Source organism: Oncorhynchus clarkii, unplaced genomic scaffold (genome assembly GCF_045791955.1).
Source record: "Oncorhynchus clarkii lewisi isolate Uvic-CL-2024 unplaced genomic scaffold, UVic_Ocla_1.0 unplaced_contig_13929_pilon_pilon, whole genome shotgun sequence".
Taxonomy (NCBI): domain Eukaryota; kingdom Metazoa; phylum Chordata; class Actinopteri; order Salmoniformes; family Salmonidae; genus Oncorhynchus; species Oncorhynchus clarkii.
This window is the reverse complement of record NW_027258022.1, coordinates 46,041-115,000: the sequence shown is the minus strand read 5'-3', so window position 1 is coordinate 115,000 and position 68,960 is coordinate 46,041. Positions and strand designations below refer to the sequence as shown.

The 68,960-nt window shown below is 44.4% G+C and overlaps 2 protein-coding genes across 3 annotated transcripts in view; both read right to left on the bottom strand.

Annotated features, from left to right (window-relative positions):
• Positions 1–10,726: 10,726 nt before the first annotated feature.
• Positions 10,727–38,632, bottom strand: LOC139394554 (carboxypeptidase Z-like). Of its 2 annotated transcripts, none has more exons than XM_071142647.1 (16): positions 38,438–38,632; positions 34,958–34,990; positions 29,911–29,962; positions 29,363–29,546; positions 27,125–27,272; positions 23,843–23,984; positions 23,422–23,495; positions 22,602–22,798; positions 21,644–21,805; positions 20,823–20,981; positions 18,532–18,599; positions 18,387–18,454; positions 17,531–17,670; positions 15,760–15,859; positions 13,913–14,058; positions 10,727–11,725 (listed from the first exon to the last, which is right to left on the bottom strand). In XM_071142647.1, the coding sequence occupies exons 1-16, from the start codon at positions 38,547–38,549 to the stop codon at positions 11,480–11,482; spliced, it is 2,031 nt and encodes a 676-aa protein (XP_070998748.1). In that variant the 5' UTR covers positions 38,550–38,632; the 3' UTR covers positions 10,727–11,479. The 2 variants fall into 2 exon arrangements, with proteins under 2 accessions (XP_070998748.1, XP_070998749.1); XM_071142648.1 differs by having other exon boundaries at positions 11,480–11,725; positions 22,554–22,798; positions 38,438–38,555.
• Positions 38,633–67,185: 28,553 nt separating this feature from the next.
• The window catches only part of LOC139394555 (serine protease HTRA3-like), a 22,857-nt gene continuing 21,082 nt past the window's right edge, over positions 67,186–68,960 (bottom strand). The window contains exons 9-10 of the mRNA XM_071142649.1: positions 67,831–67,929; positions 67,186–67,407 (exon numbers count right to left, since the gene is read on the bottom strand). Of these exons, the coding sequence (XP_070998750.1) occupies positions 67,239–67,407; positions 67,831–67,929 (268 nt within the window). The 3' untranslated portion in view covers positions 67,186–67,238. The remainder of the gene's footprint in view (positions 67,408–67,830; positions 67,930–68,960) is intronic.

The following is a 68,960-nucleotide window of genomic DNA, read 5'->3' as shown; positions in this document are numbered from 1 at the left end:
CTGTACCGGGGATGGTTGCAGTTTGGATGGATGGATATATTTAGTTTTGTTTGAAAATATAATATAATATAAAATAATAATATAATATATAATAATAATATAATAGAATATATAATATAATATATAATAATAATATAATAGAATATATAATATAATATATAATAATATAATATATGATAATAATATAATATATAATAATAATATAATAGAATATATAATATAATATATGATAATAATATAATATATGATAATAATATAATATATAATAATAATATAATATATGATAATAATATAATATAAAATAATAATATAATATATAATAATAATATAATAGAATATATAATATAATATATAATAATAATATAATATATGATAATAATATAATATATAATAATAATATAATATATGATAATAATATAATATAAAATAATAATATAATATATAATAATAATATAATATATAATAATAATATAATATATAATAATAATATAATAGAATATATAATATAATATATGATAATAATATAATATATGATAATAATATAATATATAATAATAATATAATATATGATAATAATATAATATAAAATAATAATATAATATATAATAATAATATAATATATAATAATAATATAATATATAATAATAATATAATATAATATATAATAATAATATAATATAATATATAATAATAATATAATGTAATATATAATAATAATATAATATATAATAATAATATAATATATAATAATAATATAATAGAATATATAATATAATATATAATAATAATATAATATATAATAATAATATAATAGAATATATAATATAATAGAATATATAATAATAATATAATATATAATAATAGTATAATATATAATAATAATATAATGTAATATATAATAATAATATAATATATAATAATAATATAATAGAATATATAATATAATAGAATATATAATATAATATATAATAATAATATAATATAATATATAATATAATATAATAATAACACTGCAGCCTGTAACAGTACAATTCAACAAGGTATAATCCAATCAGGGTTGGTGGTCAGTTCCTTCTCAACTCAGAAAAGTAATTCCATTTCCAAATGCTCTTCATTGAAAAGCACTGAAGAGAACCTGTACAACCGTATTTAATAATAGATCTACGTTCATGAGATCAGGCACCACAACACACACACAACACACACACACACACACACACACAGAAATAAGTTGCTTTTCAAAGCACCCAGTATCTCTACAGGCGGAAAAAGAAAAGAGACGGAGAGGAGAGAGAGAGAGCTAGAGAGAGATAGAAAACACTTAAAAAGGAAGGAGAGAGAGAGATAGAAAACACTTAAAAAAGGAAGGAGAGACAGAGATAGAAAACACTTAAAAAGGAAGGAGAGAGAGACAGAGAGGTAAATGTCCGGAGGCATATAGTCGGGGACATCGCTGTGCTACTTTAGCTGTCAGGCCAGAAGATGTTAACACGCACACACACACACACACACACACACACACTTTAGCTGTCAGCTCAGAGGATGTAGATGCACCACTGAACACAGGCTGCATTTCAAACAATATCTCCTTTCTCACTTGTTCACTTCCATTCATGGAAAGGAAAGGAAACGATTGGTACATGGAAAGGAAAGAAAACGATTGGTTTAAGGAAAGGAAAGGAAACGATTGGTACATGAAAAGGAAAGGAAACGATTGGTACATGGAAAGGAAAGGAAATGATTGGTTCATGGAAAGGAAAGGAAACGATTGGTTCATGGAAAGGAAAGGAAACGATTGGTACATGGATAGGAAAGGAAACGATTGGTACATGGAAAGGAAAGGAAACTATTTGTACATGGAAAGGAAACGATTGGTTCATGGAAAGGAAAGGAAACGATTGGTACATGGATAGGAAAGGAAACATTTGGTACATGGAAAGGAAAGGAAACTATTTGTACATGGAAAGGAAACGATTGGTTCATGGAAAGGAAACGATTGGTTCATGGAAAGGAAAGGAAACGATTGGTACATGGAAAGGAAAGGAAACGATTGGTACATGGAAAGGAAAGGAAACGTTTGGTTCATGGAAAGGAAAGGAAACGATTGGTACATGGAAAGGAAAGGAAACGATTGGTTCATGGAAAGGAAAGGAAACAATTGGTTCATGGAAAGGAAACGATTGGTACATGGAAAGGAAACGATTGGTTCATGGAAAGGAAAGGATTGGTTCATGGAAAGGAAAGGAAACTATTGGTTCATGGAAAGGAAACGATTGGTACATGGAAAGGAAACGATTGGTTCATGGAAAGGAAAGGATTGGTTCATGGAAAGGAAAGGAAACGATTGGTACATGGAAAGGAAAGGAAACGATTGGTACATGGAAAGGAAAGGAAATGATTGGTTCATGGAAAGGAAACGATTGGTACATGGAAAGGAAAGGAAACGCTTGGTACATGGAAAGGAAAGGAAACGATTGGTTAATGGAAAGGAAAGGAAACAATTGGTTCATGGAAAGGAAAGGAAACAATTGGTTCATGGAAAGGAAAGGAAACGATTGGTTCATGGAAAGGAAAGGAAACGATTGGTTCATGGAAAGGAAAGGAAACGATTGGTTAATGGAAAGTCCCTTTTAACCCGTTCCATGGGTTCTACTGTAGAGCTCTACTATTGACCAGGACCTATTAGAGCTCTACTGTTGACCAGGGCCTATTAGAGCTCTACTGTTGACCAGGACCTATTAGAGCTCTACTGTTGACCAGGACCTATTCGAGCTCTACTGTTGACCAGGACCCACAGAGCTCTACTATTGACCAGGACACATAGAGCTCTAATGTTGACCAGGACCCACAGAGCTCTACTGTTGACCAGGACCCACAGAGCTCTACTGTTGACCAGGACCCACAGAGCTCTACTGTTGACCAGGACCTATTAGAGCTCTACTGTTGACCAGGACCCACAGAGCTCTACTGTTGACCAGGACCCATAGAGCTCTACTGTTCACCAGGACCCATAGACCTCTACTGTTGACCAGGACCCATAGAGATCTACTGTTGACCAGGACCTATTAGAGCTCTACTGTTGACCAGGACCTATTAGAGCTCTACTGTTGACCAGGTCACATAGAGCTCTACTGTTGACCAGGATCTATAGAGCTATACTGTTGACCAGGACTCATTGAGCTCTACTGTTGACCATGACCTATAGAGCTCTACTGTTGACCGTGACCTATAGAGCTCTACTGTTGACCAGTACACATAGAGCTCTACTGTTGACCAGTACACATAGAGCTCTACTGTTGACCAGAACCCATAGAGCTCTACTGTTGACCAGGACCCATAGAGCTCTACTGTTGACCAGGACCCATAGACCTCTACTGTTGACCAGGACCCATAGAGATCTACTGTTGACCAGGACCTATTAGAGCTCTACTGTTGACCAGGACCTATTAGAGCTCTACTGTTGACCAGGTCACATAGAGCTCTACTGTTGACCAGGATCTATCGAGCTATACTGTTGACCAGGACTCATTGAGCTCTACTGTTGACCATGACCTATAGAGCTCTACTGTTGACCATGACCTATAGAGCTCTACTGTTGACCAGGACCTATAAAGCTATACTGTTGACCAGGATCTATAGAGCTCTACTGTTGACCAGGACCTATAAAGCTATACTGTTGACCAGGACCCATAGAGCTCTACTGTTGACCAGGACCTATTAGAGCTCTACTGTTGACCAGGACCTATTAGTGCTCTACTGTTGACCAGGACATATTAGAGCTCTACTGTTGACCAGGACCTATTAGAGCTCTACTGTTGACCAGGACCTATTAGAGCTCTACGTTTTTTGATACTTTACTGTAGTATTTACTGTAGTTTTTGGGGGATTTACAGTAGTATTTATTTGCTGTATTGTTTTTTGATACTTTACTGTAGTATTTACTGTAGTTTTTGGGGGATTTACAGTAGTATTTATTTACTGTATTGTTTTTTGATACTTTACTGTAGTATTTACTGTAGTTTTTGGGGGATTTACAGTAGCATTTATTTACTGTATTGTTTTTTGATACTTTACTGTAGTATTTACTGTAGTTTTTGGGGGATTTACAGTAGTATTTATTTACTGTATTGTTTTTTGATACTTTACTGTAGTATTTACTGTAGTTTTGGGGGATTTACAGTAGTATTTATTTACTGTATTGTTTTTTGATACTTTACTGTAGTATTTACTGTAGTTTTTGGGGGATTTACAGTAGTGTTTATTTACTATATTGTTTTTTGATACTTTACTGTAGTATTTACTGTAGTTTTTTTGGGATTTACAGTAGTATTTATTTACTGTATTGTTTTTTGATACTTTACTGTAGTATTTACTGTAGTTTTTTTGGGATTTACAGTAGTATTTATTTACTATATTGTTTTTTGATACTTTACTGTAGTATTTACTGTAGTTTTTTTGGGGATTTACAGTAGTATTTATTTGCTGTATTGTTTTTTGATACTTTACTGTAGTATTTACTGTAGTTTTTTGGGGGATTTACAGTAGTATTTATTTACTGTATTGTTTTTTGATACTTTACTGTAGTATTTACTGTAGTTTTTTGGGGGATTTACAGTAGTATTTATTTACTGTATTGTTTTTTGATACTTTACTGTAGTATTTACTGTAGTTTTTGGGGGATTTACAGTAGTATTTATTTGCTGTATTGTTTTTTGATACTTTACTGTAGTATTTACTGTAGTTTTTTGGGGGATTTACAGTAGTATTTATTTACTGTATTGTTTTTTGATACTTTACTGTAGTATTTACTGTAGTTTTTTGGGGATTTACAGTAGTATTTATTTACTGTATTGTTTTTTGATACTTTACTGTAGTATTTACTGTAGTTTTTTGGGGGATTTACAGTAGTATTTATTTACTGTATTGTTTTTTGATACTTTACTGTAGTATTTACTGTAGTTTTTGGGGGATTTACAGTAGTATTTATTTACTGTATTGTTTTTTGATACTTTACTGTAGTATTTACTGTAGTTTTTTGGGGATTTACAGTAGTATTTATTTACTGTATTGTTTTTTGATACTTTACTGTAGTATTTACTGTAGTTTTTTGGGGATTTACAGTAGTATTTATTTACTGTATTGTTTTTTGATACTTTACTGTAGTATTTACTGTAGTTTTTTGGGGGATTTACAGTAGTATTTATTTACTGTATTGTTTTTTGATACTTTACTGTAGTATTTACTGTAGTTTTTTGGGGGATTTACAGTAGTATTTATTTACTGTATTGTTTTTTGATACTTTACTGTAGTATTTACTGTAGTTTTTTGGGGATTTACAGTAGTATTTATTTACTGTATTGTTTTTTGATACTTTACTGTAGTATTTACTGTAGTCTTTGGGGGATTTACAGTAGTATTTATTTACTGTATTGTTTTTTGATACTTTACTGTAGTATTTACTGTAGTTTTTTGGGGATTTACAGTAGTATTTATTTACTGTATTGTTTTTTGATACTTTACTGTAGTATTTACTGTAGTCTTTGGGGGATTTACAGTAGTATTTATTTGCTGTATTGTTTTTTGATACTTTACCGTAGTATTTACTGTAGTCTTTCTAAGACCTGACTCAGGGAGGACAGAACAGGATTGGGGACATGAAATAGAGTTTTTCAAGTCCTACACAACTTCAGGGGACAAATAAGATCCAAATCTCTCTGACTTGCTTGGAACCGAAGAACCCTTGTTGAACCCCTCCTTTACCCTTGTTGAATCCCTAATTTACCCTTGTTGAACCCCTCATTTACCCTTGTTGAACCCCTCCTTTAACCTTGTTGAACCCCTCCTTTACCCTTGTTGAATCCCTCATTTACCCTTGTTGAACCACTCCTTTACCCTTGTTGAACCCCTCCTTTACCCTTGTTGAACCCCTCCTTTACCCTTGTTGAACCCCTCCTTTTCCCTTGTTGAACCCCTCCTTTACCCTTGTTGAATCCCTCATTTACCCTTGTTGAACCACTCCTTTACCCTTGTTGAACCCCTCATTTACCCTTGTTGAACCCTTCCTTTACCCTTGTTGAACCCCTCCTTTACCCTTGTTGAACCCCTCATTTACCCTTGTTGAATCCCTCCATTACCCTTGTTGAACCCCTCATTTACCCTTGTTGAACCCCTCCTTTACCCTTGTTGAACCCCTCCATTACCCTTGTTGAACCCATCCTTTACCCTTGTTGAACCCCTCCATTACCCTTGTTGAACCCCTCATTTACCCTTGTTGAACCCCTCCTTTACCCTTGTTGAACCCCTCCTTTACCCTTGTTGAACCCCTCCATTACCCTTGTTGAACCCCTCCTTTACCCTTGTTGAACCCCTCCGTTACCCTTGTTGAACCCCTCCGTTACCCTTGTTGAACCCCTCCTTTACCCTTGATGAATCCCTCCATTACCCTTGTTGAACCCCTCATTTACCCTTGTTGAACCCCTCCTTTACCCTTGTTGAATCCCTAATTTTTCGAGTGCAACAATCACTATCGCTCTAAAAAAGTAGGGGTTCAACAAGGGTAAATTAGGGGTTCTTCAAGGAACCTCTTTAGTTGGTGGGGTTCTTCAAGGAACCTCTTTAGTTGGTGGGGGTTCTTCAAGAAACCTCTTTCGTTGGTGGGGGTTCTTCAGGGAACCTATATAGTTGGTGTTTAGTCGGTGTTTCAGTTTGAAGAACCCCTGAAGGATCCCCTCTAGGAACATTTTAACAATGTACAGCTTTAGTTTAGTATCTTTTAGTTCAGTGTGTGTGTTCACAGTGGAAGTGTAGTGGAGTAGGCCTGGGCCTAAAATGCACTGAACAGAAACATAAACACAACATGTAGGCACAAAAAGCTTATTTATTCTTTGTCAAGATAATCCATCCATCTGACAAGTGTGGCATATCAAGAAGCTGATTAAACAGCTTTATCATTCCACAGGTGCACCTTGTGCTGGGGACAATGAAAGGCCACTTCAAAATGTGCAGTTTTGTCACACAACACAATGCCACAGATGTCTCAAGTTTTGAAGGAGCGTGCAATTGACATGCTGACTGCAGGGAATGTCCACCACAGCTGTTGCCAGAGAATTGAATGTTCATTTCTCTACCATAAGCCGCCTCTAATGTCGATTTAGAGACTTTGGTGGTACGTCCAACCGGCCTCACAACCGCAGACAAATGTGTAACCATGCCAGTCCAGGACCTCCACAGCTGGCTTCTTTACCTGCGGGATGGTCTGAGACCAGTCAAACAGACAGCTGATGAAACTGAGGAGTATTTCTGTCTGTAATAAAGCCCTTTTGTTGGGGAAAAAACTCCTTCTGATTGGCCTGGAGAGAGAGAGCGAGAGAGACAGAGAGAGACAGAGCCGTGCATCCTCCGAAATACAACCCAGCAGCATTGCTTCTTGACACAATGCCCACTTAACCCTTGAAGCCAGTAGCACCAATGTGTCGGAGGAAACACCGTACACCTGGCAACCGTGTCAGCGTGCACTGCGCCCACAGGAGCCGCTAGTGCATAATGGGACAAGGACATCCCTGCCGGCCAAACCCTACCCTAACCCGGACGTCGCTGGGAAAATTGTGCGCCGCCTCATGAGTCTCCCGGTCAGCTGAGACAGGGCCTGGACTAAATCCCAGAATCTCTAGCGGCACAGCCTTAGACCACTGAGACAGGGCCTGGACTCAATCCCAGAATCTCTAGCGGCACAGCCTTAGACCACTGAGAAAGGGCCTGGACTCATTCCCAGAATCTCTAGCGACACAGCCTTAGACCACTGAGACAGGGCCTGGACTCAATCCCAGAATCTCTAGCGACACAGCCTTAGACCACTGAGACATGGCCTGGACTCAATCCCAGAATCTCTAGCGGCACAGCCTTAGACCACTGAGACAGGGCCTGGACTCAATCCCAGAATCTCTAGCGGCACAGCCTTAGACCACTGAGACAGGCCTGGACTCAATCCCAGAATCTCTAGCGACACAGCCTTAGACCACTGAGACAGGGCCTGGACTCAATCCCAGAATCTCTAGCGGCACAGCCTTAGACCACTGAGACAGGGCCTGGACTCAATCCCAGAATCTCTAGCGGCACAGCCTTAGACCACAGAGACAGGGCCTGGACTCAATCCCAGAATCTCTAGCGGCACAGCCTTAGACCACTGAGACAGGGCCTGGACTCAATCCCAGAATCTCTAGCGACACAGCCTTAGACCACTGCCCCACCCGGGAGGCCCCCCCCCCCCACGTTTATATATTTGTGGTCAGTGTTATTTAACAGCCAGGAGAAGAAGAAGAAGAAGAAGCCTATAAGGCTACTCTCTACTTAATAGCTATTGAATTATCTTGCCTCCCTTTGACTTTGGCACAATGGGTGCGTCCCAATTATCTCTCCAAGTGAGCACTTGTTCACTTCCCTATCGTGGATTTGAAAGGGAATGACTGGGTATATGGAAACTCTCTCTAGCCCATGTCACCACAACACCAATCCAATGCTTTATGACTTGAGGGCAGTAGGCCTAGTGAATGAGTGTACACTTCAGGAGGAAGGAGAGATCATTTGTGGGCAGTATGCCTAGTGAATGAGTGTACACTTCAGGAGGAAGGAGAGATAACTGGGACATAACACAGACTTGAATAACATCTCTCTCTCTAAATCCCAACGCCTGGACAATTTCTCATCTTTCTACTCTCTTGTTTTTCATTCTCCATCAATAGTTTAATGTCTACCCCTGTGGGTGGAAGGTGGCCTGGCCTTCATTTAATGTACGGTTGCGCCCTCTTGTGGTTAAAATAACTCATGACATCTCCCATCAAAGCAGTGTGAATGCCTGGTGGATGATTTTGTGTACTGTGGCGCCATCTAGTGGCCAGTAGTGTAAACGACACCCTAAATCATGCAAACAGCAAGACCAATGGATTCTTCATCCCTTTTATACATTTTTAATCCAATCTGAAATGAAAAACATCTGACGGACAAAACGTGTAATAGTGATTTATGAAGAGGGTTGTGATTCTGGTAGGCTATACACTGATACAGCTATACACTGATACAGCTATACACTGATACAGCTATACACTGATACAGCTATACACTGATACAGCTATACACTGACACAGCTATAGACTGATACAGCTATAGACTGACACAGCTTATACACTGACACAGTTTATACACTGACACAGCTGACTAACTCTTCTGATGACTTGTTTAATACAGTACACAAACATCTCTGTCAGGGCCGATGGACCCTGGTCAACATCTCTGTCAGGGCCTGGTCAACATCTCTGTCAGGGCCTGGTCAACATCTCTGTCAGGACCTATGGACCCCGGTCAACATCTCTGTCAGGGCCTATGGACCCCGGTCAACATCTCTGTCAGGGCCTGGTCATCAACACTGTCAGGACCTATGGACCATGGTCAACATTACTGAAGGAAATAGATAGGGGCCATAGAAAGTTTGAACAAGAGAGAGGAGAGTATGGGAGGGGGAGAGGAGAGGAGGGGAGAGGAAAGGAAAGAAGGGGAGGGGAGAGGAGAGAAGGAGGTGAGGAGAGTAGGAGGAGAGGAGAGAAGGAGGAGAGGAGAGAAGGAGGAGAGGAGAGTAGGAGGAGAGGAGAGAAGGAGGAGAGGAGAGAAGGAGGAGAGGAGAGAAGGAGAAGAGGAGAGTAGGGGAGGGGAGAGGGGAGAGGAGAGGAGGGGGAGAGGAGAGTAGGAGGAGAGGAGAGTAGGGGAGAGAAGGAGAAGAGGAGAGAAGGAGAAGAGGAGAGTAGGGGAGGGGAGAGGGGAGAGGAGAGTAGGGGAGGGGAGAGGGGAGAGGAGAGGAGAGAAGGAGAAGAGGAGAGTAGGGGGAGAGGAGGTGGGGGGAGAGGAGAGTAGGGGGAGAGGAGAGAGGGGAGAGGAGAGGAGGGGGAGAGGAGAGTAGGGGGAGAGGAGAGTAGGGAGGAGGGGAGTATCTTTAGACATGCTGAGTCTTGAAGGCAGTAAGTCATCACAAGCTGCCTGTGTGTTTAGAATTTGCCCCCAATCCTTTAAAATGACAAATGTGTGTGTGTGTGTGTGCTAGGGTTTGTGTGTGCGTGTTAGGGTGTGCGTGTGCGTGTGTGTGCTAGGGTTTGTGTGTGTGTGTGTGTAAGTGCTAGGGTTTGTGTGTGTGTGTGTGTGTGTGTGTGTAAGTGCTAGGGTTTGTGTGTAAGTATTAGCGTATGTGTGTGTGTGTGTGTGTGTGTGTGTGTGTGTGTTAGGGTGTGCGTGTGCGTGTTAGGGTGTGCGTGTGCGTGTTAGGGTGTGCGTGTGCGTGTGTGTGTGTGTGTCTGTGTGTGTGTGTGTGTGTCCCAACCTGTCAGATCCACAAGTCCACTTGTTGTAACAGAAAGACATTGAAACAGAAGCATTGTTAGAACCCTGAGGAAGACAGAACTCAGAGGAGGAATGTTGTGATTAGAATGTCTTAATGAAACATAATAGAACACAGAGGAAGACAGAACTAGAATGTCTTAATGAAACATAATTGAACACAGAGGAAGACAGAACTAGAATGTCTTAATGAAACATAATAGAACACAGAGGAAGACAGAATGTCTTAATGAAACATAATAGAACACAGAGGAAGACAGAACTAGAATGTCTTAATGAAACATAATAGAACACTGAGGAAGACAGAACTAGAATGTCTTAATGAAACATAATAGAACACAGAGGAAGACAGAATGTCTTAATGAAACATAGTAGAACACCCATTATGTTAATGGGGGTCCAGAATCATTCCTGTTCAGGACACAACACATGATCAGATTCCTGCCCATAGTGGAGGTAGGTGTTCTGGTGAACATGTTACCTGGCCAGGAAGACTAAACAGAACATAAGGCCTTCTGGGAACATGGGGGGAACGTTGGTGGTACTCCGGCCAGAGCTAAATGTGATGGGGGACAGAAACCAAAAAAAGATTGAGAACCAATCTTGTAGGAGACATTTCACATAGCACCCATTCCCTTTACAGTGCACTACTTTTGACTATATAGGGAACAGGGTGCACTATATAGGGAATAGGGTGTACTATATAGGGAATAGGGTGTACTATACAGGGAATATGGTGCCATTTGGGATACAAACTACAAATAATTTTTATTTTACCTAACTAGACAAGTCAGTTAAGAACAAAATGTTTATTTTCAATGACGGCCTAGGAACAGCAGGTTGTTCAGGGGCAGAATGACAGATCTGTACCTTGTCAGCCCGGGGATTTGAACTTGCAACCTTTTGGTTACTAGTCCAACGCTCTAACCACTAGGCTATCCTGCCTCCCCTACACTCTAACCACTAGGCTACCCTGCCGCCCCACAATGCACTTGGGCTTTGGTCAAATGTAGTGCACCAAATAAGGGAATAGTGTGAGGGAATAAGGGAATAGGGAATAAGGGAATAGTGTGCCGTTTCAGTCTTTATCCTGTCCAGTCTTCTAGAAGTTCCGTAGCAGCCAGGTGGGAGCAGAGACTCCTGCCTGAGTAAAGTAGTTCCACCACCACGGCTTCTCCTGCCCCTCTGCTCCCATCCCCGGTTCCCTGGGTTCCCTGGGTTCCCTGGGTTCTCTCGGCTCGGAGCGGCCGTAGCTCTGGAAGTGGTTGTAAGGGTCGAAGCGCTCATAAGTGTCCAGGGAGGAGCTGAGGAACAGGTGGTAGTCTGGTCCTACTGGCTGAACAGGGACCTGGAGGAAAGAAATACATATCTTTAATGAGAGGTAGGGGAGGAGGGAGGAGATAGGAACTGGAGAACAACAGGTGGTAGTCTGGTCCTACTGGCTGAACAGGGACCTGGAGGAGAGGAGATAAATACATATCTTTAATGAGAGGTAGGGGAGGAGGGAGGAGATAGGAACTGGAGAACAACAGGTGGTAGTCTGGTCCTACTGGCTGAACAGGGACCTGGAGGAGAGGAGAGAAATACATATCTTTAATGAGAGGTAGGGGAGGAGGGAGGAGATAGGAACTGGAGAACAACAGGTGGTAGTCTGGTCCTACTGGCTGAACAGGGACCTGGAGGAGAGGAGAGAAATACATATCTTTAATGAGAGGTAGGGGAGGAGGGAGGAGGGGGGAGAGGGGAGAGGGGAGAGGGAGAGGGGAGGTTACTCAGGCCCAGAAGCCAGGATATGCATATAATTGGTAGTACGGAATAGAAAACACTTTGAAGTTTCTAAAACTGTTAAAATAATATACGAGAGTATAACACAAGTGATATTGTAGCCGAAAATCCGAAGAAAAACCAACCAGAATTATTTTTTTTGAGATCCCATGCTCTTTCAATGAATAGCTATGGGTCCTATGTGATTCCAGCTCCCAAATTGCAATTCCTATGGCTTCCACTAGAAGGCAACAGTCTTTGTCCCAAGGTTTCAGGCTTGTAAACATGAATGTTGAAGAAAGAATATGACTTTGAAAAGAGAGAGTCAGCTTTGAAAATCCAGTCTTGGGGCATCACGCCATAAAGAGGACGCTCACCAGCTTATTTTGTTTTCCTATTGAATATACTTCTTTCCGTATGAAATATTATAGTTTATTTACATTTTAGGGAACCTGAAGATTAAACTGAAACGTAGTTTGACTTGTTTGAACAAAGTTAAGGTGTAGTTTTTCGGGTTTCTATCTTGGCCAGTTGAACGAGTGGATTACTGAAATCGATGGCGCTAAACTAAACTGACTTTTTTTGGGATATAAAGAAGGATTTTATCTAACAAAACGACCATTCCTGTTGTAGCTGGGACCATTTGGATTGCAATCAGAGGAAGATTTTCAGAAGTAGGTGATTTATTTAATCGCTGTTTGTGATTGAAAAATATGTTGTGGGGCGCCGTCCTCAAACAATGGCATGGTATGCTTTCACCGTAAAGCCTTTTGCAAATCTGAAAATGCAGTTAGATTAACAAGAATGTCAGCTTTTAACCGATATAAGATACTTGTATGTTCATAAATGTTTAATATTACAATTATTTATTTGAATTACGTGCCCTCCAATTTCACCGGATGTTGTTGACAGGTATCTCGCTCAAGGGACGCCTAGCCTTATACCTCCGATATCATGATATTGACATCAACATAATATACCTCAGATATCATGACACTGACATCAACATATTACACCTCAGATATCATGACACTGACATCAACACCTCAGATATCATGACACTGACATCAACACCTCAGATATCATGACACTGACATCAACACCTCAGATATCATGACACTGACATCAACATAATATACCTCAGATATCATGACACTGACATCAACACCTCAGATATCATGACACTGACATCAACACCTCAGATATCATGACACTGACATCAACACCTCCGATATCATGACACTGACATCAACACCTCAGATATCATGACCCTGACATCAACACCTCAGATATCATGACACTGACATCAACAAATCAGATATCATGACACTGACATCAACACCTCAGATATCATGACCCTGACATCAACACCTCCGATATCATGACACTGACATCAACACCTCAGATATCATGACACTGACATCAACACCTCCGATATCATGACACTGACATCAACACCTCAGATATCATGACACTGACATCAACATATTACACCTCAGATATCATGACACTGACTTCAACATATTACACCTCAGATATCATGACACTGACATCAACACCTCAGATATCATGACACTGACATCAACACCTCAGATATCATGACACTGACATCAACACCTCAGATATCATGACACTGACATCAACACCTCAGATATCATGACCCTGACATCAACACCTCAGATATCATGACCCTGACATCAATATCATATTTCTGAAAACACTTATCCTGACACAGAAACACCTCAGATCACAGATAAACCTCTCACTTTACCTTTTTGAGCACGAAGTTGACCCGCCCAGCTTTTTCCATGTGAGCAGGCAGGTAAATTCTCTTGCTGACTTTGGAGTAACCTTTAGCTGATGCTGTTATGATGTGTGTTCCTGAGTTCATTAACCTCCAGTAATCACCTTCCTCCGCTAGAGAGAGAGAGAGAGAGAGTCAGGAGGAGGGAGGGAGGGAGGGTGGGGACAGGGACGGAGACAGGGATGGAGGGAGGGAGGGGACAGGGAAGGAGGGAGGGAGGGAGGGAGGCAGGGAAGGGGGAGACAGAGAAGGAGGGAGACAGGGAAGGAGGGAGACAGAGAAGGAGTGAGACAGAGAAGGAGTGAGACAGGGAAGGAGGGAGACAGAGAAAGAGGGAGTCAGAGAAGGAGGGAGACAGGGAAGGAGGGAGACAGGGAAGGAGGGAAACAGAGAAAGAGGGAGACAGAGAAGGAGTTAGACAGAGAAGGAGGGAGACAGAGAAGGAGGGAGACAGAGAAGGAGGGAGACAGAGAAGGAGGGAGACAGGGAAGGAGGGAGACAGGGAAGGAGGGAGACAGGGAAGGAGGGAGACAGGGAAGGAGGGAGACAGTGAAAGAGGGAGACAGAGAAGGAGTTAGACAGAGAAGGAGGGAGACAGGGAAGGAGACAGGGAAGGAGGGAGACAGGGAAGGAGACAGGGAAGGAGGGAGACAGTGACATGTTGTTACAGGGTAACCACCACGAGAAAACGTTTGTCTTGATGTCACGTCTCTCCAGTGATGACACAACGTCAAAAAGAATGTTGCGATTCCTTGCGTGTATACTGCCAACATCTCTACATTAACACCATACAATGTAAACCGCTTGGAGCGTCTGTAAAAGCTCTGTGAATGAAACTAGGTATGATCTATGTCCCAAATGGCTCCTTTGTCCCTCCATGGAGCTGTAACAGAGAGCCCTGCTCAGAAGTAGCCACCTGCTCAGAAGTAGCCATTTGGGCTCCTATCTCCCTCCATAGAGCTCTAACAGAGAGCCCTGCTCAGAAGTAGCCATTTGGGCTCCTTTCTCCCTCCATAGAGCTCCAACAGAGAGCCCTGCTCAGAAGTAGCCATTTGGGCACCTTTCTCCCTCCATAGAGCTCTAACAGAGAGCCCTGCTCAGAAGTAGCCATTTGGGCTCCTTTCTCCCTCCATAGAGCTCTAACAGAGAGCCCTGCTCAGAAGTAGGCATTTGGGCTCCTTTCTCCCTCCATAGAGCTCTAACAGAGAGCCCTGCTCAGAAGTAGCCATTTGGGCTCCTATCTCCCTCCATAAGGCTCTAACAGAGAGCCCTGCTCAGAAGTAGCCATTTGGGCTCCTATCTCCCTCCATAGAGCTCTAACAGAGAGCCCTGCTCAGAAGGAGCCATTTGGGCTCCTTTCTCCCTCCATAGAGCTCTAACAGAGAGCCCTGCTCAGAAGTAGCCATTTGGGCACCTTTCTCCCTCCATAGAGCTCTAACAGAGAGCCCTGCTCAGAAGTAGCCATTTGGGCTCCTTTCTCCCTCCATAGAGCTCTAACAGAGAGCCCTGCTCAGAAGTAGCCATTTGGGCTCCTTTCTCCCTCCATATAGCTCTAACAGAGAGCCCTGCTCAGAAGTAGCCATTTGGGCTCCTTTCTCCCTCCATAGAGCTCTAACAGAGAGCCCTGCTCAGAAGCAGCCATTTGGGCTCCTTTCTCCCTCCATAGAGCTCTAACAGAGAGCCCTGCTCAGAAGCAGCCATTTGGGCTCCTTTCTCCCTCCATAGAGCTCTAACAGAGAGCCCTGCTCAGAAGCAGCCTGTCTGGGCTGCAGACCTTATCCAGAACTATGGCTATCAGTTATTACGGTGGTTACCTGTGGTGACATCTTTACGAATTCCCCTGACAGATATGGACGCTCCCTTTATTCCATAGCCCTCTTCATCCTTCACCACTCCCTTAATACCTCTGTGGACCTGGAGAAGAGAAGGAACGACAGGGAATATCAGGCTTGGGGAATGACATAGGGTTATTTTAACAAATACTGCTTATTCCAGCCTCATTACAGGATTCTCCCAACCAGGATCCCTGGATATACGGCTTATTCCCCCCTCATTCCAGGATTCTCCCAACCAGGATCCCTGGATATACGGCTTATTCCCCCCTCATTCCAGGATTCTCCTAACCAGGATCCCTGGATATACGGCTTATTCCCCCCTCATTCCAGGATTCTCCCAACCAGGATCCCTGGATATACGGCTTATTCCCCCCTCATTCCAGGATTCTCCCAACCAGGATTTCTGGATATACGGCTCATTCCCCACTCATTCCAGGATTTTCCCAACCAGGATTCCAGGATTCTCCCAACCAGGATTCCTGGATACACTGCTTATCCCCCCTGATTCTAGGATTCTCCCAACCAGGATTCCTGGAAACCCAGGACATTTTGGAGAAGTTTCTGGAATTTGCAACCCTATCAGTGAATGACAGGGAATGCTAAGGTCAGTGGAGGCTGGTGGGCGGGACAAATATATAGTAGTACGGCAGCTTAAAACTTCTTCGGGATCGGTGTCCCATCCACGGGACGGTTGAGCTAATGTAGGCTAATGCGATTAGCATGAGGTTGAGCTAATGTAGGCTAATGTGTTTAACATGAGGTTGAGCTAATGTAGGCTAATGTGATTAGCATGAGGTTGAGCTAATGTAGGCTAATGTGTTTAACATGAGGTTGAGCTAATGTAGGCTAATGTGATTAGCATGAGGTTGAGCTAACGTAGGCTAATGTGATTAGTATGAGGTTGAGCTAATGTAGGCTAATGCGATTAGCATGAGGTTGTAAGTAACTAAGAACATTTCCCAGGACATAGACATATCTGATATTGTCAGGAAGCTTAAATTCTTGTTAATCTAACTGCACTGTCCAATTTACAGTAGCTATTAGAGTTTTGAACATGAAAAGTTATTAATAAACAAGTTAGGCACATTTGGGTAGTCTTGATACAACATTTTGAACAGAAATGCAATGGTTCATTGGGATCAGTCTAAAACTTTGCACATACACTGCTGCACTCTAGTGGCCAAAATCTAAATTGCAGCTGGGCTGTAATAATACATTGTGGCCTTTCTCTTGCGTTTCAAAGATGATGGTACAAAAAAAATACAAAAGAACAGTTTTTTTTCTTTGTATTATCTTTTACCAGATCTAATGTTTTATATTCTCCTACATTCCTTTCACATTTCCACAAACTTCAAAGTGTTTCCTTTCAAATGGTGTCAAGAATATGAATATCCTTGCTTCAGGGCCTGAGCTACAGGCAGTTAGATTTAGGTATGTCATTTTAGGCGAACATTTGGGAAAAAAAGGGGGTGGATCCTTAAGAGGTTTTAACATGGCTGTATTGGAATGAATGGAACGGTATCAGACACATCAAACACATGTTTTCCACGTGTTCAATATACAGCTCCATGTAATCCATTCCAGCCATTACAAAGAGCCAGCTGTCCTCCTATATCTCTGCCCACCAGCCACCACTGATAAGGACATTAAACATGGTCATAAAATGATGAGACAGCACAAAGGCCTTCTACGGTATAACTACGGCACAAAATGGCTGCCTGGTCGCTGGGCTATAGAGAGGCAGACCCACCGACTCCATGAAACTGAGCAGGGCCTCCTTGTTCCTGAGCCACTCTGGGTAGAGCTCCTCTTCAGAAGGGAACTTGTCACAGCCCAGCTCCACTGTAATCTCCAGACAGTTAGTGTGGAGGTAGTTAAAGTCTGACATGCCTACGGTACCGGAGAAATAGAGAGTTAGGACACACCGTAAATATATACACTAGACACACAAGTACTGAGAATTAACAGACAGAGACAGGAATAAGAGGGGGAGGTTAAGGAGAGGAGGAAGAGAGGAGGAGAGAAAAGTGGAGGAAGAGAGGAGGAGTGGAAAAGAGGAAGAGAGGAGGAGAGAGAAGAGAAAGAGAGGAGGAGGAAGAGGAGGAGGAGAGAGGAGAGAAAGAGAGGAGGAGGAAGAGGAGGAGAGAGAAGAGGAGGAGGTGAGGAGGAAAGGAAGAGAGGAGGGGGAGAGAGAAGAGGAGAAGGAGAGAGAAGAGGAGGAGGAGAGGAGGAAAGGAAGAGAGGAGGAGGAGAGAAAAGAAGAGGAGGAGAGAGAAGAGGAGGAGGAGAGGAGGAAAGGAAGATAGGATGAGGAAAAGAGGAGGAGAGGAAAAGAGGAGGAGAGGAAAAGAGGAGGAGAGAGAAGAGGAAGATAGGAGGAGAGAGGAGAGGAGTTAAGGAAGAGATAGGAGAGGAGGAAAGAAGAGAGGAGGAGAGGAGGAGAGGAAAAGAAGAGGAGGAGAGGAGAGAGAAGAGAAGGAGAGGATGAGAGAGAAGAGGAAGAGAGGAAGAGAGAGTAAGAATGACACGAGGACGAGAGGAGAGACAGAATGACACGAGGAGGAGAGACAGAATGACACGAGGAGAAGATATAGAAGGTTCCGTACCCCCTGGGAAGCTGTACCACAGAGCTCCGTTGATGATGCCTCCACTCCGGATGAAGGACGCTCCACACCTAGAATATACAATATATAGGTCATGTAACAAGGGGGTAATATAATCATTCATAATTATAGCCAGGAATATAATCACCTCTCTGTGTTGTTGTCGGCCATGCTGGCGTGAGAGTCTGCGTACGTCCGGGCCAGCTGCTTAAATGCCTGCAGAGAGGAACACAGTCTCTACTCTACAACATGGCATTTTCTGGCCTGGGAACAGAATAGGTTTTCACCACTGACATAAACTAGGTGTAGAACAGAGTACCTGTTGGTCAGGTTTAGGACAGGCACCTGTTGGTCAGGTTTAGGAAAGGTATCTGTTGGTCAGGTTTAGGACAGGGTACTCGTTGGTCACATTTAGAACAGGTACCTGCTGGTCAGGTGTAGAACAGAGTACCTGTTGGTCAGGTTTAGGACAGGTACCTGTTGGTCAGGTGTATTACAGGACAGGGTACCTGTTCATCAGGTGTATTACAGGACAGGGTACCTGTTGGTCAGATGTATTACAGGACAGGGTACCTGTTCATCAGGTGTATTACAGGACAGGGTACCTGTTCATCAGGTGTATTACAGGACAGGGTACCTGTTCGTGAGGTGTATTACAGGACAGGGTACCTGTTCATCAGGTGTATTACAGGACAGGGTACCTGTTCATCAGGTGTATTACAGGACAGGGTACCTGTTCATCAGGTGTATTACAGGACAGGGTACCTGTTCATCAGGTGTATTACAGGACAGGGTACCTGTTGGTCAGGTGTATTACAGGACAGGGTACCTGTTGGTCAGGTGTAGGACAGGGTACCTGTTCGTGAGGTGTATTACAGGACAGGGTACCTGTTCATCAGGTGTATTACAGGACAGGGTACCTGTTGGTCAAGTGTATTACAGGACAGGGTACCTTTTGGTCAGGTGTAGGACAGGACATGGTACCTGTTGGTCAGGTGTAGGAGATGGCAAATGTTGGTCAGGTGTATTACAGGACAGGGTACCTGTTGGTCAGATGTATTACAGGACAGGGTACCTGTTCATCAGGTGTATTACAGGACAGGTTCATCAGGTGTATTACCGGACAGGGTACCTGTTTGCGAGGTGTATTACAGGACAGGGTACCTGTTCATCAGGTGTATTACAGGACAGGGTACCTGTTGGTCAGATCTATTACAGGACAGGGTACCTGTTCATCAGGTTTTATTACAGGACAGGGTACCTGTTGGTCAGGTGTATTACAGGACAGGGTACCTGTTGGTCAGGTGTAGGACAGGACAGGGTACCTGTTGGTCAGGTGTATTACAGGAGAGGGTACCTGTTAGTCAGATGTATTACAGGACAGAGTACCTGTTCATTGGGTGTATTACAGGACAGGTACCTGTTCATCAGGTGTATTACAGGACAGGGTACCTGTTGGTCAGGTGTAGGACAGGACAGGGTACCTGTTCATCAGGTGTATTACAGGACAGGGTACCTGTTCATCAGGTGTATTACATGACAGGGTACCTGTTGGTCAGATGTATTACAGGACAGGGTACCTGTTCATCAGGTGAAGGACAGGACAGGGTACCTGTTCATCAGGTGTATTACAGGACAGGGTACCTGTTCATCAGGTGTATTACAGGACAGGGTACCTGTTGGTCAGGAGTATTACAGGACAGGGTACCTGTTGGTCAGGTGTAGGACAGGACAGGGTACCTGTTGGTCAGGTGTAGGACAGGACAGGGTACCTGTTGGTCAGGTGTAGGAGATGGTACCTGTTGGTCAGATCTATTACAGGACAGGGTACCTGTTCATCAGGTGTATTACCGGACAGGGTACCTGTTTGCGAGGTGTATTACAGGACAGGGTACCTGTTCATCAGGTGTATTACAGGACAGGGTACCTGTTGGTCAGATCTATTACAGGACAGGGTACCTGTTCATCAGGTGTATTACAGGACAGGGTACCTGTTCATCATGTGTATTACAGGACAGGGTACCTGTTGGTCAGGTGTAGGACAGGACAGTGTACCTGTTGGTCAGGTGTAGGACAGGACAGGGTAGCTGTTGGTCAGATGTATTACAGGACAGGGTACCTGTTGGTCAGGTGTATTACAGGACAGGGTACCTGTTGGTCAGGTGTATTACAGGACAGGGTACCTGTTCATCAGGTGTAGGACAGGACAGGGTACCTGTTGGTCAGGTGTATTACAGGACATGGTACCTGTCGGTCAGGTGTATTACAGGACAGGGTACCTGTTGGTCAGATGTATTACAGGACAGGGTACCTGTTCATCAGGTGTATTACAGGACAGGGTACCTGTTGGTCAGATGTATTACAGGACAGGGTACCTGTTGGTCAGGTGTATTACAGGACAGGGTACCTGTTCATCAGGTGTAGGACAGGACAGGGTACCTGTTCATCAGGTGTAGGAGAGAACATCCTCTCTTCATGGAGGTGTCTAGAGAAGTCAAAGGGATAAGAGATCACCAGCTCTCCACCATGGAGGCTCGCAGACTGGACAAACGGCACAGACCTGATCCACTTCATCACTGCATAGGTCTCTGAAGCTACCTGAGAGAGGAGAGGAGAGGAGAGGAGAGGAGAGGAGAGGAGAGGAGAGGAGAGGAGAGGAGAGGAGAGGAGAGGAGAGGAGAGGAGAGGAGAGGAGGATAATTACACATTTCCCTTACAAAACTGGTTTTGTCTAAAACTCTGGACACCCCTAGAACATATCTTACCAAAACAGTAGGAATGTCCTGTACCTTACCAAAACAGTAGGAATGTCCTGTACAGTAGGAATGTCCTGTACCTTACCAAAACAGTAGGAATGTCCTGTACCTTACCAAAACAGTAGGAATGTCCTGTACCTTACCAAAACAGTAGGAATGTCCTGTACCTTACCAAAACAGTAGGAATGTCCTATACCTTAACAAAACAGTAGGAATGTCCTGTACCTTACCAAAACAGTAGGAATGTCCTGTACCTTACCAAAACAGTAGGAATGTCCTGTACCTTACCAAAACAGTAGGAATGTCCTGTACCTTACCAAAACAGTAGGAATGTCCTATACCTTACCAAAACAGTAGGAATGTCCGGTACCTTAGGTACCTACACCTGAGGGACTTGCTATAGAGAAGCTAGTTACATCACTCATGTGTACACACCTCTCCGATGGCCTCACTGGCGCCATCCCACTACCGACACCAGTGTAGCGAGATGTTGATATTACATACCTTACCAAACCAGTAAGAGTCTGGGATGGGGATGTGGTCTGTGCGGAACCGTTTGATCCTGCGATTCCGGTAGAGGATAGACGTAAGGTCAGGAAAGTTTCGGTTCAAGTCTAGGTTCTGAGCGTTGGTGCGACCCACCGTCCAACCGTTGAGCTCGTGACCCTACACAAACACACACAGAGGGTAAAGGTCGTGACCCTAGACATGGTTCAACACCCCACAACCCTGCAGGAGCGTGACGGGGAGGAGTGAAGAGTGAAGCATCATGGGTAATGGGAAGACATGGGAAGTCATGTCGGTTAGAAGAATGTGATTGGATAGGATGAATAGAAGAGGTCAGGAGTGTTTTGTTGACCATGTGACCCAGAAGAGGGCCCAGAGATTTTCCCAGTCAAGTCACATGATCGTTCCCTATACAGGAAGTAATTTAGGGACAGACTATGTAATCCGTCCGGAGAGAACAAGCTGTCCAGTAAACATTTATGTTTTTATTAAAACCTTCATTTTAAGAGGCAAGTCAGTGAAGAACAAATTCTTATTTAAAATGACGGCCTACACCGTCCAAACTCGGACGACGCTGGGCCAATTGTGCGCCGCCCTATGGGATTCCCCATCACAGCCGGGTTGTGATACAGCCTGGATTCGAACCAGGGTGTCTGTAGTGACAGGACATGCTGTTTGTGTGAAGAAGATAGCCCAGAAATCCCTCAGTTGTTTGAAAACATGATGATAAAGACAATAGAGCTTCCCACTGCCAGCTGTTGGGAAAAACAACGACTAGACGTTCTATCTATTAAAAATATATTTGTTAAATTTTACATTTTAAATAAGAGGCGTGGCCTCTTTCTTTCTCTACGCGGCGGTTGGTTGGTCCCGGCTTCAACGTTTTTTTTATTTATTTGTGATTTACTTCCTGGTTGTGGTGTGGTTGTTGTTCCGGGTCGTTGCTATCCTCTACCTCGGCGGCCGCCAGCTCGTAACCGTCGGGGTTCATGGACGCCAGGATGTGGATGCGCGTGGTGTTTACGAGCGTCTGGATACGCTGGTTGCCAAGGAGATACTCGGAACACAGGTATTGGGCCAGGTAGAGCAGCAACTGGCGACCCAGGACCTCGTTGCCATGCATGTTGCCAACCAGCTTGATCTCCGGTTCCACTGAGGAGGGGGAGATGGGGGAGGGAGAGGGAGAGACGGGGGAGGAAGGGAGGGGGTGAGAGACACAGGAAAGGAATTGCTCAAGACAAAACCTGTGTCAAAGTTCATTTTAGAAGATGTTAAGACACAGGAGGTCCTCAACTAGCCCTGTACCAATAGGCTTTAAGACACAGGAGATACTCAACTAGCCCTGTACCAATAGGCTTTAAGACACAGGAGATACTCAACTAGCCCTGTACCAATAGGCTTTAAGACACAGGAGATACTCAACTAGCCCTGTACCAATAGGCTTTAAGACACAGGAGATACTCAACTAGCCATGTACCAATAGGCTTTAAGACACAGGAGGTCCTCGTCTAGCCATGTACCAATAGGCTTTAAGACACATGAGGTCCTCAACAAGCCCTGTACCAATAGGATTTAATAAACAGGAGGTCCTAAACTAGCCTTGTACCAATAGGCTTTAAAAACAGGAGGTCCTCAACTAGCCCTGTACCAATAGGCTTTAATAAACAGGAGGTCCTCAACTAGCCCTGTACCAATGGGCTCCCTAGCTCACTTGCCATATTGCGGTGCAGTTCAAACCCCAGAAATCACTCCACCTTAAATGGTTACACACTCACACAGTTCATGGCCTCCGGGGTTGTCTGTGAACTCTATGGCCAGGAGGTCTTTCCCCTCCGTGCTGCGTCCGATACTGTAGATATATAGATACACAGATCAGTACTGTAGATATATAGATACACAGATCGGTACTGTAGATATATAGATACACAGATCGGTACTGTAGATATATAGATACACAGATCAGTACTGTAGATATATAGTTACACAGATCGGTACTGTAGATATACAGATACACAGATCGGTACTGTAAATATACAGATCGGTACTGTAGATATATAGATACACAGATCGGTACTGTAGATATATAGATACACAGATCAGTACTGTAGATATACAGATACACAGATCGGTAGTTTATTCATCCCCTTGAGGTTGTATTTCCTGTCCAATTAAACAGCAGCAGACAACAGCCAGTACCTGTAGGTGCGGGAGATGTGAGAGCACTTGGCAGCAGTCCTCTTCAGAACGCTGTACATCTGGGCGTTGGAGTGGTACGTGAACTGAATGATGGTGGAGGGTTCGTCTGGAGACAGGTTGGAGAAAGCCACTTCCTGTCTGGCTGAGAGGGAGAGGGCGAACGGAGGAGGGGGGGTTAGCTGAATTGATCGTAATTGGTTTTCTGAAACACATTTTAAAACTTCTTCGGGATCAGTGTCCCATCCACGGGACGGTTCAGCTAACGTAGACTAATGCGATTAGCATGAGGTTGTAAATAACTAAGAACATTTCCCAGGACATAGACATCTGATATTGGCAGAAAGATTAAAAAGAATTTAAGCTAACTGCACTGTCCAATTTACATGAGCTAATACAGTGAAAGAATACCATGCGATTGTTTGAAGAGTGTGCACAATATTGATAATGAAAAGTTATTATTAATAAACAAATTAGGCACATTTGGGCAGTCTTGATACAACATTTTGAACAGAAATGCAATGTTCATTAGATCCGTCTAAACTTTGCACAGACACTGCTGCCATCTAGTGGCCAAAATCTAAAATGCAGCTGGGCTGGAAGAAATACATTATGGCCTTTCTCTTGCATTTCAAAGATGATGGTACGAAAAAAATACAAAAGAACGTTTGGTTTTTTCTTTTTATTATCTTTTACCAGATCTACTGTGTTATATTCATTTTAGGTGAACATTTAAAAAAAGTGGCGGACACACATTACGATTGTCATGTTAAATTACTTGATAAGCTCTTTCAAGTACATTTGTAATGTATTTAGGAACTAAAAATGCACTCCGTCCTAACTAGCTTTTCAGGTACTTGTGAATGCTAAGACAAGGTAGAATGTATGTTTAACGTGTTAAAATTCTATTTGTGTTACTGTACATTAAAAACTCTTATTTTGTAAGACAGGGTAGAATGTGTATTTAACATGTTAAAATTCTATTTGTGTAACAGTACATTAAAAACTCTTATTTTGTAAGACAGGGTAGAATGCATGTTCAACATGTTAACTTCTTTGGGCTAGGGGGCAGTATTCGGAAGTTTGGATGAATGAGGTACTCAAAGTAAACTGCCTGTTACTCAGGCCCAGAAGCTAGGATATGCATATAATTGGTGGTATTGGATAGAAAACACTCTAAAGTTTCAGAAACTGTTAAAGGCGAAAACCCGAGGAGAATCCATCTGGAATTTCTTTTGGGGGGGATGATGACATCATTTAAAATGGCTGTCTATGGGAAAATCTATGGAATACCTCCCAGATTGCAGTTCCTAGGGCTTCCACTAGATGTCACCAGTTCCTAGGGCTTCCAGTAGATGTCAACAGTTCCTAGGGCTTCCAGTAGATGTCAACAGTTCCTAGGGCTTCCAGTAGATGTCAACAGTTCCTAGGGCTTCCAGTAGATGTCAACAGTTCCTAGGGCTTCCAGTAGATGTCAACAGTTCCTAGGGCTTCCAGTAGATGTCAACAGTTCCTAGGGCTTCCAGTAGATGTCAACAGTTCCTAGGGCTTCCAGTAGATGTCAACAGTTCCTAGGGCTTCCACTAGATGTCAACAGTTCCTAGGGCTTCCAGTAGATGTCAACAGTTCCTAGGGCTACCAGTAGATGTCAACAGTTCCTAGGGCTTCCAGTAGATGTCAACAGTTCCTAGGGCTTCCAGTAGATGTCAACAGTTCCTAGGGCTTCCAGTAGATGTCAACAGTTCCTAGGGCTTCCACTAGATGTCAACAGTTCCTAGGGCTTCCAGTAGATGTCAACAGTTCCTAGGGCTTCCAGTAGATGTCAACAGTTCCTAGGGCTTCCAGTAGATGTCAACAGTTCCTAGGGCTTCCAGTAGATGTCAACAGTTCCTAGGGCATCCAGTAGATGTCAACAGTTCCTAGGGCTTCCAGTAGATGTCAACAGTTCCTAGGGCTTCCAGTAGATGTCAACAGTTCCTAGGGCTTCCAGTAGATGTCAACAGTTCCTAGGGCTTCCAGTAGATGTCAACAGTTCCTAGGGCTTCCAGTAGATGTCAACAGTTCCTAGGGCTTCCAGTAGATGTCAACAGTTCCTAGGGCTTCCAGTAGATGTCAACAGTTCCTAGGGCTTCCAGTAGATGTCAACAGTTCCTAGGGCTTCCAGTAGATGTCAACAGTTCCTAGGGCTTCCAGTAGATGTCAACAGATCCTAGGGCTTCCAGTAGATGTCAACAGTTCCTAGGGCTTCCAGTAGATGTCAACAGTTCCTAGGGCTTCCAGTAGATGTCAACAGTTCCTAGGGCTTCCAGTAGATGTCAACAGTTCCTAGGGCATCCAGTAGATGTCAACAGTTCCTAGGGCTTCCAGTAGATGTCAACAGATCCTAAGGCTTCCAGTAGATGTCAACAGTTCCTAGGGCTTCCAGTAGATGTCAACAGTTCCTAGGGCTTCCAGTAGATGTCAACAGTTTTTAGAAAGAGATTCAGGCGTGTTTTTTGATAAATTAGCTAGAATTTGTAGTTTTTCTAGGTAGCTTCCATTTTGGCTGTAGTGTTGTGGCGTGCGTCAGTGAGGGCGCACACTTTACGTTATTTATCTCCGGTAATGAACATACTGTTCTCCGTCTTAAATTTTATCATTTATTTAAATATTAGGGTACCTGAGGATTCATTAGAAACGTTGTTTGACTTGTTTGGACGAAGTTTCGGGTTCATTTGTATGCATTTTGAATAAGGGTAACCGGTGGATTAGTCAGTCAAGCGCGCCAACTAAACTGACATTTTTTGGGATATTAGAAAGGACTTTATCGAACAAAAGGACCCTTTGTTATGTAGCTGGGACCCGTGTGATTGCAAACAGAGGAAGATCTTCAAAGGTAAGTGATTTATTTTATCGCTATTTCTGACTTTTGTGATGCCTTTGCTTGTTTGGAAAATGTTTGTAATGCTTTTGTACACGGGGCGCTGTCCTCAGATAATAATTGCATAGTGTGCTTTCGCCGTAACGCCTTTTTGAAATCTGACAAAGCAGCTGGATAAACAAGATGTTAAGCTTTTAAACAATGTAAGACACTTGTATTTTCATGAATGTTTAATATTACACATTTTGTATTTTGAATTTCGCACTCTGCAATTTCACAGGATGTTGGACAGGTGGGACACTAACGTCCCACCTAGCTCAGAGGTATTAAAAATAAAATTTGTACAGTACAGTAAAAACTCTTATTGTGTAATTATTGTATATTCAACAAGTTATTTTTAACATGTACAATTCCGGGAGGGCTACCTCTTAACGGGGCCAACGGGTCGTGACAGCCTTCCTGTTCGCCGGCGAAGAATCGGTCACAGTCTAGGAAGTAAGGCCACGCCATGTCGATGCCCTCGAACGCGTGGCCACACCCCTTCCTCACCGCCTCACATGCACTGCGGCATGACTTTAGAAGAAGAAGAAGAAGAAGAAGGGGGAATATGAGGAGAAAAAGAATACTGTATTAATCCATATGAGATGGACACCCATCCTGGATCCAACCCCTCCAGCACACACACCTTGACTGTTGTGGGGCTGGAACTAAATGTGCTAACTGGAACACACCTTGACTGTTGTGGGGCTGGAACTAAATGTGCTAACTGGGACACACCTTGACGGGGGCAGGGCTGGAACTAAATGTGCTAGCTGGGACACACCTTGACTGTTGTGGGGCTGGAACTAAATGTGCTAAATGGAACACACCTTGACTGTTGTGGGGCTGGAACTAAATGTGCTAACTGGAACACACCTTGACTGTTGTGGGGCTGGAACTAAATGTGCTAACTGGGACACACCTTGACGGGGGCAGGGCTGGAACTAAATGTGCTAGCTGGGACACACCTTGACTGTTGTGGGGCTGGAACTAAATGTGCTAACTGGGACACACCTTGACTGTTGTGGGGCTGGAACTAAATGTGCTAACTGGAACACACCTTGACTGTTGTGGGGCTGGAACTAAATGTGCTAGCTGGGATACACCTTGACTGTTGTGGGGCTGGAACTAAATGTGATAGCTGGAACACACCTTGACTGTTGTGGGGCTGGAACTAAATGTGCTAACTGGAACACACCTTGACTGTTGTGGGGCTGGAACTAAATGTGCTGGCTGGGATACACCTTGACTGTTGTGGGGCTGGAACTAAATGTGATAGCTGGAACACACCTTGACTGTTGTGGGGCTGGAACTAAATGTGCTAACTGGGACACACCTTGACTGTTGTGGGGCTGGAACTAAATGTGCTAACTGGAACACACCTTGACTGTTGTGGGGTTGGAACTAAATGTGCTAGCTGGGACACACCTTGACTGTTGTGGGGCTGGAACTAAATGTGCTAACTGGAACACACCTTGACTGTTGTGGGGCTGGAACTAAATGTGCTAACTGGGACACACATTGACTGTTGTGGGGCTGGAACTAAATGTGCTAACTGGGACACACCTTGACTGTTGTGGGGCTGGAACTAAATGTGCTAACTGGAACACACCTTGACTGTTGTGGGGCTGGAACTAAATGTGCTAACTGGAACACACCTTGACTGTTGTGGGGCTGGAACTAAATGTGCTAGCTGGGACACACCTTGACTGTTGTGGGGCTGGAACTAAATGTGCTAACTGGAACACACCTTGACTGTTGTGGGCCTGGAACTAAATGTGCTAACTGGAACACACCTTGACTGTTGTGGGCCTGGAACTAAATGTGCTAACTGGAACACACCTTGACTGTTGTGGGGCTGGAACTAAATGTGCTAACTGGAACACACCTTGACTGTTGTGGGGCTGGAACTAAATGTGCTAGCTGGGACACACCTTGACTGTTGTGGGGCTGGAACTAAATGTGCTAACTGGAACACACCTTGACTGTTGTGGGGCTGGAACTAAATGTGCTAGCTGGGACACACCTTGACTGTTGTGGGGCTGGAACTAAATGTGCTAGCTGGAACACACCTTGACTGTTGTGGGGCTGGAACTAAATGTGCTAGCTGGGATACACCTTGACTGTTGTGGGGCTGGAACTAAATGTGATAGCTGGAACACACCTTGACTGTTGTGGGGCTGGAACTAAATGTGCTAGCTGGGACACACCTTGACTGTTGTGGGGCTGGAACTAAATGTGCTAACTGGAACACACCTTGACTGTTGTGGGGCTGGAACTAAATGTGCTAGCTGGGACACACCTTGACTGTTGTGGGGCTGGAACTAAATGTGATAGCTGGAACACACCTTGACTGTTGTGGGGCTGGAACTAAATGTGCTAACTGGGACACACCTTGACTGTTGTGGGGCTAGAACTAAATGTGCTAGCTGGGACACACCTTGACTGTTGTGGGGCTGGAACTAAATGTGTTAGCTGGGACACACCTTGACTGTTGTGGGGCTAGAACTAAATGTGCTAGCTGGGACACGCCTTGACGGGGGCGGGGCTAGAACTAAATGTGCTAGCTGGGACACGCCTTGACGGGGGCAGGGCTGGAACTAAATGTGCTAGCTGGGACACACCTTGACAGGTGCGGGGCTGGGTAGGTCTTTGCAGCGCGGGGCGAGTACGGAGCACCCCAGCAGACGGATGTCGGGGGAACACTCCCCGTTGAGGAGACCGTGGATCACAGAGAGGAGGAGGTACTCAGCTCCAGACTCCACCTCGTGACGAGACTGCTGACCTAGGATGTTAGGGAAGATGGTCCTGGGGAGAGAGGAGATGAGCAATTGATCAATTGGTTGATTGGTCGATCTGAAGATCAGTCTGTTGAACAGTCAGTCAGTAGGTAAATCAATCAATCATTTAGTCAGTCAGTCTGTCAATCTGTGAATCGGTCTGTCGATCAGTCAGTGAATCAATCAGTCAAGTAGATGAGAACATATTGGTAATGTTTTTTCTCAAACAAAGTTATTCTCTTCCATTTCCATGTGGGAAATATTTTCACCCTAGGGTAAGGGAGGGAACCCCCTATGGGCCCTGGTCAAAAGTACTGCACTATAAAAGGAATAGTGTGGCATTTGGGATGCATTCTCGGCTTATAGTAAGGGAGGGTAACCTGAAGACTCACCTGGAGTAGTCCAGGTCATTGCAGTAACCCAGGTTAATCTCTGAACACACTGCTGCTGTGAAGAGAGGAGGGAGGAGGGTTAAGAGGAGGACACAACATTTAGGAACGTTCAGATAGAAATATGTTATGTAGAACAAACATGCCTCTCTGACATGTCGAACTAGGAGTCATGTCGGCTGTAGTCATGGCATTTCTATCTGCATTGTTGGACAACGTTGGACAACTGAACCTGGTCACACTTTATTGTCTACTTTGTTGATGTTACTATGATATAGGACTTACTCAAGACTTAAGGGACTTTACCCAGCTAGCAGCACATTTGGTATACTTGGAAGTTGTGGGAAAGTAAGTTTTTGGTTTCTTGTTCGTTCTGGGAACGAAGACATAGGTTTCCTGACATTTAAAATGGAACATTTTGCCTGTTCTTGGAACGTAGATTTTTAAGTTGCAGGGAGGTTCTGAGAACGTTGCAGGGAGGTTCGGAGAACGTTGCAGGGAGGTTCTGAGAACGTTGCAGGGAGGTTCTGAGAACGTTGCAGGGAGGTTCATTTTAAAAGGCTGATTGATCATTAGAAAACCCTTAGAAAAAATTATGTTAGCACAGCTGAAAACTTTTGTCCTGATTTAAAGAAGCAATAAAACTGGCCTTCTTTAAACTCGTTGAGTATCCGGAGAATCAGCATTAGTGGGTTCGATTACAGGCTCAAAATGGCCAGAAACAAAGAACTTTCTTCTGAAACTCGTCAGTCTATTCTTGTTCTGAGAAATTAAGGCTATTCCATGCGGGAAATTGCCAAGAAACTCAAGATCTTACAACGCTGTGTACTACTCACTTCACAGAACAGCGCAAACTGGCTCTAAACAGAATAAACAGGGGAGTGGGAGGCCCCGGTGCACAACTGAGCAAGAGGACAAGTACATTAGACTGTCTAGTTTGAGAAGCAGATACCTCACAGGTCCTCAACTGGCAGCTTCATTAAATGGTACAGGCAAAACACCCGTTTCAACGTCAACAGTGAAGAGGCGACTCCGGGATGCTGTTCCTCTGTCCAGTCTCAACGTCAACAGTGAAGAGGAGACTCCGGGATGCTGGCCTTCTAGGCAGAGTTCCTCTGTCCAGTGTCTGTGTTCTTTTGTCCATCTTAATCTTTTCTTTTTATTGGCCAGTCTGAGATATGGATTTTTATTTGCAACTCTGCCTAGAATGTATGTTTTTTAAATAATGTTCAGTTACAAAGTTTTTTTAAAATTAACAATACATATCTTTGTTATGTCTTGAAGTGATATCGATATAAGTATATTTTACATCATCCCAGACAGACAGGTGACAGTACAGAACATCCCCCTACAGGGTCCGAACTAATGTTCCTGCCCTCTCTGAGACTACGGAGGTGTTCCAAACGGCATCCTACACCCTATGGCCCCTGGGCAGAAGCACTGCACTATATAGTGAACAGTCTGACATTTGGGATGCACACAGACATCTATATACAGGCATCTATGTACAGGCTTGTTCCATCCTGCTACATTTGGGATGCACACAGACATCTATATACAGGCATCTATATACAGGCTTGTTCCATCCTGCTACATTTGCATGTAAAGGAATTTGAATCTGTTAAATGGTACTGCCAAAAAAAACACACAGAATACACAGACAATAAACAGAATGTACAGACAATTATCAGAATATACAGACAAACAGAATCTACAGAAAATAAACAGAACACACAGACAATAAACAGAACACACAGACAATAAACAGAATCTACAGACAATAAACAGAACACACAGACAATAAACAGAATCTACAGACAATAAACAGAACACACAGACAATAAACAGAATACACAGACAATTATCAGAATATACAGACAAACAGAAGATACAGACAGACAATAATCAGAATATACAGATATATACAGTTGAAGTCGGGAAGTTTACATACACCTTAGCCAAATACCTTTAAACTCAGATTTCACAATTCCTGACAATTTAACAATTCCCCTTCTTAGGTCAGTTAGGATCATCACATTATTTTAAGAATGTAGAATGTCAGAATAATAGTAAAGAGAATGATTTATTTCAGCTTTATTTCTTTCAACACATTCCCAGTGGGTCAGAAGTTTACAGACACTCAATTAGTATTTGGTAGCATTGCCTTTAAATTGTTTAACTTGGGTCAAACGTTTCGGGTAGTCTTCCACAAGCTTCCCACAATAAGTTGGGTGAATATTTGCCCATTCCTCCCGACAGATCTGGTGTAACTGAGTCAGGTTTGTAGGCCTCCTTGCTCGCACACGCTTTTTCAGTTCTGCCAACACACTTTCTATAGGATTGAGGTCAGGCCTTTGTGATGGCCACTCCAATACCTTGACTTTGTTGTCCTTTAGCCATTTTGCCACAACTTTGGAAGTATGCTTGGGGTCATTGTCCATTTGGAAGATCCATTTGCTACCAAGCTTCAACTTCCTGACTGATGTCTCGAGATGTTAGATCAATATATCCACATAATTTTACTTCTCATGATGCCATCTGTTTGGTGAAGTGCACCAGTCTCTCCTGACGCATAGCACCCCCACAACATGATGCTGTCACCCCCATGCTTCACGGTTGGGATGGTGTTCTTCGGCTTGCAGGCCTGCCCATTTTTCCTCCAAACATAACGATGGACATTATGGCCAAACAGTTATATTTTTGTTTCATCAGACCAGAGGACATTTCTCCAAAAAGTATGATCTTTGTCCCCATGTGCAGTTGCAAACCGTAGTCTGGCTTTTTTTATGGCGGTTTTGGAGCAGTGGCTTCTTCCTTGCTGAGCGGCCTTTCAGGTTATGTCGATATCGAACACATTTTACTGTGGATATAGATACTTTTGTAACTATTTCCTCCAGCATCTTCACAAGGTCCTTTACTGTAGTTCTGGGATTGATTTGCACTTTTCGCACCAAAGTACGTTCATCTCTAGTAGACAGAACGCATCTCCTTCCTGAGCGGTTTGACGGCTGTGTGGTCCCATGGTGTTTATTCTTGCGTACTATTGTTTGTACAGATGAATGTGGTACCTTCAGCCATTTGGAAATTGCTCCCAAGGATGAACCAGACTTGCGGAGGTCTGCAATTGTATTTCTGAGGTCTTGGCTGATTTATTGTGATTTTCCCATGATATCAAGCAAAGAGGCACTGAGTTTGAAGGTAGGCCTTGGGATACATCCACAGGTACCCCTCTAATTGACTCAAAGTATGGCAATTAGCCTATCAGAAGCTTCTAAAGCCACAACATCATTTTCTGAAATGTTCTGTTTAAAGGCTCAGTCAACTTAGTGTATGTAAATGTCTGACCCACTGAAATTGTGATACATTGAATTATAAGTGAAATAGACTGTCTGTAAACAATTGTTGGAAAAATGACTTGTGTCATGCACAAAGTAGGTATCCTAACCGACTTGCCAAGACTATAGTTTGTTAACAAGAAATATGTGGAGTGGTTGAAAAACAAGTTTTAATGACTCCAACCTCAGTGTATGTAATCTTCCGACTCCAACTGTATATATGATGGGATCCCCTCTGTCTTTTGTCTTTGTCATACATTGTTTTCCTGTGAGGAATATCTCCTACTATTTCCTGTGTACTTTATATTTTGCACATTGGGTTGGCCCTGTGGCTTTCTAATAATGAAGATATATTTTGAGCACAACAAGTGCATGTGAACTACCGACTTCAACTGTAGGTGTATTGACACAAATCCACATGTGGTATGTACACTATAAACACTGTCAGCTACAGTGTGGTATGTACACTATAAACACTAAGATACAGTGTGGTATGTACAATATAAACACTAAGATCCAGTGTGGTATGTACAATATAAACACTGTCAGATCCAGTGTGGTATGTACAATATAAACACTAAGATCCAGTGTGGTATGTACAATATAAACACTAAGATCCAGTGTGGTATGTACACTATAAACACTGTCAGATCCAGTGTGGTATGTACACTATAAACACTGTCAGATCCAGTGTGGTAGGTACACTATAAACACTAAGATACAGTGTGGTATGTACACTATAAACACTAAGATACAGTGTGGTATGTACACTATAAACACTGTCAGATCCAGTGTGGTATGTACACTATAAACACTGTCAGATCCAGTGTGTTATGTACACTATAAACACTAAGATACAGTGTGGTATGTACACTATAAACACTAAGATACAGTGTGGTATGTACACTATAAACACTGTCAGATACAGTGTGGTATGTACACTATAAACACTAAGATACAGTGTGGTATGTACACTATAAACACTAAGATACAGTGAGGTATGTACACTATAAACACTGTCAGATCCAGTGTGGTATGTACACTATAAACACTAAGATACAGTGAGGTATGTACACTATAAACACTGTCAGATACAGTGTGGTATGTACACTATAAACACTGTCAGATCCAGTGTGGTATGTACACTATAAACACTAAGATACAGTGTGGTATGTACACTATAAACACTAAGATACAGTGTGGTATGTACACTATAAACACTGTCAGATACAGTGTGGTATGTACACTATAAACACTGTCAGATACAGTGTGGTATGTACACTATAAACACTAAGATACAGTGTGGTATGTACACTATAAACACTGTCAGATCCAGTGTGGTATGTACACTATAAACACTAAGATACAGTGTGGTATGTACACTATAAACACTAAGATCCAGTGTGGTATGTACACTATAAACACTGTCAGATCCAGTGTGGTATGTACACTATAAACACTAAGATACAGTGTGGTATGTACACTATAAACACTAAGATACAGTGTGGTATGTACACTATAAACACTAAGATCCAGTGTGGTATGTACACTATAAACACTGTCAGATACAGTGTGGTATGTACACTATAAACACTAAGATACAGTGCACTGCTATACGGTTGACATGGACTATCATACATAAGATATATTTTACAATCCATATTTACATTTAATTTCTTTTCTTATAAGAATTAAATAAGTTCAGTTCAACTTACGTTTTTCTACATCTGGACGGTTGTTGCATCTTCCTGCAAAACACATCACAATAGAAGTACGTGTAGCCTACTGCGGTGGTTCTCTAACCTCTCCTGGAGAACCCTCAGACTTTATGTAACCTACTGCAGTGGTTCTCTAACCTCTCCTGGAGAACCCCCAGACTCTGTGTAACCTACTGCAGTGGTTCTCTAACCTCTCCTGGAGAACCCCCAGACTGCAGTGCTTCTCCAACATCTCCTTGAGAACCCATAGACTTACCATGTACAGTGGGCTCCAAACGTACTGGCACCCCTGACTGGCAATGCACAAACAATACTTTAAAAAAAATATAAACAATATAATTATAGAGATAAACTCAAAATACCAGCGTGTGAGAAATACTGGACTTTATTAATGTTTCAATGGAACCAACCGAAATCATAATTATTTAATACAAAATAAATGTAACCAAAATCAAGGTTTCATCATTCTTGGCACTCATTTACTACTTAGTGCATCCACCTCTGGCAAGGATAACAGCATGGTCTTTTCCTGTAATGTTTGACAAGGTTGGTTCCTTGTTGTAACGTATGACAAGGAACACATTTGGAGGGATTTTGGACCATTCCTCTATGCAGATCCTTTACAAGATCCTTCACATTCTTGGGTTTACGCTTATCAACTGCCCCTCTTCAACTCAGCCCACAGGTTTTCAATTGGATTGAGGTCTGGTGACTGAGATGGCCATGGCAGAACATAGATTTTTTTTTGTTACAGAACCATTTCTGTGTGGATCTTGAGGTATGTTTTGGGTCATTCTCTTGTTGGAAAGTCCACCTAGGGCCAAGTCCCAGCCTTCAGGCAGAGGCAAGCAGATTGTCAGCCAAAATTGCCTGATACTTGGTGGAATTAATTATGCTATCAATCTTAACCAGTGCCCCTGCACTAACCCCCCTCCATATTTCACCGTGGGTATGAGGTGGCTCTCCTTGTATGCATCTCTGTTTCGACATCAAACATGCCGATGCTGTGTCTGACCAAAACATTCCATTTTGGTCTCATCTGACCAGAGCACCTTCTTCCAGTCCTAATTTAAATGATGTTTGGTAAACTCCAAGCGTTTGCGTCTGTGTCTTGGGGTCAGAAAGGGCTTTCTTGTGGCAACCCTTCCAAAGAGCCTGTGGTTGTGGAGGTGGTGTCTGATGGTGCTTTTTGAAACCTGGTGACCTCAAGACGCCACCAAGGCCTGCAATTCTTTCACAGTGATTCTTGGGGATTTTGTTGCTTCTCTCACCATCCTCCTCCCTATCCTGGGGGGCAAAATGCATTTGTGTCCTCTACCCGTGAGGTTTTCAACTGTTCCATATATTTTTTTTATTTTTATAATTGCCCTGACAGTGCTCAGTGGTACATTCAATCGTTTGTGGATCTTCTTGATCTTCTCAGTATATGCACACCTGTTGTGAAAGGCCCCAGAGTCTGCAAAACCACTAAGCAAGGGGCACCACCAAGCAAGCGGCAACATGAAGACCAAGGAGCTCTCCAAACAGGCCAGGGACAAAGTTGTGGAGAAGTACAGATCAGGGTTGAGTTATAAAAAAAATATCAGAAACTTTGAGCATCCCACGGAGCACCATTAAATCTATTATTATTATTATTTAAATGGCACCATAACAAACCTGCCAAGAGAACCTGCCCAAAACTCATGGACCAAGAAAGTAGGGCATTAATCAGAGAGGCAACAAAGAGACCAAAGATAACCCTGAAGGAACTGCAAAGCTCCACAGATTGGAGTATCTGTCCATAGGACCACTTTAAGCAGTACACTACACAGAGCTGGAGTATCTGTCCGTAGGACCACTTAAAGCCGTACACTCCACAGAGCTGGGCTTTGTGGACAGAAAAAAGCCATTGCTTAAAGAAAATAACACGTTTGGTGTTCGCCAAAAGGCATGTGGGAGATTCCCCAAACATATGGAGGAAGGTACTCTGGTCAGATGAGACTAAAAGTGAGCTATTTGGCCATCTAAGAAAACACTACGTCTGGCGCAAACCCAACACCTCTCATCACCCCGAGAATACCATCCCCACAGTGATGCATGGTGGTGGCAGCAGCATCATGCTGTGGGGATGTTTTTCATCTGCAGGGACTGGGAAACTGGTCAGAATTGAATGAATGATGGATGGCGCTAAATCCAAGGAAATTCTTGACGGAAACCTGTTTCAGTCTTCCAGAGATTTGAGACTGGGACGGAGGTTCACCTTCCAGCAGGACAATGACCCTAAGCATGCTACTAAATCAACTCTCTAGTGGTTTAAGGGGAAACATTTAAATGTCTTGGAATGGCCTAGTCAAAGCCCAGACCTCAATCCAATTGAGAATCTGTGATATGTGTTAAAGATTGCTGTGCACCAGCGAAACCCATCCAACTTGAAGGAGCTGGAGCAGTTTTGCCTTGAAGAATGGGCAAAAGTCCCAGTGGCTAGATGTGCCAAGCTTATAGAGACATACCCCAAGAGACTTGCAGCTGTAATTGCTGCAAAACGTGGCTCTACAAAGTACTGACTTTGGGAGGGTGAATAGTTATGCACGCTAAATTTCTGTTTTTTGTCTTATTTCTTGTTTGTTTCCCAATAAGAAAAAAGATGTTGCATCTTCAAAGCGGTAGGTATGTTGTGTAAATCAAATTATATATTACCCCCCCTAAAAACGATTTTAATTCCAGGTTGTGAAGGCAACAAAATAGGAAAAATGCCAAGGGTGTGAATACTTTCGCAAGCCACTGTAGAACGTCAGACACAGACGAAGAATCAACATCTGTGATGACATTTACTTTGACATTTTTTCTACAATTATATTGCACTTATAAACGGATACTGTGGTTTGGACTTAACATTTTTAGTAACCTGACTTGAAATACTAGTTACCTGACTTGAAATACTAGTTACCTGACTTGAAATACTAGTAACCTGACTTGAAATACTAGTTACCTGACTTGAAATACTAGTAACCTGACTTGAAATACTAGTTACCTGACTTGAAATACCAGTTACCTGACTTGAAATACTAGTAACCTGACTTGAAATACTAGTTACCTGACTTGAAATACTACTAACCTGACTTGAAATACTATTAACATGACTTGAAATACCATTAACTTTACTTGAAATACTAGTAACCTGACTTGAAATACTATTAACCTGACTTGAAATACTCATACTGAGTTTGAGTAAATGTTATATTTTTAAAGGGACAGTGCACCTTAACGTTTCTATACAGAAACCCAGCCTAAAACCCCAAGCAGCCATGCATATGTAGAAGCACGGAGTACGTGATGGATGGACCGCTAGGCTGTAGCAAAAAAACGCTTTTATAAAATCACATGGGGGGAAAAAAAGACAAGACAATCGTCTCAGAAACGACCTCGTAACTCACTTCAATAGCTCCGTGATGCGTAACCAGAAATGAGGATGATGAATGAATACGTGCGGTACTTTACCCGAATTGTCGTCTCCAGGCTGGCACAACCGTTGAGGTGCACACCAGCATATCGACAGGACACAGAAGAGGGTAAAAACGGTTAAGGACGTCTTATATTCCGTTGTGTCCATAGTGATGTGGCAGGCTTGGTACGGCGCTATAAACGCTGTAATTACACTACACTACCTCCCACAGATCCAATTCCTCGGTCTCTCTCTCCTACCTCCCACAGATTAAATTCTTCAGTCTCTCTTTCCTACCTTCCACAGATGAAAAAGTTCTCTCTAGTCTACCTTCCACAGATGAAAATGTTTTTTCTCTCTCTGTCTCTCTTTCCACCCCTCTCTCTCTCTGTCTCTCTCTCTCTCCTACCCCACAGTTGAAAAACGTTTTCTCCTCTCCCTGTCTGTCTCCCTGAACCCCCACAGCCAGGAAAATCAGGAGAATACTCTTCCAGTAGATCATATTACAGAAGACATCCAGGGTGTGTGTGTGTGTGTGTGTGTGTGTGTGTGTGTGTGTGTGTGTGTGTGTGTGTGTGTGTGTGTTGGCGGGAAGACAAAAGAGGAACATGTCCTACCGTGTGTGTTGAACGGGTGGATTAAATGTAAAGACCTCTTGGTTTATAGTTTGTGGCGTCAGAGAGAAGAGTCTCTTATTACTGGAAGCTGTCTGAGGAATTTCAGGTCTGTGTTTGTGTGTGTGTGTGTGCATGGTGTGTACGTGTGTGTCTCAAGAGTCTTGGCAGTGTATTTAGTCCCAGAGAGGTTGTCCAGGAGACAGCGGAACTAAAAATGGAAAGCCACAATGACAGTCTGTCTCTGCATCCCCCAATGACACTACCAGCCAGGTTAAATAAAATATGAAATAAAAACAAACTTTTAGCCTCTTCATTTTCATGTTACTTACAACCTCATGCTAATCGCATTAGCCTACGTTAGCTCAACCTCATGCTAATCGCATGTGCACTACTTTAGACCACAGGGCCCATAGGGAATAGGGTGCACTACTTTAGAACACAGAGCCCATAGGGAATAGGGCGCACTACTTTAGACCACAGGGCCCATAGGGAATAGGGTGCACTACTTTTGACCAGGGCCCATAGGGAATAGGGTGCACTACTTTTGACCAGGGCCCATAGAGAATAGGGTGTACTACTTTTGACCACAGGGCAATAGGAAATAGGGTGCACTACTTTAGACCACAGGGCCCATAGAGAATAGGGTGCACTACTTTAGACCACAGGGCCCATAGAGAATAGGGTTTAGTGTTCCATTTGGGATGCAGATTTAGTCGTAACAAAATAACATTTAATTATCTGACATTTTTACAGTTAATAAATAACTTACTGAAACAATTTTAGAATCATGTCTTTAAAGTTCACTTTGACTTCAAACACACAAACTCACTGTCAATACAACTCAATGTAAAACTAGTGTCCATTGAAAACATCTCTGAAGACCCTCTATAAAACAGGCTAGTGAAAACATCTCTGAAGACCCTCTGTAAAACAGGCTAGTGAAAAAATCTCTGAAGACCCTCTATAAAACAGGCTACTGAAAACATCTCTGAAGACCCTCTATAAAACAGGCTACTGAAAACATCTCTGAAGACCCTCTATAAAACAGGCTACTGAAAACATCTCTGAAGACCCTCTATATAACAGGCTACTGAAAACATCTCTGAAGACCCTCTATAAAACAGGCTACTGAAAACATCTCTGAAGACCCTCTATAAAACAGGCTACTGAAAACATCTCTGAAGACCCTCTATATAACAGGCTACTGAAAACATCTCTGAAGACCCTCTATAAAACAGGCTAGTGAACACATCTCTGAAGACCCTCTATAAAACAGGCTAGTGAAAACATCTGAAGACCATCTATAAAACAGGCTAGTGAAAACATCTCTGAAGACCCTCTATAAAACAGGCTACTGAAAACATCTCTGAAAACCCTCTCCACTATAAAACAGGCTACTGAAAACATCTCTGAAGACCCTCTGTAAAACAGGCTAGTGAAAACATCTCTGAAGACCCTCTATAAAACAAGCTAGTGAAAACATCTCTGAAGACCCTCTATAAAACAGGCTACTGAAAACATCTCTGAAGACCCTCTATTAAACAGGCTAGTGAAAACATCTCTGAAGACCCTCTATAAAACAGGCTAGTGAAAACAGAGCCATTGTTGCCAGGAATGTGAGGTATGTGACTCAGGGAGCCTTCTGAGGTATGGAGGGATACCTTAAGGACACATACAAAAACACACACACACACACTGAGCACACACACACACACACACACACACAAAGACACACACACACAGAACTCCGTGTCGGTGCGCACAATCCCTCCACCGTGGGGGAAAACACAGGGGACTTCAGACTGTAGAAACAGCCTCAGACTGTAGAAACAGGGTCAGACTGTAGAAACAGGATCAGACTGTAGAAACAGGGTCAGACTGTAGAAACAGGGTCCGACTGTAGAAACAGGCTCAGACTGTAGAAACAGGCTCAGACTGTAGAAACAGGGTCAGACTGTAGAAACAGGGTCAGACTGTAGAAACAGGCTCAGACTGTAGAAACAGGCTCAGACTGTAGAAACAGCCTCCATGTCACTTTATGTTAGCAGCTCACACTACTACTGGGTTACAATTGGACTGTAAGGCTGGTATGAATGTCCTGCTTAATGTACTGTAAGGCTGGTATGAACGTCCTGCTTAATGTACTGTAAGGCTGGTATGAACGTCCTGCTTAATGTAGTGTAAGGCTGGTATGAATGTCCTGCTTAATGTACTGTAAGGCTGGTATGAATGTCCTGCTTAATGTACTGTAAGGCTGGTATGAACGTCCTGCTTAATGTACTGTAAGGCTGGTATGAACGTCCTGCTTAATGTACTGTAAGGCTGGTATGAATGTCCTGCTTAATGTACTGTAAGGCTGGTATGAACGTCCTGCTTAATGTACTGTAAGGCTGGTATGAACGTCCTGCTTAATGTACTGTAAGGCTGGTATGAATGTCCTGCTTAATGTACTGTAAGGCTGGTATGAACGTCCTGCTTAATGTAATGTAAGGCTGGTATGAATGTCCTGCTTAATGTAGTGTAAGGCTGGTATGAACGTCCTGCTTAATGTACTGTAAGGCTGGTATGAACGTCCTGCTTAATGTAATGTAAGGCTGGTATGAACGTCCTGCTTAATGTAGTGTAAGGCTGGTATGAACGTCCTGCTTAATGTACTGTAAGGCTGGTATGAAGGTCCTGCTTAATGTACTGTAAGGCTGGTATGAACGTCCTGCTTAATGTAGTGTAAGGCTGGTATGAACGTCCTGCTTAATGTACTGTAAGGCTGGTATGAAGGTCCTGCTTAATGTAGTGTAAGGCTGGTATGAAGGTCCTGCTTAATGTAGTGTAAGGCTGGTATGAATGTCCTGCTTAATGTAGTGTACATTACGTCCTGCTTAATGTACTGTAAGGCTGGTATGAATGTCCTGCTTAATGTAGTGTAAGGCTGGTATGAACGTCCTGCTTAATGTAGTGTAAGGCTGGTATGAACGTCCTGCTTAATGTAGTGTACACTACGTCCTGCTTAATGTACTGTAAGGCTGGCATGAATGTCCTGCTTAATGTAGTGTACACTACGTCCTGCTTAATGTACTGTAAGGCTGGTATAAACGTCCTGCTTAATGTACTGTAAGGCTGGTATGAACGTCCTGCTTAATGTAGTGTAAGGCTGGTATGAACGTCCTGCTTAATGTACTGTAAGGCTGGTATGAATGTCCTGCTTAATGTACTGTAAGGCTGGTATGAACGTCCTGCTTAATGTACTGTAAGGCTGGTATGAACGTCCTGCTTAATGTGATGTAAGGCTGGTATGAACGTCCTGCTTAATGTACTGTAAGGCTGGTATGAACGTCCTGCTTAATGTAGTGTACACTACGTCCTGCTTAATGTACTGTAAGGCTGGTATGAACGTCCTGCTTAATGTAGTGTAAGGCTGGTATGAACGTCCTGCTTAATGTACTGTAAGGCTGGTATGAAGGTCCTGCTTAATGTAGTGTAAGGCTGGTATGAAGGTCCTGCTTAATGTAGTGTAAGGCTGGTATGAATGTCCTGCTTAATGTAGTGTACATTACGTCCTGCTTAATGTACTGTAAGGCTGGTATGAATGTCCTGCTTAATGTAGTGTAAGGCTGGTATGAACGTCCTGCTTAATGTAGTGTAAGGCTGGTATGAACGTCCTGCTTAATGTAGTGTACACTACGTCCTGCTTAATGTACTGTAAGGCTGGCATGAATGTCCTGCTTAATGTAGTGTACACTACGTCCTGCTTAATGTACTGTAAGGCTGGTATAAACGTCCTGCTTAATGTACTGTAAGGCTGGTATGAACGTCCTGCTTAATGTAGTGTAAGGCTGGTATGAACGTCCTGCTTAATGTACTGTAAGGCTGGTATGAATGTCCTGCTTAATGTACTGTAAGGCTGGTATGAACGTCCTGCTTAATGTACTGTAAGGCTGGTATGAACGTCCTGCTTAATGTGATGTAAGGCTGGTATGAACGTCCTGCTTAATGTACTGTAAGGCTGGTATGAACGTCCTGCTTAATGTAGTGTACACTACGTCCTGCTTAATGTACTGTAAGGATGGTATGAACGTCCTGCTTAATGTAGTGTACACTACGTCCTGCTTAATGTACTGTAAGGCTGGTATGAACGTCCTGCTTAATGTACTGTAAGGCTGGTATGAACGTCCTGCTTAATGTAGTGTAAGGCTGGTATGAATGTCCTGCTTAATGTAGTGTACACTACGTCCTGCTTAATGTACTGTAAGGCTGGTATGAACGTCCTGCTTAATGTAGTGTAAGGCTGGTATGAATGTCCTGCTTAATGTAGTGTAAGGCTGGTATGAATGTCCTGCTTAATGTAGTGTAAGGCTGGTATGAATGTCCTGCTTAATGTAGTGTACACTACGTCCTGCTTAATGTACTGTAAGGCTGGTATGAATGTCCTGCTTAATGTAGTGTAAGGCTGGTATGAATGTCCTGCTTAATGTACTGTAAGGCTGGTATGAATGTCCTGCTTAATGTACTGTAAGGCTGGTATGAACGTCCTGCTTAATGTAGTGTAAGGCTGGTATGAATGTCCTGCTTAATGTACTGTAAGGCTGGTATGAACGTCCTGCTTAATGTACTGTAAGGCTGGTATGAATGTCCTGCTTAATGTAGTGTAAGGCTGGTATGAACGTCCTGCTTAATGTAGTGTACACTACGTCCTGCTTAATGGACTGTAAGGATGGTATGAATGTCCTGCTTAATGTACTGTAAGGCTGGTATGAACGTCCTGCTAAATGTACTGTAAGGCTGGTATGAACGTCCTGCTTAATGTACTGTAAGGCTGGTATGAACGTCCTGCTTAATGTAGTGTAAGGCTGGTATGAACGTCCTGCTTAATGTACTGTAAGGCTGGTATGAATGTCCTGCTTAATGTACTGTAAGGCTGGCATGAATGTCCTGCTTAATGTACTGTAAGGCTGGTATGAATGTCCTGCTTAATGTAGTGTAAGGCTGGTATGAACGTCCTGCTTAATGTACTGTAAGGCTGGTATGAATGTCCTGCTTGTTACGTACGCCTTGTTACGTATGTGACAGTGGGGGGAGGTAAAGAGGTATGTGACTGTAGGTGGAGGTATAGAGGTATGGGACTGTAGGTGGAGGTAAAGAGGTATGTGACTGTAGGTGGAGGTATAGAGATATGTGAATGTAGGTGGAGGCATAGAGGTATGGGACTGTAGGTGGAGGTACGGAGGTATGGGACTGTAGGTGGAGGTACGGAGGTATGGGACTGTAGGTGGAGGTACAGAGGTATGGGACTGTAGGTGGAGGTATGTGACTGTAGGTGGAGGTATAGAGGTATGTGACTGTAGGTGGAGGTAAAGAGGTATGGGACTGTAGGTGGAGGTATAGAGGTATGTGACTGTAGGTGGAGGTATAGAGGTATGGGACTGTAGGTGGAGGTATAGAGGTATGGGGCTGTAGGTGGAGGTATAGAGGTATGTGACTGTAGGTGGAGGTATAGAGGTATGGGACTGTAGGTGGAGGTATAGAGGTATGTGACTGTAGGTGGAGGTATAGAGGTATGTGACTGTAGGTGGAGGTATAGAGGTATGTGACTGTAGGTGGAGGTATAGAGGTATGGGACTGTAGGTGGAGGTATAGAGGTATGTGACTGTAGGTGGAGGTATAGAGGTATGTGACTGTAGGTGGAGGTATAGAGGTATGTGACTGTAGGTGGAGGTATAGAGGTATGGGACTGTAGGTGGAGGTAAAGAGGTATGTGACTGTAGGTGGAGGTATAGAGGTATCTGACTGTAGGTGGAGGTAAAGAGGTATGTGACTGTAGGTGGAGGTATGTGACTATAGGTGGAGGTAAAGAGGTATGTGACTGTATGTGGAGGTAAAGAGGTATGTGACTGTAGGTGGAGGTAAAGAGGTATGTGACTGTAGGTGGAGGTATAGAGGTATGTGACTGTAGGTGGAGGTATGTGACTGTAGGTGGAGGTAAACAGGTATGGGACTGTAGGTGGAGGTAAGGAGGTATGGGACTGTAGGTGGAGGTAAAGAGGTATGGGACTGTAGGTGGAGGTAAAGAGGTATGTGACTGTAGGTGGAGGTATGTGACTGTAGGTGGAGGTATAGAGGTATGTGACTGTAGGTGGAGGTATAGAGGTATGTGACTGTAGGTGGAGGTATGTGACTGTAGGTGGAGGTAAAGAGGTATGGGATTGTAGGTGGAGGTAAGTGACTGTAGGTGGAGGTAAGGAGGTATGGGCCTGTAGGTGCAGGTATGGGACTGTAGGTGGAGGTACGGAGGTATGGGACTGTAGGTGGAGGTATGTGACTGTAGGTGAGGTAAAGAGGTATGGGACTGTAGGTGGAGGTATGTGACTGTAGGTGGAGGTATAGAGGTATGTGACTGTAGGTGGAGGTAAAGAGGTATGTGACTGTAGGTGGAGGTATAGAGGTATGTGACTGTAGGTGGAGGTATGTGACTGTAGGTGGAGGTATAGAGGTATGTGACTGTAGGTGGAGGTATGTGACTGTAGGTGGAGGTATGTGACTGTAGGTGGAGGTAAAGAGGTATGTGACTGTAGGTGGAGGTAAAGAGGTATGGGACTGTAGGTGGAGGTATGTGACTGTAGGTGGAGGTAAAGAGGTATGTGACTGTAGGTGGAGGTAAAGAGGTATGGGACTAGGTGGAGGTAAAGAGGTAAGTGACTGTAGGTGGAGGTATGTGACTGTAGGTGGAGGTAAAGAGGTATGTGACTGTAGCTGGAGGTAAAGAGGTATGGGACTGTAGGTGGAGGTAAAGAGGTATGGGACTGTAGGTGGAGGTAAAGAGGTATGTGACTGTAGGTGGAGGTATAGAGGTATGTGACTGTAGGTGGAGGTATGTGACTGTAGGTGGAGGTAAAGAGGTATGGGATTGTAGGTGGAGGTAAGTGACTGTAGGTGGAGGTACGGAGGTATGGGCCTGTAGGTGGAGGTATGGGACTGTAGGTGGAGGTACGGAGGTATGGGACTGTAGGTGGAGGTATGTGACTGTAGGTGGAGGTATGTGACTGTAGGTGGAGGTATAGAGGTATGTGACTGTATGTGGAGGTAAAGAGGTATGTGACTGTAGGTGGAGGTATAGAGGTATGTGACTGTAGGTGGAGGTATGTGACTGTAGGTGGAGGTATAGAGGTATGTGACTGTAGGTGGAGGTATAGAGGTAAGTGACTGTAGGTGGAGGTATGTGACTGTAGGTGGAGGTAAAGAGGTATGTGACTGTAGGTGGAGGTAAAGAGGTATGGGACTGTAGGTGGAGGTATGTGACTGTAGGTGGAGGTAAAGAGGTATGTGACTGTAGGTGGAGGTAAAGAGGTATGGGACTAGGTGGAGGTAAAGAGGTAAGTGACTGTAGGTGGAGGTATGTGACTGTAGGTGGAGGTAAAGAGGTATGTGACTGTAGGTGGAGGTAAAGAGGTATGGGACTGTAGGTGGAGGTAAAGAGGTATGGGACTGTAGGTGGAGGTAAAGAGGTATGGGACTAGGTGGAGGTAAAGATGTATGTGACTGTAGGTGGAGATAAAGAGGTATGTGACTGTAGGTGGAGGTATAGAGGTATGGGACTGTAGGTGGAGGTAAAGAGGTATGGGACTGTAGGTGGAGGTATGTGACTGTAGGTGGAGGTATAGAGGTATGTGACTGTAGGTGGAGGTAAAGAGGTATGTGACTGTAGGTGGAGGTATAGAGGTATGTGACTGTAGGTGGAGGTATAGAGGTATGTGACTGTAGGTGGAGGTAAAGAGGTAAGTGACTGTAGGTGGAGGTATGTGACTGTAGGTGGAGGTAAAGAGGTATGTGACTGTAGGTGGAGGTAAAGAGGTAAGGGACTAGGTGGAGGTAAAGAGGTAAGTGACTGTAGGTGGAGGTATGTGACTGTAGGTGGAGGTATAGAGGTAAGTGACTGTAGGTGGAGGTATGTGACTGTAGGTGGAGGTAAAGAGGTATGTGACTGTAGGTGGAGGTAAAGAGGTATGGGACTGTAGGTGGAGGTATGTGACTGTAGGTGGAGGTAAAGAGGTATGTGACTGTAGGTGGAGGTAAAGAGGTATGGGACTAGGTGGAGGTAAAGAGGTAAGTGACTGTAGGTGGAGGTATGTGACTGTAGGTGGAGGTAAAGAGGTATGTGACTGTAGGTGGAGGTAAAGAGGTATGGGACTGTAGGTGGAGGTAAAGAGGTATGGGACTGTAGGTGGAGGTAAAGAGGTATGGGACTAGGTGGAGGTAAAGAGGTATGTGACTGTAGGTGGAGATAAAGAGGTATGTGACTGTAGGTGGAGGTATAGAGGTATGGGACTGTAGGTGGAGGTAAAGAGGTATGGGACTGTAGGTGGAGGTATGTGACTGTAGGTGGAGGTAAAGAGGTATGTGACTGTAGGTGGAGGTAAAGAGGTATTTGACTGTAGGTGGAGGTATAGAGGTATGTGACTGTAGGTGGAGGTATAGAGGTATGTGACTGTAGGTGGAGGTAAAGAGGTAAGTGACTGTAGGTGGAGGTATGTGACTGTAGGTGGAGGTAAAGAGGTATGTGACTGTAGGTGGAGGTAAAGAGGTATGGGACTAGGTGGAGGTAAAGAGGTAAGTGACTGTAGGTGGAGGTATGTGACTGTAGGTGGAGGTATAGAGGTAAGTGACTGTAGGTGGAGGTATGTGACTGTAGGTGGAGGTAAAGAGGTATGTGACTGTAGGTGGAGGTAAAGAGGTATGGGACTGTAGGTGGAGGTAAAGAGGTATGTGACTGTAGGTGGAGGTAAAGAGGTATGGGACTAGGTGGAGGTGAAGAGGTATGTGACTGTAGGTGGAGATAAAGAGGTATGGGACTGTAGGTGGATGTATAGAGGTATGGGACTGTAGGTGGAGGTATAGAGGTATGGGACTGTAGGTGGAGGTAAAGAGGTATGTGACTGTAGGTGGAGGTAAAGAGGTATGTGACTGTAGGTGGAGGTATAGAGGTATGTGACTGTAGGTGGAGGTATAGAGGTATGTGACTGTAGGTGGAGGTGTAGAGGTATGTGACTGTAGGTGGAGGTATAGAGGTATGTGACTGTAGGTGGAGGTATGTGACTGTAGGTGGAGGTAAAGAGGTATGTGACTGTAGGTGGAGGTAAAGAGGTATGGGACTGTAGGTGGAGGTATGTGACTGTAGGTGGAGGTATGTGACTGTAGGTGGAGGTAAAGAGGTATGGGACTGTAGGTGGAGGTATAGAGGTATGTGACTGTAGGTGGGGGTAAAGAGGTATGGGACTGTAGGTGGAGGTAAAGAGGTATGTGACTGTAGGTGGAGGTAAAGAGGTATGTGACTGTAGGTGGAGGTATAGAGGTATGTGACTGTAGGTGGAGGTATAGAGGTATGTGACTGTAGGTGGAGGTATAGAGGTATGGGACTGTAGGTGGAGGTATAGAGGTATGTGACTGTAGGTGGAGGTATAGAGGTATGTGACTGTAGGTGGAGGTAGAGAGGTATGGGACTGTAGGTGGAGGTATGGGACTGTAGGTGGAGGTAAAGAGGTATGGGACTGTAGGTGGAGGTATGTGACTGTAGGTGAAGTGAAAGAGGTATGGGACTGTAGGTGGAGGTATAGAGGTATGTGACTGTAGGTGGAGGTATAGAGGTATGGGACTGTAGGTGGAGGTAAAGAGGTATGTGACTGTAGGTGGAGGTATGTGACTATAGGTGGAGGTAAAGAGGTATGTGACTGTATGTGGAGGTAAAGAGGTATGTGACTGTAGGTGGAGGTATAGAGGTATGTGACTGTAGGTGGAGGTATGTGACTGTAGGTGGAGGTAAAGAGGTATGGGACTGTAGGTGGAGGTAAGGAGGTATGGGACTGTAGGTGGAGGTAAAGAGGTATGGGACTGTAGGTGGAGGTAAAGAGGTATGTGACTGTAGGTGGAGGTATGTGACTGTAGGTGGAGGTATAGAGGTATGTGACTGTAGGTGGAGGTATAGAGGTATGTGACTGTAGGTGGAGGTATGTGACTGTAGGTGGAGGTATAGAGGTATGTGACTGTAGGTGGAGGTATAGAGGTATGTGACTGTAGGTGGAGGTATGTGACTGTAGGTGGAGGTAAAGAGGTATGGGATTGTAGGTGGAGGTAAGTGACTGTAGGTGGAGGTACGGAGGTATGGGCCTGTAGGTGGAGGTATGGGACTGTAGGTGGAGGTACGGAGGTATGGGACTGTAGGTGGAGGTATGTGACTGTAGGTGGAGGTAAAGAGGTATGGGACTGTAGGTGGAGGTATGTGACTGTAGGTGGAGGTATAGAGGTATGTGACTGTAGGTGGAGGTAAAGAGGTATGTGACTGTAGGTGGAGGTATAGAGGTATGTGACTGTAGGTGGAGGTATAGAGGTAAGTGACTGTAGGTGGAGGTATGTGACTGTAGGTGGAGGTAAAGAGGTATGTGACTGTAGGTGGAGGTAAAGAGGTATGGGACTGTAGGTGGAGGTATGTGACTGTAGGTGGAGGTAAAGAGGTATGTGACTGTAGGTGGAGGTAAAGAGGTATGGGACTAGGTGGAGGTAAAGAGGTAAGTGACTGTAGGTGGAGGTATGTGACTGTAGGTGGAGGTAAAGAGGTATGTGACTGTAGGTGGAGGTAAAGTGGTATGGGACTGTATGTGGAGGTAAAGAGGTATGTGACTGTAGGTGGAGGTATGTGACTGTAGGTGGAGGTATAGAGGTATGTGACTGTAGGTGGAGGTAAAGAGGTATGTGACTGTAGGTGGAGGTATAGAGGTATGTGACTGTAGGTGGAGGTATAGAGGTAAGTGACTGTAGGTGGAGGTATGTGACTGTAGGTGGAGGTAAAGAGGTATGTGACTGTAGGTGGAGGTAAAGAGGTATGGGACTGTAGGTGGAGGTATGTGACTGTAGGTGGAGGTAAAGAGGTATGTGACTGTAGGTGGAGGTATAGAGGTATGTGACTGTAGGTGGAGGTATGTGACTGTAGGTGGAGGTAAAGAGGTATGTGACTGTAGGTGGAGGTAAAGAGGTATTTGACTGTAGGTGGAGGTATAGAGGTATGTGACTGTAGGTGGAGGTATAGAGGTATGTGACTGTAGGTGGAGGTAAAGAGGTAAGTGACTGTAGGTGGAGGTATGTGACTGTAGGTGGAGGTAAAGAGGTATGTGACTGTAGGTGGAGGTAAAGAGGTATGGGACTAGGTGGAGGTAAAGAGGTAAGTGACTGTAGGTGGAGGTATGTGACTGTAGGTGGAGGTATAGAGGTAAGTGACTGTAGGTGGAGGTATGTGACTGTAGGTGGAGGTAAAGAGGTATGTGACTGTAGGTGGAGGTAAAGAGGTATGGGACTGTAGGTGGAGGTAAAGAGGTATGTGACTGTAGGTGGAGATAAAGAGGTATGTGACTGTAGGTGGAGGTATAGAGGTATGGGACTGTAGGTGGAGGTAAAGAGGTATGGGACTGTAGGTGGAGGTATGTGACTGTAGGTGGAGGTATGTGACTGTAGGTGGAGGTAAAGAGGTATGTGACTGTAGGTGGAGGTAAAGAGGTATTTGACTGTAGGTGGAGGTATAGAGGTATGTGACTGTAGGTGGAGGTATAGAGGTATGTGACTGTAGGTGGAGGTAAAGAGGTAAGTGACTGTAGGTGGAGGTATGTGACTGTAGGTGGAGGTAAAGAGGTATGTGACTGTAGGTGGAGGTAAAGAGGTATGGGACTAGGTGGAGGTAAAGAGGTAAGTGACTGTAGGTGGAGGTATGTGACTGTAGGTGGAGGTATAGAGGTAAGTGACTGTAGGTGGAGGTATGTGACTGTAGGTGGAGGTAAAGAGGTATGTGACTGTAGGTGGAGGTAAAGAGGTATGGGACTGTAGGTGGAGGTAAAGAGGTATGTGACTGTAGGTGGAGATAAAGAGGTATGTGACTGTAGGTGGAGGTATAGAGGTATGGGACTGTAGGTGGAGGTAAAGAGGTATGGGACTGTAGGTGGAGGTATGTGACTGTAGGTGGAGGTAAAGAGGTATGTGACTGTAGGTGGAGGTAAAGAGGTATTTGACTGTAGGTGGAGGTATAGAGGTATGTGACTGTAGGTGGAGGTATAGAGGTATGTGACTGTAGGTGGAGGTAAAGAGGTAAGTGACTGTAGGTGGAGGTATGTGACTGTAGGTGGAGGTAAAGAGGTATGTGACTGTAGGTGGAGGTAAAGAGGTATGGGACTAGGTGGAGGTAAAGAGGTAAGTGACTGTAGGTGGAGGTATGTGACTGTAGGTGGAGGTATAGAGGTAAGTGACTGTAGGTGGAGGTATGTGACTGTAGGTGGAGGTAAAGAGGTATGTGACTGTAGGTGGAGGTAAAGAGGTATGGGACTGTAGGTGGAGGTAAAGAGGTATGTGACTGTAGGTGGAGGTAAAGAGGTATGGGACTAGGTGGAGGTGAAGAGGTATGTGACTGTAGGTGGAGATAAAGAGGTATGGGACTGTAGGTGGAGGTATGTGACTGTAGGTGGATGTATAGAGGTATGGGACTGTAGGTGGAGGTATAGAGGTATGGGACTGTAGGTGGAGGTAAAGAGGTATGTGACTGTAGGTGGAGGTAAAGAGGTATGTGACTGTAGGTGGAGGTATAGAGGTATGTGACTGTAGGTGGAGGTATAGAGGTATGTGACTGTAGGTGAAGGTGTAGAGGTATGTGACTGTAGGTGGAGGTATAGAGGTATGTGACTGTAGGTGGAGGTATGTGACTGTAGGTGGAGGTAAAGAGGTATGTGACTGTAGGTGGAGGTAAAGAGGTATGGGACTGTAGGTGGAGGTATGTGACTGTAGGTGGAGGTATAGAGGTATGTGACTGTAGGTGGAGGTAAAGAGGTATGGGACTGTAGGTGGAGGTATAGAGGTATGTGACTGTAGGTGGGGGTAAAGAGGTATGGGACTGTAGGTGGAGGTAAAGAGGTATGTGACTGTAGGTGGAGGTAAAGAGGTATGTGACTGTAGGTGGAGGTATAGAGGTATGTGACTGTAGGTGGAGGTATAGAGGTATGTGACTGTAGGTGGAGGTATAGAGGTATGGGACTGTAGGTGGAGGTATAGAGGTATGTGACTGTAGGTGGAGGTATAGAGGTATGGGACTGTAGGTGGAGGTATAGAGGTATGTGACTGTAGGTGGAGGTATAGAGGTATGGGACTGTAGGTGGAGGTAAAGAGGTATGTGACTGTAGGTGGAGGTATGTGACTATAGGTGGAGGTAAAGAGGTATGTGACTGTATGTGGAGGTAAAGAGGTATGTGACTGTAGGTGGAGGTATAGAGGTATGTGACTGTAGGTGGAGGTATGTGACTGTAGGTGGAGGTAAAGAGGTATGGGACTGTAGGTGGAGGTAAGGAGGTATGGGACTGTAGGTGGAGGTAAAGAGGTATGGGACTGTAGGTGGAGGTAAAGAGGTATGTGACTGTAGGTGGAGGTATGTGACTGTAGGTGGAGGTATAGAGGTATGTGACTGTAGGTGGAGGTATAGAGGTATGTGACTGTAGGTGGAGGTATGTGACTGTAGGTGGAGGTATAGAGGTATGTGACTGTAGGTGGAGGTATAGAGGTATGTGACTGTAGGTGGAGGTATGTGACTGTAGGTGGAGGTAAAGAGGTATGGGATTGTAGGTGGAGGTAAGTGACTGTAGGTGGAGGTACGGAGGTATGGGCCTGTAGGTGGAGGTATGGGACTGTAGGTGGAGGTACGGAGGTATGGGACTGTAGGTGGAGGTATGTGACTGTAGGTGGAGGTAAAGAGGTATGGGACTGTAGGTGGAGGTATGTGACTGTAGGTGGAGGTATAGAGGTATGTGACTGTAGGTGGAGGTAAAGAGGTATGTGACTGTAGGTGGAGGTATAGAGGTATGTGACTGTAGGTGGAGGTATAGAGGTAAGTGACTGTAGGTGGAGGTATGTGACTGTAGGTGGAGGTAAAGAGGTATGTGACTGTAGGTGGAGGTAAAGAGGTATGGGACTGTAGGTGGAGGTATGTGACTGTAGGTGGAGGTAAAGAGGTATGTGACTGTAGGTGGAGGTAAAGAGGTATGGGACTAGGTGGAGGTAAAGAGGTAAGTGACTGTAGGTGGAGGTATGTGACTGTAGGTGGAGGTAAAGAGGTATGTGACTGTAGGTGGAGGTAAAGAGGTATGGGACTGTATGTGGAGGTAAAGAGGTATGTGACTGTAGGTGGAGGTATGTGACTGTAGGTGGAGGTATAGAGGTATGTGACTGTAGGTGGAGGTAAAGAGGTATGTGACTGTAGGTGGAGGTATAGAGGTATGTGACTGTAGGTGGAGGTATAGAGGTAAGTGACTGTAGGTGGAGGTATGTGACTGTAGGTGGAGGTAAAGAGGTATGTGACTGTAGGTGGAGGTAAAGAGGTATGGGACTGTAGGTGGAGGTATGTGACTGTAGGTGGAGGTAAAGAGGTATGTGACTGTAGGTGGAGGTATAGAGGTATGTGACTGTAGGTGGAGGTATGTGACTGTAGGTGGAGGTAAAGAGGTATGGGATTGTAGGTGGAGGTAAGTGACTGTAGGTGGAGGTACGGAGGTATGGGCCTGTAGGTGTAGGTATGGGACTGTAGGTGGAGGTACGGAGGTATGGGACTGTAGGTGGAGGTATGTGACTGTAGGTGGAGGTAAAGAGGTATGTGACTGTAGGTGGAGGTATAGAGGTATGTGACTGTAGGTGGAGGTATAGAGGTAAGTGACTGTAGGTGGAGGTATGTGACTGTAGGTGGAGGTAAAGAGGTATGGGACTGTAGGTGGAGGTATATGACTGTAGGTGGAGGTAAAGAGGTATGTGACTGTAGGTGGAGGTAAAGAGGTATGGGACTAGGTGGAGGTATAGAGGTAAGTGACTGTAGGTGGAGGTATGTGACTGTAGGTGGAGGTAAAGAGGTATGTGACTGTAGGTGGAGGTAAAGAGGTATGTGACTGTAGGTGGAGGTAAAGAGGTATGGGACTAGGTGGAGGTAAAGAGGTAAGTGACTGTAGGTGGAGGTATGTGACTGTAGGTGGAGGTAAAGAGGTATGTGACTGTAGGTGGAGGTAAAGAGGTATGGGACTGTAGGTGGAGGTAAAGAGGTATGGGACTGTAGGTGGAGGTAAAGAGGTATGGGACTAGGTGGAGGTAAAGATGTATGTGACTGTAGGTGGAGGTATAGAGGTATGGGACTGTAGGTGGAGGTAAAGAGGTATGGGACTGTAGGTGGAGGTATGTGACTGTAGGTGGAGGTATAGAGGTATGTGACTGTAGGTGGAGGTAAAGAGGTATGTGACTGTAGGTGGAGGTATAGAGGTATGTGACTGTAGGTGGAGGTATAGAGGTATGTGACTGTAGGTGGAGGTAAAGAGGTAAGTGACTGTAGGTGGAGGTATGTGACTGTAGGTGGAGGTAAAGAGGTATGTGACTGTAGGTGGAGGTAAAGAGGTATGGGACTAGGTGGAGGTAAAGAGGTAAGTGACTGTAGGTGGAGGTATGTGACTGTAGGTGGAGGTATAGAGGTAAGTGACTGTAGGTGGAGGTATGTGACTGTAGGTGGAGGTATAGAGGTATGTGACTGTAGGTGGAGGTAAAGAGGTATGGGACTGTAGGTGGAGGTAAAGAGGTATGGGACTAGGTGGAGGTAAAGATGTATGTGACTGTAGGTGGAGATAAAGAGGTATGTGACTGTAGGTGGAGGTATAGAGGTATGGGACTGTAGGTGGAGGTAAAGAGGTATGGGACTGTAGGTGGAGGTATGTGACTGTAGGTGGAGGTATAGAGGTATGTGACTGTAGGTGGAGGTAAAGAGGTATGTGACTGTAGGTGGAGGTATAGAGGTATGTGACTGTAGGTGGAGGTATAGAGGTATGTGACTGTAGGTGGATGTAAAGAGGTAAGTGACTGTAGGTGGAGGTATGTGACTGTAGGTGGAGGTAAAGAGGTATGTGACTGTAGGTGGAGGTAAAGAGGTATGGGACTAGGTGGAGGTAAAGAGGTAAGTGACTGTAGGTGGAGGTATGTGACTGTAGGTGGAGGTATAGAGGTAAGTGACTGTGGGTGGAGGTATGTGACTGTAGGTGGAGGTAAAGAGGTATGTGACTGTAGGTGGAGGTAAAGAGGTATGGAACTGTAGGTGGAGGTATGTGACTGTAGGTGGAGGTAAAGAGGTATGTGACTGTAGGTGGAGGTAAAGAGGTATGGGACTGTAGGTGGAGGTATGTGACTGTAGGTGGAGGTAAAGAGGTATGTGACTGTAGGTGGAGGTAAAGAGGTATGGGACTAGGTGGAGGTAAAGAGGTAAGTGACTGTAGGTGGAGGTATGTGACTGTAGGTGGAGGTAAAGACGTATGTGACTGTAGGTGGAGGTAAAGAGGTATGGGACTGTAGGTGGAGGTAAAGAGGTGTGGGACTGTAGGTGGAGGTAAAGAGGTATGGGACTAGGTGGAGGTAAAGAGGTATGTGACTGTAGGTGGAGATAAAGAGGTATGTGACTGTAGGTGGAGGTATAGATGTATGGGACTGTAGGTGGAGGTAAAGAGGTATGGGACTGTAGGTGGAGGTATGTGACTGTAGGTGGAGGTATAGAGGTATGTGACTGTAGGTGGAGGTAAAGAGGTATGTGACTGTAGGTGGAGGTATAGAGGTATGTGACTGTAGGTGGAGGTATAGAGGTATGTGACTGTAGGTGGAGGTAAAGAGGTAAGTGACTGTAGGTGGAGGTATGTGACTGTAGGTGGAGGTAAAGAGGTATGTGACTGTAGGTGGAGGTAAAGAGGTATGGGACTGTAGGTGGAGGTAAAGAGGTATGTGACTGTAGGTGGAGGTAAAGAGGTATGGGACTAGGTGGAGGTAAAGAGGTAAGTGACTGTAGGTGGAGGTATGTGACTGTAGGTGGAGGTAAAGACGTATGTGACTGTAGGTGGAGGTAAAGAGGTATGGGACTGTAGGTGGAGGTAAAGAGGTGTGGGACTGTAGGTGGAGGTAAAGAGGTATGGGACTAGGTGGAGGTAAAGAGGTATGTGACTGTAGGTGGAGATAAAGAGGTATGTGACTGTAGGTGGAGGTATAGATGTATGGGACTGTAGGTGGAGGTAAAGAGGTATGGGACTGTAGGTGGAGGTATGTGACTGTAGGTGGAGGTATAGAGGTATGTGACTGTAGGTGGAGGTAAAGAGTTATGTGACTGTAGGTGGAGGTATAGAGGTATGTGACTGTAGGTGGAGGTATAGAGGTATGGGACTGTAGGTGGAGGTAAAGAGGTAAGTGACTGTAGGTGGAGGTATGTGACTGTAGGTGGAGGTAAAGAGGTATGTGACTGTAGGTGGAGGTAAAGAGGTATGGGACTGTAGGTGGAGGTAAAGAGGTATGTGACTGTAGGTGGAGGTAAAGAGGTATGGGGCTGTAGGTGGAGGTATGTGACTGTAGGTGGAGGTAAAGAGGTATGGGGCTGTAGGTGGAGGGAAAGAGGTATGGGACTAGGTGGAGGTGAAGAGGTATGTGACTGTAGGTGGAGATAAAGAGGTATGTGACTGTAGGTGGAGGTATAGAGGTATGGGACTGTAGGTGGAGGTATAGAGGTATGGGACTGTAGGTGGAGGTACGGAGGTATGGGACTGTAGGTGGATGTATAGAGGTATGGGACTGTAGGTGGAGGTATAGAGGTATGGGACTGTAGGTGGAGGTAAAGAGGTATGTGACTGTAGGTGGAGGTATGGGACTGTAGGTGGAGGTAAAGAGGTATGTGACTGTAGGTGGAGGTAAAGAGGTATGGGACTAGGTGGAGGTAAAGAGGTAAGTGACTGTAGGTGGATGTATGTGACTGTAGGTGGAGGTATAGAGGTAAGTGACTGTAGGTGGAGGTATGTGACTGTAGGTGGAGGTAAAGAGGTATGTGACTGTAGGTGGAGGTAAAGAGGTATGTGACTGTAGGTGGAGGTAAAGAGGTATGTGACTGTAGGTGGAGGTAAAGAGGTATGTGACTGTAGGTGGAGGTAAAGAGGTATGGGACTGTAGGTGGAGGTAAAGAGGTATGTGACTGTAGGTGGAGGTAAAGAGGTATGGGACTAGGTGGAGGTGAAGAGGTATGTGACTGTAGGTGGAGATAAAGAGGTATGTGACTGTAGGTGGAGGTATAGAGGTATGGGACTGTAGGTGGAGGTATAGAGGTATGGGACTGTAGGTGGAGGTACGGAGGTATGGGACTGTAGGTGGATGTATAGAGGTATGGGACTGTAGGTGGAGGTATAGAGGTATGGGACTGTAGGTGGAGGTATGTGACTGTAGGTGGATGTATAGAGGTATGTGACTGTAGGTGGAGGTAAAGAGGTATGAGACTGTAGGTGGAGGTATAGAGGTATGTGACTGTAGGTGGAGGTAAAGAGGTATGTGACTGTAGGTGGAGGTATAGAGGTATGTGACTGTAGGTGGAGGTATAGAGGTATGTGACTGTAGGTGGAGGTATAGAGGTATGTGACTGTAGGTGGAGGTGTAGAGGTATGTGACTGTAGGTGGAGGTATAGAGGTATGTGACTGTAGGTGGAGGTAAAGAGGTATGTGACTGTAGGTGGAGGTAAAGAGGTTTGTGACTGTAGGTGGAGGTATAGAGGTATGTGACTGTAGGTGGAGGTATGGGACTGTAGGTGAAGTGAAAGAGGTATGTGACTGTAGGTGGAGGTATAGAGGTATGTGACTGTAGGTGGAGGTATAGAGGTATGTGACTGTAGGTGGAGGTAAAGAGGTATGTGACTGTAGGTGGAGGTAAAGAGGTATGTGACTGTAGGTGGAGGTATAGAGGTATGGGACTGTAGGTGAAGTGAAAGAGGTATGTGACTGTAGGTGGAGGTATATGACTGTAGGTGGAGGTAAAGAGGTATGTGACTGTAGGTGGAGGTATGGGACTGTAGGTGAAGTGAAAGAGGTATGGGACTGTAGGTGGAGGCATAGAGGTATGTGACTGTAGGTGGAGGTAAAGAGGTATGGGACTGTAGGTGGAGGTAAAGAGGTATGTGACTGTAGGTGGAGGTATAGAGGTATGTGACTGTAGGTGGAGGTAAAGAGGTATGGGACTGTAGGTGGAGGTAAAGAGGTATGGGACTGTAGGTGGAGGTAAAGAGGTATGGGACTGTAGGTGGAGGTAAAGAGGTATGTGACTGTAGGTGGAGGTATAGAGGTATGGGACTGTAGGTGGAGGTAAAGAGGTATGTGACTGTAGGTGGAGGTATAGAGGTATGGGACTGTAGGTGGAGGTATGTGACTGTAGGTGGAGGTATAGAGGTATGTGACTGTAGGTGGAGGTAAAGAGGTATGTGACTGTAGGTGGAGGTATAGAGGTATGGGACTGTAGGTGGAGGTATGTGACTGTAGGTGGAGGTATAGAGGTATGTGACTGTAGGTGGAGGTATAGAGGTATGTGACTGTAGGTGGAGGTATGTGACTGTAGGTGGAGGTATAGAGGTATGGGACTGTAGGTGGAGGTATGGGACTGTAGGTGAAGTGAAAGAGGTATGGGACTGTAGGTGGAGGCATAGAGGTATGTGACTGTAGGTGGAGGTAAAGAGGTATGGGACTGTAGGTGGAGGTAAAGAGGTATGGGACTGTAGGTGGAGGTAAGAGGTATGTGACTGTAGGTGGAGGTATAGAGGTATGGGACTGTAGGTGGAGGTATGTGACTGTAGGTGGAGGTATAGAGGTATGTGACTGTAGGTTGAGGTAAAGAGGTATGGGACTGTAGGTGGAGGTAAAGAGGTATGTGACTGTAGGTGGAGGTATAGAGGTATGTGACTGTAGGTGGAGGTATAGAGGTATGGGACTGTAGGTGGAGGTATAGAGGTATGGGACTGTAGGTGGAGGTAAAGAGGCATGTGACTGTAGGTGGAGGTATAGAGGTATGTGACTGTAGGTGGAGGTATGTGACTGTAGGTGGAGGTAAAGAGGTATGCGACTGCAGGTGGAGGTATAGAGGTATGTGACTGCAGGTGGAGGTATAGAGGTATGTGACTGTAGGTGGAGGTATAGAGGTATGTGACTGTAGGTGGAGGTAAAGAGGTATGTGACTGTAGGTGGAGGTAAAGAGGTATGCGACTGCAGGTGGAGGTATAGAGGTATGTGACTGTAGGTGGAGGTATAGAGGTATGTGACTGTAGGTGGAGGTATAGAGGTATGTGACTGTAGGTGGAGGTATGTGACTGTAGGTGGAGGTAAAGAGGTATGTGACTGTAGGTGGAGGTAAAGAGGTTTGTGACTGTAGGTGGAGGTAAAGAGGTATGTGACTGTAGGTGGAGGTATGTGACTGTAGGTGGAGGTATGTGACTGTAGGTGGAGGTAAAGAGGTATGGGACTAGGTGGAGGTATAGAGGTATGTGACTGTAGGTGGAGGTAAAGAGGTATGGGACTAGGTGGAGGTATAGAGGTATGTGACTGTAGGTGGAGGTAAAGAGGTATGGGACTAGGTGGAGGTATAGAGGTATGTGACTGTAGGTGGAGGTAAAGAGGTATGTGACTGTAGGTGGAGGTATAGAGGTATGTGACTGTAGGTGGAGGTAAAGAGGTAAGTGACTGTAGGTGGAGGTATGTGACTGTAGGTGGAGGTATAGAGGTATGTGACTGTAGGTGGAGGTAAAGAGGTATGTGACTGTAGGTGGAGGTATAGAGGTATGTGACTGTAGGTGGAGGTATAGAGGTATGTGACTGTAGGTGGAGGTATAGAGGTATGTGACTGCAGGTGGAGGTATAGAGGTATGGGACTGTAGGTGGAGGTATGTGACTGTAGGTGGAGGTAAAGAGGTATGCGACTGTAGGTGGAGGTAAAGAGGTTTGTGACTGTAGGTGGAGGTATAGAGGTATGTGACTGTAGGTGGAGGTATAGAGGTATATGACTGTAGGTGGAGGTATAGAGGTATGTGACTGTAGGTGGAGGTATAGAGGTATGTGACTGTAGGTGGAGGTATGTGACTGTAGGTGGAGGTAAAGAGGTATGGGACTGTAGGTGGAGGTAAAGAGGTATGTGACTGTAGGTGGAGGTAGATAGGTATGTGACTGTAGGTGGAGGTAAAGAGGTATGGGACTGTAGGTGGAGGTAGAGAGGTATGGGACTGTAGGTGGAGGTAAAGAGGTATGGGACTGTAGGTGGAGGTATAGAGGTATGTGACTGTAGGTGGAGGTAAAGAGGTATGTGACTGTAGGTGGAGGTATAGAGGTATGGGACTGTAGGTGGAGGTATAGAGGTATGTGACCACTCTAACCCCCCTACACTCTAACCCTCTACACTCTAACCCTCTACACTCTATCTCTCTACACTCTAACCTTAACCCTCTACACTCTAACCCTCTACACTCTAACCCTCTACACTCTAATCCTCTACACTCTAACTCTCTACACTCTAACCCTCGACACTCTAACCCTCGACACTCTAACCCTCGACACTCTAACCCTCGACACTCTAATCCTCTACACTCTAACTCTCTACACTCTAACCCTCGACACTCTAACCCACTACACTCTAACCCTCTATACTCTAACCCTCTACACTCTAATCCTCTACACTCTAACTCTCTACACTCTAACCCTCGACACTCTAACCCTCTACACTCTAACCCTCTACATCTTATGAACACTTATTAAAGTCATGAGTCAGATTACAACTGTTGTAATAAACAGACATTTGAGGACTGAAACCCAGCTGCCACGTCAGGAGGCCTGTCCACAGATATGGTAAACACTCCCACCTAGTGGCCAGCGCTGAAACTACAGGCTGCATTTAATTTGACAGCGACACTTCTCCGGTTTGACCGATAGATGGCGCCACACTCATCGTTTTGTAAATTGGAAAATCTCAATTTCGTTTCCTCGCATTCTCTCTCTTAGCCGCCATCTCAAAACCCATTGGAGTAGAAGATCAGAGGTGATGAACAGAGGGCTCCCAAGTGGGGCAGGGGGTCTAAAGGCACTGCATCTCAGCGAAAAGAGGCGTCACTACAGTCCCTGGTTCGATTCTAGGCTGTATCATATGCGGCTGTGATCCGGCTGAGTCCCACAGGGTGGTGGTGCACAATTGGCCCAGCGTTGTCCGGGGGTAGGCTGTCATTGTAAACAAGAATTTGTTCTTAACTGACTTGCCTAGGTTACATTATTTTTTTTTTAAATACTGTGATCTTCTTATTCAGGGTTTTGAAAATGGAAGCGAAGAAGAGACGTTGCAAAGAAACAAGGAACTGCAATTGAGATGAAGATATTAACTTCTTTCTTTTTTTAACTACTTTTGATCAAATTAGATTTTAGATTTCCAGATTTTTTTGGGGGCGGCAGGGTAGCCTAGTGGTTAGAGCGTTGGACTAGTAACCGGAAGGTTGCGAGTTCAAACCCCCGAGCTGACAAGGTACAAATCTGTCGTTCTGCTCCTGAACAGGCAGTTAACCCACTGTTCCCAGGCCGTCATTGAAAATAAGAATTTGTTCTTAACTGACTTGCCTGGTTAAATAAAGGTAAAATAAAAATAAAAATACATTTTCAGGTAGATGTTCAGTTGGTGAGAGATTCACCACAGTGAGATCAGGATTTCAAATCCAATAAAACTGTATCAACCTATTCATCTACAAGAGATATTTTTTAAACACGTTCCAAGACATAGAGACAGGGTGTCTCTTCATGAGGCGGTTAGACCCACCACCCTAGAGTAGACTAGAGTACACACACACACACACACACGAACACTAGAGTCACCTGGTGTAGTGCTATGAGAATATGTCTTGGCAAGAAAATCACAGACACTAAAACGATATGGTCAGCGGGACACACATACACACACAGACACAGACACACACACAGACACAGACACACACACAGACACAGACACACAGACACACAGAGGTCAGTAGAGGTTGCTGAGGGGAGGGCTCATAATAATGGCTGGAACGGAGCGAATGGAATGGCATCAAAGACCTTGAAATCATGGAAACCACGTGTTGGCTCCACTCATTCCTCTCCAGCAGTTACCACGAGCCCTCCACAAGTAAGGTATACTCTCTCTCTCTGTCTCTGTCTCTCTCTCTCTCTCTCTCTCTCTCTCTGTCTCTCTCTCTCTCTCTCTCTCTCTCTCTCTCTGTCTCTATCTCTCTCTCTGTCTCTCTCTCTCTGTCTCTCTCTCTGTCTCTCTCTCTATCTCTCTCTCTCTCTCCCTCTGTCTCTCTCTCTCTCTCTCTGTCTCTCTCTCTCTCTCTTTCTCCCCTCTCTCTATCTATAGTTCAGTTGTGTACCCAGGGTCCGGTCTGGTGTCTGGTGGCGATGTTGAACAGTTCAACAGGGGCAAAGGGACAGTCTCAAGATCAGGAGCGGTGTGTGTGTGTGTATGTGTGTGTGTGCGTGCGTGCGTGCGTGCGTGTGTGTGTGTGTGTTTTAAGACTTCAGTGCAAAGTCTTTGGTTTGTTTAGCTTGAGAAAAGGTCTGCCAAGAAAAAGAGAGGAGTGTGTGTGTGTGAGAGAGAGAGAGATACAGAGAGAGAGAGAGACAGAGAGAGAGAGAGATACAGAGAGAGAGAGAGACAGAGAGAGAGAGGAGAGACAGAGAGGGAGAGAGAGAGAGGAGAGAGAGAGAGAGAGAGAGAGAGAGAGAGAGACAGAGAGAGAGAGAGACAGAGAGAGAGAGGAGAGACAGAGAGGGAGAGAGAGAGAGGAGAGAGAGAGAGACAGAGAGAGACGAGAGACAGAGAGAGAGAGACAGAGAGAGAGAGAGAGAGAGAGAGAGAGAGAGAGAGAGAGAGAGACAGAGAGAGAGAGAGAGACAGAGAGAGACGAGAGACAGAGAGACAGAGAGAGAGAGAGAGACAGAGAGAGAGAGAGAGACAGAGAGAGACGAGAGACAGAGAGAGAGAGACAGAGAGAGAGAGAGAGAGAGAGAGAGAGAGAGAGAGAGAGAGAGAGAGAGAGAGAGGTGTAAACTCAGATGTGCAGATGTGCAACAGATGTTGGTCCACTAAACAAGTCTCTTGCTGGTTCACAGTTGAACTAAAGGGCATCTACAACTGAACTAAAAGGTTGCTTCCACTTTCAGAAAAGTCACACTGTTTTTAACAGTAAAACAAAATTGGATGTTTAAAGTCTACTTAAAACCACAACAGCACTTTGATGTCTGGGAAAAATCTACAAAACATGTAGACACATTTTAGTAGTAGTTCTAGATGCCCTTTAGTTCAACTGTGCACCAGCAAGAGACTTGTTTGGTTATTTCTCCCACTCTCTGTGTAGCCAGTCCTCTGTACAGTGTAGTGATGTAGTTAACCCTCTGTGTGTAGCCCACAGTCCACCAGTAGCTAGGTTTCCATTCAGTCCACCAGTAGCTAGGTTTCCATTCAGTCCACCAGTAGCTAGGTTTCCATTCAGTCCACCAGTAGCTAGGTTTCCATTCAGTCCACAAGTAGCTAGGTTTCCATTCAGTCCACCAGTAGTCCATTCAGTCCACCAGTAGCTAGGTTTCCATTCAGTCCACCAGTAGCTAGGTTTCCATTCAGTCCACCAGTAGCTAGGTTTCAATTCAGTCCACCAGTAGCTAGGTTTCCATTCAGTCCACCAGTAGCTAGGTTTCCATTCAGTCCACAAGTAGCTAGGTTTCCATTCAGTCCACCAGTAGCTAGGTTTCCATTCAGTCCACCAGTAGCTAGGTTGCCATTCAGTCCACCAGTAGCTAGGTTTCCATTCAGTCCACCAGTAGCTAGGTTTCTATTCAGTCCACCAGTAGCTAGGTTTCCATTCAGTCCACCAGTAGCTAGGTTTCCATTCAGTCCACCAGTAGCTAGGTTTCCATTCAGTCCACCAGTTGCTAGGTTTCCATTCAGTCCACCAGTAGTCCATTCAGTCCACCAGTAGCTAGGTTTCCATTCAGTCCACCAGTAGCTAGGTTTCCATTCAGTCCACCAGTAGCTAGGTTTCCATTCAGTCCACCAGTAGCTAGGTTTCCATTCAGTCCACAAGTAGCTAGGTTTCCATTCAGTCCACCAGTAGTCCATTCAGTCCACCAGTAGCTGGGTTTCCATTCAGTCCACCAGTAGCTAGGTTTCCATTCAGTCCACCAGTAGCTAGGTTTCCATTCAGTCCACCAGTAGCTAGGTTTCAATTCAGTCCACCAGTAGCTAGGTTTCCATTCAGTCCACCAGTAGCTAGGTTTCCATTCAGTCCACAAGTAGCTAGGTTTCCATTCAGTCCAACAGTAGCTAGGTTTCCATTCAGTCCACCAGTAGCTAGGTTGCCATTCAGTCCACCAGTAGCTAGGTTTCCATTCAGTCCACCAGTAGCTAGGTTTCTATTCAGTCCACCAGTAGCTAGGTTTCCATTCAGTCCACCAGTAGCTGGGTTTCTATTCAGTCCACCAGTAGCTAGGTTTCCATTCAGTCCACCAGTAGCTAGGTTTCCATTCAGTCCACCAGTAGCTAGGTTTCCATTCAGTCCACCAGTAGCTAGGTTTCAATTCAGTCCACCAGTAGCTAGGTTTCCATTCAGTCCACCAGTAGCTAGGTTTCCATTCAGTCCACCAGTAGCTAGGTTTCCATTCAGTCCACCAGTAGCTGGGTTTCCATTCAGTCCACCAGTAGCTGGTTTCCATTCAGTCCACCAGTAGCTAGGTTTCCATTCAGTCCACCAGTAGCTAGGTTTCCATTCAGTCCACCAGTAGCTAGGTTTCCGTTCAGTCCACCAGTAGCTAGGTTTCCATTCAGTCCACCAGTATCTAGGTTTCCATTCAGTCCACCAGTAGCTAGGTTTCCATTCAGTCCACCAGTAGTCCATTCAGTCCACCACTAGCTAGGTTTCCATTCAGTCCACCGGTGGCTAGGTTTCCATTCAGTCTACCAGTAGCTAGATTTCCATTCAGTCCACCAGTAGCTGGGTTTCCATTCAGTCCACCAGTAGTCTATTCAGTCCACCAGTAGCTGGGTTTCCATTCAGTCCACCAGTATCTAGGTTTCCATTCAGTCCACCAGTAGCTAGGTTTCTATTCAGTCCACCAGTATCTAGGATTCCATTCAGTCCACCAGTAGCTGGGTTTCCATTCAGTCCACCAGTATCTAGGTTTCCATTCAGTCCACCAGTAGCTAGGTTTCCATTCAGTCCACCAGTAGCTAGGTTTCCATTCAGTCCACCAGTAGCTAGGTTTCCATTCAGTCCACCAGTAGCTGGGTTTCCATTCAGTCCACCAGTAGTCTATTCAGTCCACCAGTAGCTGGGTTTCCATTCAGTCCACCAGTATCTAGGTTTCCATTCTGTCCACCAGTAGTTAGGTTTCCATTCAGTCCACCAGTAGCTAGGTTTCCATTCAGTCCACCAGTAGCTAGGTTTCCATTCAGTCCACCAGTAGCTAGGTTTCCATTCAGTCCACCAGTAGCTAGGTTTCCATTCAGTCCACCAGTTGCTAGGTTTCCATTCAGTCCACCAGTAGTCCATTCAGTCCACCAGTAGCTAGGTTTCCATTCAGTCCACCAGTTGCGAGGTTTCCATTCAGTCCACCAGTAGTCCATTCAGTCCACCATTCAGTCCACCAGTAGCTGGGTTTCCATTCAGTCCACCAGTAGCTGGGTATCCATTCAGTCCACCAGTAGCTGGGTTTCTATTCAGTCCACCAGTAGCTAAGTTTCTATTCAGTCCACCAGTAGCTAGGTTTCCATTCAGTCCACCAGTAGCTAGGTTTCCATTCAGTCCACCAGTAGCTGGGTTTCCATTCAGTTAACCAGTAGCTGGGTTTCCATTCAGTCCACCAGTAGCTAGGTTTCCATTCAGTCCACCAGTAGCTGGGTTTCCATTCAGTCCACCAGTAGCTAGGTTTCCATTCAGTCCACCAGTAGCTAGGTTTGCGGATAAACGGCTGTGTGTCATGACATACTGCACATTATTTATGTAAATATCACAATGTAGGAATAAATCCGTCACTAGATTTTGAAATATGAACTTTATTTACTCATGTTTATATGAACATACATACAGTACAGCATAAAACGGCCTAGCAACCAGGCTCAACTATGAGGTTTAAGGGCAGAAGGGTCCTTAAAAAACACATCCTCCTCCTCTATCTCCATCTCTCTCTGAAAGTATCCATGTCTGTTTATAGTGAATTAATCCCAAATGGCACCCTAAACCCTACATAGTGCACTACTTTAGACCAGAGCCCTATTCCCTATATAGTGCACTACTTTAGACCAGAGCCCTATTCCCTATATAGTACACTACTTTAGACCTGAGCCCTATTCCCTATGGAGTACACTACTTTAGACCAGGGCCCTATTCCCTATATAGTGCACTACTTTAGACCAGGGCCCTATTCCCTATATAGTGCACTACTTTAGACCAGGGCCCTATTCCCTATGTAGTGCACTACTTTAGACCAGAGCCCTATTCCCTATGTAGTGCACTACTTTAGACCAGAGCCCTATGGGAGAGTCCTATGGTTCCTGGTCCAAAGTAGTGCACTACATAAGGAATAAGGCTCTAGTTCACTATGTAGCATCCTGGTCCAAAGTAGTGCACTACATAAGGAATAGGGAACTAGTTCACTATGTAGGGTCCTGGTCCAAAGTAGTGCACTACATAAGGAATAGGGAACTAGTTCACTATGTAGGGTCCTAGTCCAAAGTAGTGCACTACTTAAGGAATAGGGAACTAGTTCACTATGTAGGGTCCTAGTCCAAAGTAGTGCACTACATAAGGAATACATTTGGACATACATATATCAGAAATGGCCTAGCAACCGCCTAGCAACCGCCTAGCAACCAGGCTAAACTATGAAGTTGTTAGGCAACCAATGGGCTCTAGTGCCCTGGTTACAAGCACTATAGGTAGGGAACATAGTGTCCACTACAGGTAGGGAATATGGTGTCCACTATAGGTAGGGAACATTGTGTCCACTATAGGTAGGGCATATGGTGCCCAACTTTTGGGAAGCAGGCAGTACATCTGTACATCTGTAGTGAGTCCAGCCCAGTCACCACAGAGAACACAGTCAAAACACATAACAACATTAAAACAGGGTCGTTCTGAATTCCAACTGAAGGTCAATTCATGTCCTAAATGTAAATTACAATTGCAAAAAGGCCATCTATTTTCAACGACTTCCCAATAAACTGAAAAGTAAAAGCGATTTATTTAGTTTAAATCGAAATCACTTCCTGAATTGACTTTGACTACCTTTTTAATTGGAATTGACCCCCCCCCCGAACTCTGCAAAAAACAAAAACAACTCTAACTCCATTTCCCTGGTCCATGACTCCGCCTCCTCACTGCATGACGACGTGGGGCTCTATGTGGAAAAGCAGCTCGTCGTCGCCGCGACGAACCTCCAGGAGGAGGGGCCCGTCGCCTAGCAACGCCCCCTGCAGCTCGTCGGTGGTCCTGAGTGGGCGGCCGTTCAGCTTGAGGATCACGTCACCGGCCTCTATCCCGCCCCTTTTGTAGAAAAAAAACGAGAGGTTCTCATTGGTCGTCGGTTCCTAAAGAAGGCTTCTTCCACATTGGTACAGTGATGGATCAACCTTGCCCTTTGATAGGCTAGCTAGCTAAACTACGTTTTTTTGATATAACAGATAAACCTATTGCATTAATCCATTCCTCCTTTCTCTCCAATCAGGGCCTTTGAGGTGTGTCACTGTGTGTGTGTCCGTGTGTGTGTGTCCGTGTGTGTGTGTGTGTGTGTGTCCGTGTGTGTCACTGTGTGTTTGTGCATCTTTGCATACATGTGTGTGTGTGTGTGTGTGTGTGTGCGTGCGTGCGTGCGTGCGAGTGTGTGTGTGTGTGTGTCCGTGTGTGTGTGCGTGCGCGTGCGAGTGTGTGTGTGTGTGTGTGTGTGTGTGTGTCCGTGAAAACACCTACCTGTGCGCGGGGGACTCAGGTATAACCTGATGGACCAACACTCCACTGGTGACATCATCAGGGAAATCAGGATTCTGCCTCTTCATCTCCTCCACGAGACTACAGTATAAATACACATTAATTAGGTTACTCCTCTACCAGACTACAGTATAAATACACATTAATTAGATTACTCCTCTACCAGACTACAGTATAAATACACATTAATTAGATTACTCCTCTACCAGACTACAGTATAAATACACATTAATTAGATTACTCCTCTACCAGACTACAGTATAAATACACATTAATTAGATTACTCCTCTACCAGACTACAGTATAAATACACATTAATTAGATTACTCCTCTACCAGACTACAGTATAAATACACATTAATTAGATTACTCCTCTACCAGACTACAGTATAAATACACATTAATTAGATTACTCCTCTACCAGACTACAGTATAAATACACATTAATTAGATTACTCCTCTACCAGACTACAGTATAAATACACATTAATTAGATTACTCCTCTACCAGACTACAGTATAAATACACATTAATTAGATTACTCCTCTACCAGACTACAGTATAAATAAACATTAATTAGATTACTCCTCTACCAGACTACAGTATAAATACACATTAATTAGATTACTCCTCTACCAGACTACAGTATAAATACACATTAATTAGATTACTCCTCTACCAGACTACAGTATAAATACACATTAATTAGATTACTCCTCTACCAGACTACAGTATAAATACACATTAATTAGATTACTCCTCTACCAGACTACAGTATAAATACACATTAATTAGATTACTCCTCTACCAGACTACAGTATAAATACACATTAATTAGATTACTCCTCTACCAGACTACAGTATAAATACACATTAATTAGATTACTCCTCTACCAGACTACAGTATAAATACACATTAATTAGATTACTCCTCTACCAGACTACAGTATAAATACACATTAATTAGATTACTCCTCTACCAGACTACAGTATAAATACACATTAATTAGATTACTCCTCTACCAGACTACAGTATAAATACACATTAATTAGATTACTCCTCTACCAGACTACAGTATAAATACACATTAATTAGATTACTCCTCTACCAG

Coding starts and splice junctions, on each gene's coding strand:
- LOC139394554 (XM_071142648.1), bottom strand. CDS start 38,549: ATGGACACAACGGAATATAAGACGTCCTTAACCGTTTTTACCCTCTTC. Junction 34,991..38,437: donor GCCTGGAGACGACAATTCGG/GTAAAGTACCGC, acceptor TGTGTTTTGCAG/GAAGATGCAACAACCGTCCA. Junction 20,982..21,643: donor ACTCTTACTGGTTTGGTAAG/GTATGTAATATC, acceptor CTCCTCTCTCAG/GTAGCTTCAGAGACCTATGC.